Below are 60,948 nucleotides of genomic sequence, written 5' to 3'. Positions count from 1 at the left end.
GCCAAGGAGCTGCCGCTCTCAGGTGCGGGACCTCTGAGGTTTGCATCGGCACCGGTTGGATGGCAAATGCCATCCTGGGGACGAAGGCCTTCTGCCAACATGGGGTTCTGGCGGGTCTCCAGGGCAGGAGTTAGAGAAGGAGTTAGAGACCTGCTCCTTCCCGCAGGAGAAACAAGGCGGGGCAGCGTAGGAGCCTCCTTACGTCCAGTGACTCTGCTTGGGAGAGCCAGGCTGGAGGGGGACACGAGGGCAGTGAGCCACCCTGCCCCCTCCCCTCCCACCAGGTTTGTTCTCGCCCAACATGGAACCACGGCCGGCTCTCTGCATGTGGCAGCAGCGCGTCATCCTTCCTAGGCCCACCTCATCCATCTACCAGTCCCCTTCCCGTTTTTTTTCTTTTTTTTAAGATGTTATTTATTCTTTTTTAAAACTATTTATGATTATATATATATATATATATATATATATATATATATATAGAGAGAGAGAGAGAGAGAGAGAGAGAGAGAGCCGGGGGTGTGCAGAGACAGAGGCAGGCTCCATGCAAGGAGCCCGACGTGGGACTCGATCCCGGGTCTCCAGGATCACACCCTGGGCTGAAGGCGGCGCTAAACCCCTGAGCCACCAGGGCTGCCCTTATTTATTTATTCATGAGAGACACAGAGAGAGGCAGAGACACAGGCAGAGGGAGAAGAGGCTCCCCGCGGGCCACCATGCGGGACTCAATCCCGGGAATCCAGGATCCCGCCCTGAGCCCCCCAGGCGTCCCCTTGGCTGGTCTTTTATAGAGAACCTGACTGGGGAGTTGATGGCCTTGAGATTTCTTGTGCCATCTTGAGTGAATGACGTAGGGCTTTTTGGGTCTGGTGAGTCTCTGATTACTTGGGAGCCGTCAGAGGAAGACACTCCCTAACACTTGGGGCCAGGAGGCCCGATCTACTTCCTTCTCTCTGGTTTTGTTGCATCTGGGTGTCCCTGGGATTTCCGGGAGCCCGGCTCTGGGGCCTTCCCCTTATCTTTCCCCGCCTAGCCCTGTCCCTTACCCAAGGACACAGGGAGCTACAGCTTAGATTTGGGAGCACAGGAGCCTAATCATAACCTTCATTCTTCTCTGGTGGGACTTGCGTATTAAATAAACCAAACGTCTACCCTGCCACGTTTCTAGTTTTCAAAAGGTCAAAGACTGCTACGTGCCTTGTTCCTTGATCTTAAATAATAGGAGCCTGCTGCGAGCAAGCACACCAGTAACTGCTAATCCTTCTATGAACCCCAATCAGGAGGGGCCCCTGCTGTGCCCCCAGGGGGCAGGTTCTCCTTGGGAGAGGTGGACGGAGGGCAGCCCGCGTGTAGTATGTCTTAGGGCTTCTTTTATGCCCAGCCTCCCCCCTGAACCATCCTTTCCTTGTTGATGATGAGGAGCTGATGGCTGACACTCGTGGAGCAACCCCCCACCCCAGGGCTGTTTTAAGTGCTTTCAGGTGTCATCTTGCACGGCTGCACAACTCTCACAGGTGGGCGCTACCGTGACTGTGTGCCCCCCTATCCCTAGGATGGTGGCATGAGGAGGTGGGGCCTGTGGGAGGTGCTTAGGTCATGAGGGTGGAGCCTCGTGATGAGAGGGGTCTGTGTGAAGGAGGCTCCAGCATGCTCTCTGGCCCCTTCCTGTGAGGCGCCCAGAAGCCGGGCCTCCGCACCGGGCACTGAGCTGCGGCGCCTGGACCTCGGACCTCGTACGTTGTGTTGTTCGTAAGTCGCCGGTCCGCGGCATCCTGCGATAGCAGCCTGAGCAGACTGAAGCAGTTAATTCTTTGTGCGGCTGAGAGCTGAGACCTAGAGATACCAGGACCACACGGCGTGTGACTGCCCGAGCTGCGACTCTAAGCCAGCTGTCTGCTTCCACGACTCGCGTGTTTTTAAATTGAGGTATAACCGACCAATGGCATTAGTTTCCGGTGTATAATGTAATAATTTGAAATTTGTATGTTTGGGGAAATGATCGCCACGGTAAGTCTAGTTAACATCCATCACCACACAGTCATAGAATTTTTCTTTTTGTAATTTTTAAGATCCACTCTCTTAGCAACTTCTAAATGTGCAATGTAGAATTGCATAAGACTTACATTCTTGTGGTATTTTATAAAATTTGCACCTCTTGATCCCCCTTCACAAATTTCACCAACACCACCCACGCCCCTGTGATGTTTGGCAACCACTAATCTATTCTTTGTACCTATGAGCTCAGGGTTGTTTTTTTTTTTTTCATCATTTTTTTAGATTCTACATGTGAGATCATCTGCTGTTTGTCATCTTTCTTCTTATTTCAACCATGTTGTCACAAATGGCAGGATATCCTTCGTTTTTATGGGTGATAGTCCATTGTATATCTACACCATATTTTCTTCATTCATTCATTCATTCATTCATTCATTGGTGGACACTTCGGTTGTTTCCATGTCTTGGCTATTATAAATAACACTTCAGGGAACATGGGGGCGTCTGTCTTTTGGAGGACATGCATTTTTTGTCACCACACATGGCCTTAAGCCTGTGAAGACACAAATGGTCCACAGTACAAGTGCCACAGTCACTGTAGAGGGGGGCATGAAGTGTGCACCTCTTCACTGTAGCTAGGAAGGTATAACTCTGGTAGAGGATGAACTGCTTTGGTGACTCAGTAAAGAAATCAGTAACTGTATATTCAAAAATACGTAAGTGAAGTTGCACCCCCTAGATTACCACAGGCCGTCCTTAAATTGGGATTCTAGAACTTACCACCATTTCAATTATAGACTGTCCCTCGAAAGACTGAGTACCTTGCTGCTCAGGGCTGCCCCTTTTGCTACTGTCTTTTCCAGGGGTGGTTGGAGGGCTACTGATCTTGTCCTCAGTTTTGCTCAACAGTTTCCTGCAGAGGTGCTTTTTCTCAAGAACTAACATAGCTCTTTAGAAGGGGGGAATCCCTGCCTAGGGCTCCGTTTTCAGTTTCCAGTTACAACACTTTGTTTCCCATAGCGATGCCTTATCCTACACTTATTCAAGTAACACTGAGGACCAAAAAAATGCCAAGTGATTATTTTTCTCAGTAGTTTAAAATGGGATTCACAGTGAAAATGGCTGCTAGCAGGGAGACGGGAGCATCACTTCTGTCAAGATCCTCTCTGTCCAAAGAAACAATTGCAACATGTGAAGTTACTCTTAAAATCCAAACCTGTTAACTATCAGCTTTATTTTATTTTAAAATATACAAATATTTTGACATGTAGAAGAGTTTCAAGTTGTTGGATTTCAAAAACACCACAGAAAACTGACACAACAAAGAAATCAATATCAAATGAATCACTCCCGCCTGCCAGTTCCTTCTCCTAACTTAAGGATAGACTCCAGGGAAATCAACAGAATTCATGGGATCAACACTTAAGAAAAAAAAGCCAACACTCATTTGTAACATGCTGCTCTAAGCAGAACCAATTTATGGATCGCTGGTAGGGAGAGTTTCAACGGCAAACTTAGAGCTCCCTTAAAAACAAGTCTGCACAGAGACTGAGTTGATGCAAACTCTGCATCTGGGAAAAAATACTCTTCTTGTGAATTCTAACACTCGACAAAATAGAATCGTATTTTGGAGAGGGACCATCCTGGTGCCGGGACTTGCGCCAAACCTTCAAGGTTCTGGCTACGCTGACTGGAGGAGCGCTTCAGGCAGGAGAAGCAGGACTCAGAGCTGGGATAAACTGGCCAATGCCACAGGCTAGAAGACGTGCTTACTGGGAGCAGAGTTCTATATCGGGACAGTCGGAATTAAAGCGAAAATCTGTAAGAAGTGAAAACCTCTATTCCAGTGCACGTGCGTCCTCAAACTACGGGGCAGGTGAAACTGTCCTGTAACAAGGTCCAGCCTAAAAAATTCTCACAATTGAGAATCCGGAGCCAAGATGCCTTAGTTTTGCCGAGTACATTTCCAGCATCTTCCTCTGCATTCTTTTAAGGGAGTACTGTCCCTGTGGGGTCAATGAAAATGCTGGTGTAACTTTTTCAAAAGCAGAACTACATCTCTATGATGAATAGCACTAGTTCAAATATTTGGCCAGATAAAAACTCCTCAGCATAACACGGGCTTTCAGGCCTATATCTCAAGTATTCCTGAGAAAGAGTAAAGAAAAAAGCAGCTCTCTTCACATTATAAGGAAAAAATTTTTTCACACCTTTACTTTTCTAGATTAGATACACTGGCAATATTGCAGCTAAAAGAAAAACCAAGGGACTGTTTCCCACTTAAGCCAAGTTGGAAGGAAACCTCCAACGATCTGCTAAAAACTGTGCAAGGTAAAAACAAATGAACACGGTGTAGGGCACCCTCCCTACGTGAAGCGTACGGTGTCAGTACCCACTTGACATTCCCATTACACCAGGAGAGCAATTCAGTTTGGGGAAAATAGTTTAATGTATTGCTCAGAAAAAAAAATAGTTTCTATTTTCCCATGTCTAACAAAGCAATGGTTAGGAAGTCCAGCGCCACCACGCAACCTTCATTCTGTCCCACACGGCCGAAAAGGAATCCAGGGCGGGCCGGACGTCCAGGATGGTGAACTGGTAGTCCTGGTTGACTTCGCCACCGTCATAGTAGTCGATGACGTACCTGACTTCAGTCCCGCAACGATTGATGATCCAATCGTGCCTGTCGAAAGGCAGCTCATACCTGCAATGAAAACGTGTTCGTGAGCATGAAAACGCTCACTCTCGGGGCTGAACTTCTAACCAGGAAGCAAGGCTCGGAGGATCAGTCTAGTGTGTTGAAGGGAGCCGGTGCCAAAGAACCGTGATGAGCCCGGGTCACACGACAGCTCGTCTGCCTGCAAGGCAATATGGTCAACAGAAAAGAGACGCAGGCCAGGGAGGTCAGCTGAGAGGCTGGACGGACCCAAGTGTGAGCTAAGGACGTGTCTACACTGGAAGAGAGGACAGGGATGCTCAGATGCCGAAAGATCATGGGAGGAGTAAGAGAACAGACCTGAGAAAACAGAAGACAACTCAACTTGGGCTATGATAATCAGACTGGGAGCAACACACGAAACCCTGATCCATCTGCCCCCTAAGCGGTGAACCTGAAGAAGAGGAGGAAATCTACAGCTGAATACTGATCACGCTGTGGAAGATGGCACTGCAGTCCTCAGACTGTCTGGTTTGGGGGCCAACAGAAAGCAGACCCTGACCTGAGGAAGGTAAAATAACATTTCTGTACCACCACTCACCCCATCCAGGAACGAATTCTTGCCCTCGGCGAGTACTCTTTTGCTTTACCTCCGAACCGGATCAATGATGGACCACAGGGACACTCCCTAGAAATTCGCAAACAAGAAAAGCCTATTCAAATATTTTTCCCTCTGTTAAGAAATGTGATGTTGCAGTTTGTCATGCATTTTTCAGTATGCATTTTACATAATTTCACATTTACAGAGTGAAAGAACTTTCAAAACAATTCAAAGAAATATCCCTGTTGGTTCAAGATACTGCTCTTTATTTCTGCATCAAGTATGTTCTGATTATCTATGCTGTACTTTGCAGGAGTTAGGGAGTGGACTTTCCATTTGGGGGGGGGGGATATAGGTATTCTCAGGGAAAAAAGTGTTAAGTACTGGGCATTATACTTGACTTTCACATACTGCAGCTGGGTTATTTTTTAGATGAATAAAAGAAAATCCTCTAGTCTTCATTTGAAACCAATGAACAAGCCATTACGAAGAAAAACGCTGGACGAATCCCTGAGAACAAATGAAATTAGTGCTGGACCAGCTGTTTAAGTAAGTGAATCCGAGATGCCCCTATCTTGTCAGGTGCTGTCACTGTAAGGAGAGACTTTACCCTGGCGGGGCTGAAGGACGTGGGCGGGAGAAAACATGGCCCAGGGTAACTGAACCCTACGTGAGGCCCATCGGAGTCCCCTCACTTGTTGCTTTATCAACTACTCACTAGCCTCTCTTCTCAAGAGGGTCCCCCCCGAGGAGTCCACTCAACCCAGGCACGCGATCTCCTGGGGGCTGTAGCAGGGGTCTTTGAGGGACCCTGGGAAATGACCAGAAGGGGGGCTGAAGCGACAAGGTGCAACCTCCTGTTTGCCTTCTCTGTGCTCCGAAGTCACGCCACAAGTAGTTAGCTGGTGGCTTTCACTACACACTTGCAGACGCTTGTGGGTCACTTTGTTAGTGAGCTGGGAGAGGACAGATCTGCGTCCTGCTGGCCTTGGGTTACTGAGAAGGGAATCCTGGTTGCTGGGCCCTTCCCTCCTCACACGTACCCCCTCCCAGGTGTGGTGGCCAGCCAGTGACACCCAGGGAGTGCCACTAACGAACCTCAGAGTCCAAATATTAAAAAAAAGAACACCTTAACAAAGTCACTCAGTGGATTTTAGCCAAGAAGTTAATCACATTTTATCAAGAAATTAAAATGTAATCCACCAGTGGCAATAGTCTGGCTTTTTGTGCTACCATTCCCGACGCCTCCCCTTCTCAAAGCAGACTCCTCAAAACCAGCAGCATTTGTGTTCCGGAAATGCCACCTCTGGGCCTGACTCCAGATCTCCAGAATCAGAAACACCGGGGCTGGGGGCCTAGCACTCAGTGAACCCTTGGGCCATGCGACGCTGCTCAGGGGTGAGGACCACCGCTCAAGCAGACTGGCGGTCCATGACTGCCAACACACTCGGCTGCATTTACCTATTGTCTCTGAGAAAAAGACCAACGTGCTAAGACATGTCTTGATGTTTAGCCCTAACAGGGAGGAATTCAATGCTGCTAAGGGAACAGAAATGCTTTTTGCATCAGCCTCGGGACAGAGAGCAGTGTTATCTCCCATCCCAAGTGCTGTGTCTTGAATGGACCAGGGCATTCCTTCCGTTGAGAGGTGGGGCCCACGGCCCCTCCCTTGGAACCTGGGCAGGCTTGTGGGACTGCTAAGGCCAGGTCAACGAGGGAGATGCAGATTCCCTGGAGCTTTCTGGAATTCTAGCTCTGGAAACCCAGCCACCATGACGTGAGGAAGCTGAAGCAGCCACACTGAGAGGCTGTGGGTTAAGTGTTCTAGCTGACAGCCAGCATCAAGGAAATGGTCCAGCCACCCGAGGATTTCAGCCCATGGCTGTCAAGCCATCCCTAATCAGAACCTGGCTGAGGCCCTAGACGTTGAGAGCAGAGATGAGCCATTCCTGCTGTCCTTTCTGCACTTGGGACCCACCGAATCCACAAGCGTAATAAAATGGTCGCTGTTTCACACAGTTGCGTGGGAGTGCTCTATCATACAATAGTCCCTGAAACAGACCTGCCACCTACAATGTATTAGAATAACACATTGTTTGAATAAAAACTTACAACTCTAGAAAGCAGAGAGAAAATACGAAAGATGCTGGAAGGGCGGTTTTTTAAGATCTCAAATATACTTACGCAGCATGAAGGGCTTCCCACTTCAAAATCTCCTTCCAGGCTTGTTCGTTATTCTGATTGTGAATTCTGATGATGTTATACATATCTTTCTGACTAATATCGTCATCCTTCCACTTCCACCTAGGAAAGAACATTTGGTAAAACTCAATAAACCTTACTGATAATGCTATAAAATCAATCCACATACTCATTTCACCGGGTCACCAAAAACTACACACATATCAAGGGACCATAAAGTGACACTTTTTCAGTCAGTACCACTGATTGATGATTCTGCAACCTTTTTTGTGTATTTGACATAATAGGTGTTTTTTAAAAAACTTCTACTGGCTATGGTAGGTTAACCTTATGTGTCAACTTGACTAGACCATGGGGGCCCATATATTTGTCAAACATTTTTCTGGGTGTGTCTGTGAGGGTGTTTTGGATGAGAATAATATTTAAACATAGTGATCTCCCTAACATGGGTGGGCCGTATCTGATCAGTTGAAGACGGAAATAAAACAAGAATGAGCCTCCTGCAAATAAGAGGGAACTCTTCCTGCCTGGTTGCCTTCAAAGTGGGACACTGTTTTTTTTTTTTTCCTGCCTTTGGACTGGAATGAAAACATCAGTTCTTTCTGGGTCTTGAGCCTGCCAGCTTTTGGATATGAAGTACACGTGAGCTCTTTTGTGTCTCCAGCCTGCTGACTGCGGATCATGGGACTTCTCAGCCTCCTCCATAACCACGTGAGCCAATTCCTCATAGTAAATCTCTATGCATAAATATACACACATCCTATTAGTTCTGCTTCTCTGGAGAATCCCAACTAGTACACTAGCCTTGCACTTAAATTCTTTTAAGTCTGAAAAATCAGTTGAATATTCTATACTGACTAGCTTATAAAATCTTACTGTACGTTTTTGGGATGAAAACTTCTTTCACATTTAGTTCTTAGATGCATTGAATGAGCAAAGTTATACTCTCAGTAACATGCTCACTCACCCTTTCCGTAACATCGCATTCCAGAACATCTGTTCGGAAGGATAGACCCACTTTTTCTCTGAATCTGCTCTCGGAATGGATGATTCCTCTCTCACAGTAGATAGCGCAAATGGCTGGTCAGGGGCCGGCATCTGATTTGGTGGTGGCATCTAAATAAAGCAGATTTTTAAAAAATGTTGGAAATACGATATAAAGTAGAAGCAAACCATATAATTAATGACTTTCTGGAAAGTAATGCATCACACACTAGGTACAGGTTCCCTATTAAGCCAGTGACATCAAAATTTCAGACCTCCCAGATAATTTGGCTGTTTTGAAGAGTCAGAGTTCTGCAATTTTGTTTAAGTTCTCACAAATGGTAAATACACATTGTAGTTACATTTTCTCTTTTTCTCCTCAAGGATTAAGAAGTATAAACTAACACCACGACTACAGACGTTTCTAAAAACCTTTTTATGAGGTTTTCAAAAATGACTGTTCACTCTTCTGAGGAAGTCTCATAAACTATATGTACACACCACTTTCTTTTTAAATACTTTTAGGCTCTTGCTGATGCTTTGTCTTTAGGCTGAATACATCAGAGAGGAGTAGCGGCACCATCACACTGCCGGATTGGAACGAGGGCAAACAAGAATCCTTCCTCCCACACGTAAGGGGCGGCAACACTGTTTTGCACTTTCCCTGGACCAGGGTTCTCACCCCAGGCACCACTGCCATTTGAAGTAGACAACTTTTGGTTATGGGGGTCTGTTATGAGCACTGTAAGGATATTTAGCAACTTTGCTGGTCTCTACCCATTAGTACTCCTCCTCCCAAGTTGCAACAAACAGTGTCCTTCCAGGGGAAAAGTCATGCCTGATTGAGAACCCCTGGCCTAGAGGTTCTTTTGTGTTCAAAGTATGAAGGATTCTCTAGAAGATACACATTTATAAAATCTCAACACAGTCCCGGGTGAGAATGATGGCAGTGGGAGAACCAGGTATGCTAGGTACCACACTGAGCATTTTACCTGCATTATCACCACAGGTTTAAGGACACATGCCAGAGGCGCTTAGGATTCACTTTGGGACCTGCCACTTCCTAGCTGAGTGATGTGGGGCAAACTGAGTCCTTGCTCCTTCTTGGTAGCTTCAACTCTGAAAACAGGGACACTAACACTCCTGGCTGTGGAGTGGTGATGAGGATTACTGGAGCATGTGTACATTGCTTAGCACAAGGGCTATAGATACAACCAAAAGAAATGTTGGCCGTTATGAATATTCTTGCGAGATAACAATCCTGGGGTAAGAGTCTAGGTCTCTGGGATTCCAAAAGGCCCATGTTCTGACCCACTTAGGCTATTAGAGATTATCTAGAACAGTAGTCTTACAGGGGGCACTTTTAGGAATGTCTGGAGACATATCAGGTTGTTGTGATAGAAAATAGGGTGCTCCCGGCATCTGGTGGGTGAACAGCAGGGATGCTGTTAAATATCCGATAGAGCACAGGACAGCATCCTACTGCATGGAACCGACCAGCCTCAAATGTCAATAGTGCTAAGGGGGAGAAACCCTAATCCTGGCCACCTTCCTCAACACAGAAGCTTCCTTATAGCTTGGCTGGGTCATTACTGAGTGTTGAGGCTGAATGTTTGTGTCCCTCCCAATTTACTGAATCTGCCAGCACCTTCTAATAGGACTTGTCAGCCTCTGGAAGCCTGAGGAAGAGCTGTCTGTTGTAATACAAACCACCCAATTGATGGTACTGTTATATATGTTATAATACACACATATCCCATACCGTTTCTCTTCCAGACTAAATATTTCTAGTTCCTTCAAATGTTAGCCAAGATTTCTAAATACTTTTGATAACCCTGGCCTTCTAAAAAAACCCTGTTCTGGCCTCCTAGAGTACAGATCTGAGTCTGTCTCTCCACCAAAAAATGTGATTTCAAACAGGAAACCTCCATTCTCTACACTGTCTGTGTAGAATGTGGTGAGGCACTGCTTGTCTTGTGCTTACTTTCTCCATGGCATTCCACTGGTGGCTGCCACATGACGCTGTACCACATCAGTGACTCTCACATAGGCTGGCACCTGGCTGTGTCGGAAGCAGAGCCCTAATCAGGCATCATGCCTATGAGGTTTCCCAAAACCAGAAATACCTTTACCAATTCTAGCTGCACTCTTAGTGGGATCTCCTGCCTTCCACTTATCCCCAAAGGAAATATTCCTTTGGCCTGGCTTCTTTCCAGTCAACCTACTCTAGCACTTCGTGATCACTGCTGTCTTTAACAGGCACTCTCAAAACTACAGTTAGTGATGCTTTCTGGATTTTCAGTGTGGATGGAAAATGAGACTTCTTTATTTTAAAAGGAAAGGAGAATTAATCCTAGCAGTCAGCAGTCTGTCTTAGGAGTCCATAAAAGCATCTCTCCATGAAAAAGTTCCAGGAAGAGGGGCAGAGTGAGAATTACCAGATTAGAAGGATCTAGGTTCTCCTTATTCTCAGCCATAGCTCCCGTAACAGGACATTCCACGTACTCATATGCACGATCTTGGTGGGCAGGCACAGAGTTCATTTTGTTCTCACAAGTTGGGTCAGATGGCTCTGCACTCACTGGACAGCCTGAAATAAATCAAGCATAAAAACAGTATCACCACAAAGGCAGGAGATCTGGCTCTCTCGATCTGGGCTCTAAAAAGCTGGATTTCTGACCAGTGATCACCATCAAAGGCATAGTCAGGTTTCTACTATTCCAAGCTGCCAAGAGCTAAGCTAGCTAACATTCTAATATCCTAAAGGCCAGGAAAAGGTTTTATAAATTTACTTCCTCTTGAAAGAGAAATAGGTACCCATTCCCGTATTGTGTCACACCCCCAGCAAAAATAAACCAAAAAAACTCCTCAACATTTCCAAGAGAATGTATTTTTCACTCCATGGTTTCAGCCAGTGGGCTTGAAGGTACCTGCTTGGGTTCCCAGCAGTGAACTGCTGCAAAGTAACCCAAGCAGAGACTCAGCCATGTTTTACCAGGTCTCCCTGACTTTCAATTTGCGAATTCCAGACAAGGTCCAGGCCTGATCAGGACACAGGAGGCCAGGCTTACTGATGTCTTCTCTCAGGTACTAGAGACAGGAGATGAAAATGAGCAGAGGAACCTTCAAAAAGACTCCTGGAAAGAAGTCTGAATGCCACTCTGCTTGTGCTTTGCTCCAGCACAGAAACAAGGCACAGAAAACTACCCCTTGGCTGAGGTTCTATTCCCCATCAGTTGATAGCAAGCATTTAGCAAGAATAGGCACACGTTAAAGCAAATGCTCCACAATCCACGTAGGATCCAAGTGACACTTAAGAAGGGAGGTCTGAACCTAAGGAGCAGCAGCAGGAAGGGCAGATGATATCCAAGAATCCAGGGTGCAAATGGAAGCAAGTGTGAGACTGAGAAGCTTGTTTTAGACTGAGGAGAGGGGGCAGGCACCAAGAGAGCCATGGTCCAGGAAGACAGCTGCCCAAGTAGGGATTCTTGTGTCAGGCAGCAGCAGTGACGCCAAGAATGTGCTGGATGCCTTACACACCAAAGACAAATTTCCTTTCCCTTCCTTGCCTCTGTTTCTCCTCGCAGACCCTCATTCCCTACGACCCTGTATAGCTTTCCACTTGAGGGGTGAAGGGAGACTTGCTATACCACCTTTCCTCTCCACCATTCAAAGTGCCAATCTCTTCTGGGTCACTGCCCCCAGCTGGGTGTTAGAAAATACTGTTACTTTTCTCATATAACAATGAGCCTCTTTAGTCGCCTACAAATACCCACATTCTTTACTAATGGAAACCAATCTGATTGACAGCTCTTCTGGACACACAGTAAATGAAATTAAACCTTATCTACCCGGGGACACTCAGGGCAGGAACACAACAGCTTTGTCCAAGCTTTGTCTGTTTTAATTCTTCCTGTACAGAGAAACCCTGGAAGAACACTGAGTCTGTCCTTGTGCAAGGTCAGAGAGTTTTTGCTGGCTTTGCCACTTATTAGCTGTGTGGCTTTTAAGTTTGTAGAATATAAAATAGGGGGAAAAAACCTACCATACAGGATTATGAGAATGTAAACTCCATCAGGCAAAGGTTTTTAGTGTTCTATACATTGCTATTCTCTCAGTGCAAAAACAAAACCCACCAGTGCTTGGCACAGAGAGGGTAAGTGAGAAAATTCTTGCTGAATGACCAAGGGAATGAAAGACGACAACGCAAGGAAGTGTTTTTCAGGCCATAGTTTTGTATAAACGATCTAAAGCAAATGTGGACCAGTGAGGAATAAGAGCTTTTCCATTCTCACCTCTGCACCTAAGGAAAGAATGGCAAGACCATAAGTGATGACTTACTTTCACAAGGATGGATAACCAAATGGATGTAAAGTTGCCTTGACAAATACAGACAGATCTAGACCTAGGTTTCTCAACCTTAGCACTCTTGACATTTGGGGCCAGGTGATTCTTTGTTGCAGAAAGGTACACTGCACACTGGAGGATATTTACCAGAACTCTTGGCTTCTACTCACTGGATGCACCACCTCCTCTCAGTTTTGACCAACAAAAATGTTTCCAGACATTGCCAGATGTTCCCTGGGGAATGGGGGTTGCCAGTAGGTTGAGAACTGCGGATGGCAAACTTTAGGGGGTAAGGGCTAACGTATGGAGCAATCGCTGCACTCTCATTCATTATCTTAATTAACCATCACAATAACCCTGTGAAATATTATTATATCCTCATCTTCTAGATGACTGGTTGTGACTTAGAAAAGTAACTTGTCTACAGTCATATACCTTGTAAATAGCACCAGAAGAACAGAACTCCCTGCCTCACTAGCATGTTATGCTACCTCTTCCTTAAAATGCTTTTGAGAAATGTCTTTTGTTTTTATTTTCTCGATAAAGGGTTGATTACCTTTCACTTTCCCTTCATGCATGGGACATCCTGAAGGCGGGGATGCTGTCTGACGATTTGAAGCATTTGAGGTCTGAACTGCAACAGCAGGGGTAGATGCAGACAAACCCATGGCTGGAAGCGGTGCTGAATCCAAGCAATTCTAAATTCAAAGGTGCCAAAGCAAAGAGAGAGATTAATGCTGATGTCTGGGCTCCCACCACTCCCTTGGTGTTCTCAATCTGCCTAACTCTTGTTCTTCCTCCTTGTCATTCCGATGTAAATCTACAGGGCAGGGTATCCACTTTGAGGGATAGCTTTAATGTATTAACCCGTTTGGGAAACACTAGTGTGAAAACTACACCACATCACTCTTTAGGGGCACATTCCTACGATGTGCGGACTTCGGGGAGGGTGAGGTGAAGGGGGTCCCTGAGAGACTACGTCACCGAGGAGTGTAGGTCCGTGGGGAACAGGGGGCCCTAATTGTGGTGATCCCGATGGGAGAGGGGAATCCAGACTGAACCCCACACCCGGGCTTAGAGAAGGTCTGGGAATCAGGGAAGGGTACAGCGCAGAAAAGAGACTCGAGGAAGGAAGGAAGGAATGAAAGGACCTCCGAGGGGTAACGGGGACAAAGTCATCTTCACACGGTCCCTCCGCGTCCCACCTGTTCCAGTCCGTGACCCCAAAGCCCACCGGCCTCAGCCCGCCGGCCCCTCCGCACCTGACTCTCGTCCCCAGCCGCTCCGAGGAGGCGGCCCCGCCTCTAACCGCCAACCCGCTGCCGCCTTCTCCTCGCTCGGTCACCGCTGTCGTCGCGGTCACCGCTGGCGCTCCAGCGCACCGCTACTTCCTTTTCCGAAGGCGGGACTTCCGGGCGCGCGGGAGGCGGAGCGCGGGCTGAAAATGTCGGCTTCCGTGGAGCGGGGCGAAACGGGCCCGCCCCCTCCCGTCTCGACCTATCAGCGCGAGGGCCGCCGCCTGGCCCCGCCCCTCCGGGCCAGCGTGGGCGGGGAGACCTTCGGCTGGGGCGGAGACGTCCCTAGAGTGGGGCTCTGCGCTAAGCCGCGGATTGCCCTGGACGTGTTAGTTTTAAAGTCTCTTTTAAATTGTATCGCATCAGTGTGAGTTCTAGTAATGACTCAAGTAGGTGTCCAGAACCGTGGCCGACTCTGGAGATCCCAAAATGAACCAATCAAGGTTCCGGCTCCCAAGGCTTTCTTACCTGGGTGTGTGGACTTGAAGGTCTGTATTTCCACTTCCCTCTAACAGAAATTTAGAATTTTTTCCATCAGGAATGCAGACAACAAATCCTAGTAGTGCTAGGTATATGTGGCGCTGATAGAAACCAGGGGAAATTATGTCACAAACGATGGTTGTTACTGTCTTGAAATACCATTCATCAGTACTTCGGAATTAAGATAATTTTATCTTGTGACTTAACTTAAAAGTGTTACTAAGAAGCATACGCCTTTCTATATCACCGTGATGGAACTGGGAAGCATGCCCAGGGCCCGGGGAGCCATCTCCAAGGGCCTGGGGACTGGTAGCAGCTGACCCCTCTGGTCTGAGTCTCTCTCCAGGAATCACTCTCTGCCAAAGAGAACTGCCTCAGGCAAAAATCACCTCCCGTCCCTGGGAACCGGCTGCTGCCGCCTTGGTGGCCTCTGCAAGGGTCCATAAGCCCAAGGCCCTCTCTGCAGGGAGGTCACCTCAGGGCCATCCTAGCATCAGTGGCTGAGACTTCCATTATGACTGCCTCACAGTTCCACGTCTTCCTTTGCCCAGACCTACCGTCACTCTCTCATGGCTGTTCACTCCGATGCACAATTCTTGGAGTCTCAGCCGTTTTAACAAGGCTGATTATTATTTAGATTTGGTGAGGTCGACAGATCAGGAAACAACTGCCATAGAATAAACAGTTAATTATACTCACAGATCTCAAGAGAGGGGACCTACCTCACATGGTAGGGTGCTACATGCAGAAGCACTGGAGTCCTTCACTAGCAAGAGGGAGAGGGGGAAGAGACCCGGGAGGGGTGAGGTGGGCTCTGCAGCAGCCGCACAGTGTATAGCGGCTCAGAGTATGAGACCCTAGCAAGGGAGGTGGTGGGCGAGTGCGGACCTGGCTGCTCAAGAAAGGGAACTGGCCAGCCACTGGCCGCGGCCTCAACACTGGATCAAGACAGCATTTTATTTTTATTTTTTTAAGACAGCATTTTAAAACCTATATTATATCAGTGCATATTTCCTGAGGAACCTGACCTTTAATGATCAAAATGTGTTTTTCTAAAATATGTTGATAACTGTATTTCAATATAATTGATTTCCTTAGTGACTTCTTGTATTTTGTTTAATGCATGTAAAAATATTATTCTGAGAAGTAATCCAAAGGGGCATATGGCACTGAAAGACCAAAAATACCTGGTAATGGGAGAGACAGTCATGCAAACAAATAACCATATTTATATCTCAGTGTACGTATGTGCAGGCTATTGGAGGCAAGGGGAAGAAGTCACTGTTCGGAGGGTCATGTGCCGAAAGCGGATGGGAAGGAAAGAAGTAACAAGGATGCTTTATAAAAAAGGAGGTACCAGGGCACCTGGGTGGCTCAGTGGTTGAGAGTCTGCCTTCGGCTCAGGTCCCGGGGTCCTGGGATCGAGTCCCACATCGGGCTTCCTGCAGGGAGCCTGCTTCTCCCTCTGCTTGTGTCTCTGCCTCTCTGTGTGTGTCTCTCATGAATAAATAAATAAAATCTTAAACAAAAAGAAGGAGGTACCAAACAGAGCCTTAAAGTAGAGCTCTCAGTGGGTAGGGAGATGGCGGCAGGGGGATGCTTTGAACCCCAATTCCCGCTCTCCCCAAAGACTTACTACTCTTTAACTGTTTCTTCTACTTTTCCTTCCACGTTCCAAACAACGTGCTGACACAAACACACGTGTCCCTCTCCTGTGCCAATAGTTAGAGGCTTGGGACACGTCACAGTTTAGTATTTACAGTATTGTGGCTATGAAAATATTTGTTATGACCAAAGACGATTTTTTTTTCTTATGCAACTTCTTCACTAGAATTTTATACTTGCCTCTCCCCCTTTGTCTGTCTAGATTTTTAGGTTTTCCCTAAGCTTCCTGTCCCCATGGTAAATTTCCTCTCAATGCATTTAAATATATCAATTATTGTTTATGTCTCTCTTTTCCCCTTGAGGCCCCACTCACAGATAAGCACCTCACCTCTGCCAAGGCCCAATTCTCAGCTGCTCTCTAAGGACTTCCTTTCAATCTTCTATCCTGTGTTGGATCTCTGGTTCTTGGATACCATGTATTCTTCTTCACATTGTTTTGGGAGCACATCAGCTTTTGAGGTCTTGAAAATCAGAAACTGTCCGTAGTTTACCTTCCCATGTGATTGATTGGTAGTTTGCATGTGTAATTCTAGGTTTAAAAACTTTTCTCTCAGAATTGTCAAGTCTAGCACTACTATACTATATACCTAGCACTACTAGGATTTGTTGTCAGAATTGTCTCTCAGAATTGCAATTTTCCATTGTCTTCATTGTCTTTTTTTTTTGCTTCATTGTCTTAATTTCCATTGCTGATATTGAAAAGTTGAGTGCCATTTCTTTTTTTAAGATTTTATTTATTTATTCGTGAGAGACACAGAGAGAGGCAGAGACACAGGCACAAGGAGAAGCAGGCTCTCTGCAGGAAACCCGATGCAAGACTCGATCCCGGGAATCCAGGATCATACCGCTGAGCCATCCAGGTGCCCCCTTTCTTTTTTTCCCCTCAACAATATTTTTAACTTCTCTTTTCTTCTAGTAGCCTGAAAAGATGTACCTCTTTGCTTTCATTGGCTTAGCACCTGAGGGGACCATTCATTCTGGAACCCATGACCTTCACATTGGAGATATTTTCTTATATTATTAATTTTCTTGATAACTTGCTCCACTCCTTCTTTCTTCATTTTCTCTTTTAAGGAAACTCTATTCCTCATATGTTGTATTCCTCGAGTGACACTCTAATTTTCTTATGCTATTCTATCACTTTTCATCTTGTTTTATCTTACAAGATCTTAAAAATTTTCCAGCCATTTTATGTTTATTTCTCTTATCATGTTTGAAATTTCCAAGACATGTGTGCATATATATTTGTATGTATGTGTGTTTGTATGTGTACATGCATGTCTACATGTGTGTATGAGTATGTGTGTGTGTGTCTGCCTGTACAAGGCAGTGCCCGTGAGTTTGCCAATCCATGGTAATGTGGTATGAACTCCCGCTGTCAGACCCAAGGGTTTAGCATAGAGGAAAAATTGAAGCTCTTTTGTAATTACAAACTGAATTTATGACTGGTTCTTGTAAAATAAGTCTCCTCTCCAAACCTACAGTTGGCTTATGTTTACAAAGTGTTGCTTTTCTACTTCTTCGAGCTCCCACAATTCCATGTCTTATGAATGATTCTCCTTTTTCCCCATCATTCCCTGTATCTTTGATAATTTCCCACCTCTCTCCAATTCTTCACTCTTTCACGATTCTCTGCTCCCTCATTATATTCCTCCCTTTACAGTTCCTCAGTTTGTCCCACAATTCCCTTTCTAACAATTCTGTCCTTTTCCAGAATTCCCCATGTCTCCCACAGTTTTTTATGATCTCTCACAATTCCCTATCTCACACAGTTCTCTGTTATTTCCCATGATTGTTTCTTCCTTAACTCCCTGTCTTTCCCACAATTTTTCTGGCAGGATTTTAAAAATATCTTTTAAATTGAGATATGATTGAAATATAATTTTATATTAGTTTTAGGTGTACAGCATAATGATTGGGTATATGTACATATTGTGAAATGATCACCATAATAAGTCTAGGTAACATCCGTCACCACACAGTTATAAAATTTATTTCTTCTGATGAGAATTTTTAAGATATGTTGTCTTAGCAACTTCAAATGTATAAGACAGTATTGTTAACAGTTGTTACCATGCAGTACTTTATACCCCCAGGACTTAATTTATTTTACAACGAGAAGTTTGTACCTTTTGACCACTTCCATCCACTTCACCTTGTCCCCACCCCCAGCCTCTGGCAACTACCAGTCTGTTCTATCTGTGAGTTTGTTGTTTTGTTGTTTTGGTTTGGTTTGGTTTGGTTTTTAGATTCCACATATAAGTGAGATCATATACTGTTTGTCTTTCTTTGTCTGACTTATTTCACTTAGCCAAATATCCTCAAGGTCAATCCATGTCACCAATGACAGGATTGCCTTCTTTTATATGGCTGAATAATATTACATTGTGTGTGTATCACATTTTTTTATCCATTTGTCCATTGATGGACACTTACTTAGTTTGCTTTCATGTTTTGGCTATTGTAAATAATGCTGTAGTGGACAGAGGGGGTACATGTATCTTTTTGAGTCAGTCATTTCCTTTGGATAAATACCTAGTGGAATTGCTGGATCATTGGGAAGTTCTATTTTTAATTTTTCCAGTCACCTCCATAATGTTTTCACAGTGGCTACATCAATTTACATTGTGAACAACAGTTCACAAGTGTTCCCTTTCCCCCATATCCAACTTGTTATTTCTTGTCTTTCTGGGAGTAATCATTCTAACGGATGTGAAGTAAGGTCTCAGTTGGGTTGATTTGCATCTCCCTGATGAGTAGTGATGTTCAGCACCTTTTTAAAAAACATTTATTTGAGAGAGACAGAGAGAGAACACATGCGTGCACATGAGAGGGGGAAGAGATAGAGGGAGAGGGAAAGCATCCTCAAATAGACTTCTTGCTGAGTGCAGAGCCCGACACGGCACTTGATCCCTGAACCCTGAGATCATGACCTGAGCTGAAACCACGAGTCAGACTTTCAACCGACTGAGCCACCCAGACACCCCTGTTTAGCACCTTTTAGTGTACCTGTTGTCCATCTGTGTGTCTTCTTTGGGAAAACGCCCAGTTTTCCCAAAGAAAAGAAAAACTGGTTCCTCTGCCCAGTTTTTCATTGGAATTTTTTTTCTATTGACTCATATGAGCTCTTTATATATTTTGGCTGTTAACACCTTATGAGATATGTAATTTGCAAATATTTTCATCCATTTGGTAGGTTGCCTTTGTTTATGGCTTCCTTTGCTGTGCAGAAGCTATTTAGGTTGATGTTCATTTTTACTCATTTATTCGTTTATTTTTGCGTTTGTTGTCTTGTTTATGCTGTCAAATCCAAAAACGTATCTCCAAGACTGATGTCAAGGAGCTTATTGCCTGTGTTTTCTCCTAGGACTTTATGGTTTCAGGTCTTATGTTCAAGTTTTTAATCCATTTTGAGTTATATTTTTGTGCATGATGTAAGATAGTGGTCCAGGTTTATTCTTTTGCATATGGCTGTCCAGTTTTCCCAACATTTATTCAAGAGACTATCTTTTCCCCATTGTATAGTCTTAGCTCTTTTGTTGTAAGTCAACTGAGCATATATGTATGAGTTTATTTCTGGGTTCTGGGTTCTCGATTCTCTTCCATTTTTCTCTATGTCTGTGTTTATGCCAATACCATACTGTTTTGATTATTATAGCTTTGTAACATAGTTTGAAATCAGACAATGAAATGCTTCCAGCTTTATCCTTTCTCAAGATTGCTTTGGCTATTCAAGGCCTTTTCTGGATCTATACAAATTTTAGGATTGTTCTATTTCTGTGAAAAATTCCATTAGAATTTTGGTAGGGATTGCATTGAGTCTAGAATGCTTTGGATAGTATGGACCTTTCAACAATATGGATTCTTCCAATCCATGAGTATGGAGTATCTTTCCATTTATTTGTGTCCTCTTCTGACTTTTATTAATATCTTATAGTTTTCAACATACAGATCTTTCACCTTTTTGATTGAATATATTCTTAGGTATTTTTTTTTCTTTTTGATGCAGTTATAAGTGGGATTATTTTCTTACTTTCTCTTACTGATATTTCATTATTAGGGTATGGAAATGCAACTGATTTCCCACAATTTCCTGTCTCAAGGGGGTCTGGGTGGCTCAGCCAGTTGAATGTCTGCCTTTGGCTCAGGTCATGATCCTGGGGTCCTGAGATCGAGTCCCACCTAAGGCTACCTGCTCTGAGGGGAGCCTGCCTTTTCTTCTGCCTCTGCCTTTCTCTGTCTCTCATGAATAAATAAAATCTTTTAAAAATTTTCGTGTCTCAAGCCCAATTCTCTATTCTTTCCCACAATTTTCAGCTCTCTCCCACAATTCCACATCACTCCAACAATTCTGTTATTTCCCCAAATTCCCCTTGTTTTTCACATTTCTGTTTTTTCCACAGTGAGATTCTCTCCCACAATTCTCTTCTCCCTCTCATAATTCCATGTGTCTCCCAAAATTTTCTATCACACCCACAATTTTGTTGTTTTCCAGAATTCCTCATTCTTTCCCCGAATCCCTCTTATCTCCTATAATTCCCTATTTTCAACAATTGTCTTTGTTCCTCAGAATTAATTTTTTCTCCCACAATTGTTTTCCCCACAATTCTCTACTCACTCTCACAATTCTCCCTTCCCTCTCTCACTTCCCTGTGACTCCCACAATTCCCTGTCACTCCAACAACTCCCTTTTGCCCCACATTCCCTGTTTTTTCCCACAATTCCCTCTCTCAAGTGCAATTCTTTGTTCTCTCCAACAACTTTTTATTCTCTCCCACCATTTTCTGTTTTCATCCATAGTTCCTCACCTCCCACAATTTCCTCTCAAGCACAATTCTCCATTCACTCCCACCATTCTGTTCTTTCCCGCAGTTCCCTTTATGTCCCACAATTACATTCTCTCACAGCTCTGTTTATTTCCAACAATTCTTTATTCTCTTATCCAGTACACCATTATCTGACACAATTCTTTCTTCTCCCATGATATTCTTTTCTCCCACAATTCTTGTTCCATCTTACAATTGTTTTTTTTTCTTCTTACAATTTTCTTTTCTCTCCCACAATTCCTTTTTTCCACAATTTCCTAGTCTCTCCCACAATTCTGTTCCTTCCCACAATTTGTTGTTTCCCATGATTCCCTGTTCTCTCCAACAATTTCCCTTGTTTCCCACCATTCTCTATTCTCACCCACAATGCCTATGGTCCCCCAAATTCTGTTCTCTCCCACAATTCCTCTGCTCCCCACACTGCTCTATTTTCTCCCATAACTCCCCTTGTTTCTCACCATTCTCTATTCTCCCCCTTCCAAATTCCTCTGGTCCCCACAATTCCCTGTTCTTTCCCACAGTTCACCCTTATTTTTCACCATCCCCTATTTCTCCCTAAATCCCTCTGTTCCCCACAATTCTGTTTTCTTTCACAATTCCCCTTATTTCCCACAATTGTCTGTTCTTTCCCACATTCTGTTTTCTCCCATAATTCTCTTTGTCTCCCACAATTCTCCAGGCTTTCTCACAATTCCTGTTGTTTCACACAATTCCTTGGTCTCTCCCACAATTCCTGAGGTCCCCCAGAGTTCTCTGTTCTTTCCCACAATCCTTGAGGTCTCCCACAACTCCCTGTTTTCCCCACAATTTTCTGTTCTTTCCCACAACTCTCTTCTCTCCCACAATTCCCTCCTTATACCCATAGTTCCCTGTTCTCTCCCACAATTCCCTTGTTTCCCAACATTCTCTGCTCTTCCACTATTCCTCTGGTCCCCCACAATTCTCTGTTCTCTCCTATAAGCCCTCTAGTCCCTCACAATTCCCTGGTCTCCCACAATCCCTCTGGTCCCCCCCCAACTCCCTGGTCTCTCCCACAATTCCTCAGGTCCCTCACAGTTTCCTGTTCTCTCCGACAATTCCCCTTGTAGCCCACCATTTTCTAGTCCCTCCCAAGGAAATCCAAGAAGCAGCTCAGAAAACAGACCTGAAACTCAGGAAAGTGAGAGCCGGTTGCAAATAAACTAACATAAATCACTAGGTATAATTGGGTATTGAAGCCACAAGTATGAATGATTACATCCTTCAAGGCTTTTGTTTTTTTCTCTATCATTCTATATTTACCAAAGAACCTTCTGGTTTTAGTTGGATTTTCCTACTAGGAAGTGAATGCTTGACTAGCCAACCTACATATATTCATGCTTCTTTGGCAGTTTTATTTCTTGTTGTAATCATTGTGAATTAATAAATTAGAGAGAAGTAAATAATGTGAGAAAAATCAGGAAGGTGAGGTATGAGTGACTGTGGAGGAAGGATGAGAAGGCTCTCTTGAGTGGTTTGGACTCATTCCAACAGTGGGATTGAAGAATTAAAGCCACAAAAGCCAAGGTGACAAACGGTTCTCTACCACCACCACCATCACCACATCAGATGCAGTTTTTCCAGAAATATGCTTTGGGAGATATCAAAATTCACATTTTAACTCTTGAATCCTAGTAGGTACAGATGTTTGTGATATCATTTTATTTCATGGTCTCCTTATGCAATGAAAACCAAAGATATACAGGCTCTAAATGCAGAGTTATTGGTACAAATATTTGAAAGATATAATCAGAATGTAACAAAGGTTTGAATTTTTCTTCTCTCTCTGTCTTTGTCTCTGTCTCTCCCTCTCCCTCTTCAGCAATGACACTATAAGGCTTTATATCTAGAGAAATGCATTGCGAATTATAAAACATGAACTACATCATTAACATAAATGCTAAAATATGTTACACTTGCTCCTCTGCTCTGGGGTTTTCTACCAATTTTCTCATGGTTTGTCATCAGTTGCATCTCCCTTAATATTGTATCAGAAGCAGAGGCAGCTGCAGTAGAAAGCCTAATGCATGAGGTTATCTGAGGAGTGTTCTTTTGTCCCCAGCTCTCTATCTTACTTGCCATATCAGTTAGGGTTCTTCTCCAAGGAAACAGAACAAATAAGAGATTGATCTATCCATCCATCCATCTCTAGACAAATTAATTTTAAGGGATTGGTTTACCCAGTAGTGAGAGTTGCCAAGTCTGAAATGTGCAGGGCTGGCTAGCAGGCTGCAAACTCAGCAGAAGTTGACATTGCAGTCCTGAGTCTGAAGTCTGTAGGACAGGCTGTCGGGGAAATATTTCCTCAGTGCCTGCTGTGTGCTGGGTATGGAGCCAGTCTCAGAGTCCACGGTATGGGTGGGGCATGGTCCCCACCAATAGCCTCACCAACACCCTAGAGAGCAAGATAAAACATACCTTCAGCCAATTTCATTTATGGTAGTTAGTTTATAAAGTTGCTGTGGGAATATAAGGAAAATGTATTTAGCCATGGCCTTTACTCTGGAGGAGATGACCTCTGAGTTGACTTTTTTTTTTTACTACTTTATTTTTAAATATACAATTCAGTGGCACTAAGCACATTTACAGTGTTGGGCAGCCATCACCCTGAATCAACTTTTAAAGGCTAGGTGGGGTTCTTCCAGTGTAGCAGACACTGTCATGTGCAATAGAAGAGCTCTTCTCTCCCCACTTCCATTGTTTTTTTTTTATTTTTTCTTTTTTTTTTAAGTTTTTTTTTAAATTTTTATTTATTTATGATAGTCACACAGAGAGAGAGAGAGAGAGAGAGAGAGAGAGAGAGAGGCAGAGACATAGGCAGAGGGAGAAGCAGACTCCATGCACGGGGAGCCCGACGTGGGATTCGATCCCGGGTCTCCGGGATCGCGCCCTGGGCCAAAGGCAGGCACTAAACCTCTGCGCCACCCAGGGATCCCCATTGTTTTTTTTCTTACACAAGTGGTATCATACTTCACAGAGTTGTTTGTTGTTGTTGTTTTTTTTTTTTAAGAAACTGTTAATTTTCTGTCAATCTGTCCTTTTTGCTTGCCTTTGTGGAAGAGCGGCATGGGACCACCAGTGGTTATTCCTACCCACTCAGTGGCCGGAGCAGTGGGAGCCACAGACCAGTCTTCGGTGGCCAGCTGGGGGCTCCAGGCCCCAGGAGGGGATGCTGACTAGGCACAGAGCATACCTGCCCACCTTCAGACCAGTCTGCCGCTTCAGGTTGAGCACCAGTGAACTCAGGAGCTGGAGCAGTGCACTCCCCCTGGAATTCCTCCTTGGCCACAGCCTTTTCAGCGGCAGCCTGCTCTTCCTTTCCAATCTCAGCAGGATCTCTGAAGAGGTAGGACTCATGTGCGACCTTCCATGGGTGTTCATGGGAAGTGGTGCCACGCATGCACAGAACCTCCAGGGCCAGGATCCACCACACCAGACCCACTGAGTGAGGCCCCCCCCCCATTGTTGCAAGGGATGGTGGTGTCCCCATAGCACAGAGGCAGCCTTTCTGGGAGCTGAGACTGCTGGTGGTTACTGATCTCAGAAAGGCTGGACTTGGTTAGTGAAGGTTCCAGGAGTGAAGCAGCCAGCAGATAGGACTGGTTCAGTAGCAGCAGGAAACTTCAGCCCAGCTCACTGGCCAGGATTCCTGGATGATGTGACACTGACCTCAGCCAGGTTTTCAATGGCAGCAGTGGCATGAGCTGCCAGCAGAAGCTTCTCCCAGGTTCTCTTCAGATTTATGATATAGATACCATCACTTCTGTGGACGTCCTGTTCCATTTGGAAGTCAAGGTTGGTGCCATCTAAGTGGATTGCTGCTGTTAGGAATTCAAGGACATCCTCGTCCTTCATTTGCAGGACATCAGGGTTCTCCAGACATTGTGAAGGCTTCCCTTTAAGTTACAATGGGAACACAGAGCAACGCTGCACAGACCTGTCACTGGGTACCATGGAAAAGCCTTCACCGAATGTTTTCACCCTTGTTTTTCTTTACCTAAAATATCTCGGAGGTTTTCCATATAGTTATATAAAACTATCCTTTTCCTTTTTATTTAACAGTTGTATACTGTTCCATTCTCTGGATTAATATAATTTATGTAATTGGTGGGATTGTTTCTAATACTTTCCTTTTACAAGCAATATTATGATGAGTAATACTGTAGTTACATCATTTCTCATATCTTTGAGCATATCTGTGGAATAAACACCTGCAGTTAAAATGCTGGGTTGTGAGTAATTTGCTTTTATCTTTGATAGACATGTCCAAATTACCCTCAATGGGTGGTTGTACCAATTGGTACTTCCCTCTAGGAATGTATGAGAGTGCCTCTTTCCCCACACCTTCATCAACACTGGTATATTGCTCTGTTTGTTACTGATTTTGTAGGAATTACTTACATGGTAAAGAAATTAATTCTTTTTCTACAATATGAGTGTATTAGTCTGTTTGGGCTGCCATATAACAGAATAACATAGATTGGGTGGCTTAAACAACAGAAACTTATTTTCTCACAGCTCCAGAGGCTAGAGGTCAGGTTGAATATTAAGATGCCATCAGGGGGGATCCCTGGGTGGCGCAGCGGTTTGGCGCCTGCCTTTGGCCCAGGGCGCGATCCTGGAGACCCGGGATCAAATCCCACGTCGGGCTCCCGGTGCATGGAGCCTGCTTCTCCTCCCTCTGCCTGTGTCTCTGCCCCTCTCTCTCTCTCTCTCTCTCTCTCTCTCTGTGACTATCATAAATAAATAAAAATTAAAAAAAAAAAAAGATGCCATCAGGGCTGGTTTCTGGTGAGGGCTGTCTTCCTGGGCTTACAGACAGCCACTTTCTCGCTGTGTCCTCACTTGGCCTCTTCTCTGTCCACGTGGATAAAGGGAGCTCTCTGGTATCTCTTCCTATAAGGATGCCAGTCCTATCAGAGTAGGATCTTACCCTTATGACTTTGTTTAACTTACTTTCTTTTTTTTCATTAAAATTGGTATATAGTATTAGTTTCGGGTGTACAATACACCACTTCGATATTTGCATACATTACAAAGCAATCATCCCAAGACGTCCATTACCATACATCATCATACAGTTGACTTCCTTCACCCTTTTTGCCTACCCCCCAACCCACTTTCCCCGATAACCACCAATCTGTTCTCTGTATCTATGATTTTTGTTTTTCAGATTTCACATGTAAATGAAATCGTACGGTATTTGTCTAATTCCATATGATTTCTTTAAACTCTAATTACCTCTCTAAAGATTACTATCCTGAGGGGCACCTGAGTGGCTCAGTGGTTGAGCATCTGCCTTCGGCTCAGGTCATGATTCCAGGGTCCTGGGATTGATTCCTGCCTCAGGTTCCCCTCAGAAAATCTTCTTCTCCCTCTGCCTATGTCTCTGCCTCTCTCTGTGTCTCTCATGAATAAATAAATAAAATATTAAAAAAAAGATTACTATCCTTAAGGTGATATTTGGGGTTAGGGTTTCAAAATGTGAATTTCGAGTGGGACACAGTTTAATCCATAACAATGAGTTAGGCATATTTTCTGTTTGTCATTTTTCTCGTGTTTTGGCTTGTGCACCTTAATTTGCAGTCTTTTCTTTCATGGTTTCTGGGTATTATAGTATATTCAGAAGTACTTTCTTTTAAGTTCTAAATAAATTCTTTCATATTTTTTTCAAGTTTTAAAAAGTTTTCTATTTTTATTTTAAAACATTACTGTAGGGCAGCCCGGGTGGCTCAGCGGTTTAGCGCCGCCTTCAGCCCAGGGTGTGATCCTGGAGACCGGGGATGAGTCCCACATCGGGCTCCCTGCATGGAGCCTGCTTCTCCCTCTGTCTGTGTCTCTGCCTCTCTCTCTCTCTCCCTCTCTCCCTCTCTCTCTCTCTCTGTGTCTCTCATGAATAAATAAAATCTTAAAAAAATCAAACATTAATATATTTGAAATTTATCCTGGTGTAAGGAATAAGTTACAGCTCTAATCCCCCAGTATTTTTCAGTCACTCAATTGTCCCAGGATGATTTATCCAATAAACTATCTCTCTAGACACCCCTCACACATACTTAGATTTGAGATGTGTCCTTGTTATTAAGACATTAAATGTCCATGTATTCTTGAACATATTTTTGAATTTTTTTACTCTGAGCCATTGTCCTATCCATGAACACACTAATACCATGTTCATTGAAGTATTGCTACCATCTGGCAAATCACTAGCCTCTCATTATACTTCTTTTTCAGAATTTTTCTTGATACTTTTGCTTATTTACATTTCTGAATGAAATTTGTAGTTGGCTGGTCAAGTTTTTTTTTTAAATCTGGATGGTAATTTCATCAGGATTATGTTGAATTTATATATTAATTTAAGAAGACTAGAACTCTTGAAAAATGAGTCATCCTATACATGAATATGCAGGATGCTCCCAAATGTTCAGTTCTTGTTTCGTGTCCCTCAGTATGATTTTTAAGTGTTTCTTCAAATCTTAAGTATTTTTTGTGAGCTTATTTCTTGGTATTTAAAATTTGTTGTTGCAATGGGAGGGAAATCCTTTCTTTCCTTAGGTCTTCAAACTTGTTGGCATATTTATGAAAGCTATTGGCTACATTCACCTTATGTTCTACAATGTCTAAATTTTCTTATTGTCTTTGCTTTATATTTTTGGTTTATTATATTTGGTTTATATTGGGTTTTCCAGGGATTCTTTCATATCATCGGAACTAACAATAATTTACTTTCTCATTTCGTACTCTAACACCTAGAACTTCGTGGTGCTGCTAATTGCACAGGCTAGGGACTTCGAGCAAAATATTAAATAATAGAAGTGGTGGTGGACATTTCAAAATCTTGTGGGAATGTTCCTAGTGTTAATTATCCATGAAACATTGTGTTAATTTTTGGATTGGCATAGATACAGTTTTCTTAAATCATGTTCACAAAGTCTCCATATGTCTCTGTTCTATTATGAGTCATAACAAAATCACCAAATGCTTTGGTGAATGGATTTTCATAGAAGATGATAAAAGGGGTGGTTTGCTATCTAAGTTAACGTGAACTGAGCCAGCACAGGCAGAAAGAGGAATCCAGAGGCAGAGGTGACCATGGGAACATGAGTCCCTGGGAAGTATCGTATAACTTAGGGAAACTTGATCTTCCGTGGATCTGGAGATTCAAGTGAATCAGATCGTGAGCTCCAGGGGATAGGGAGGCCAGGCCTAGCTGACAATGGCATAAAGTTTGCTTAAGGGTGAATTTATTAAATACGTATTACAAAAAATGGTGAGTTGATAATAAAACATTCTGTGGTCTTAAAGTTATATGTATATGTCTGTGTGCCTGTAGAGTTGCTTTTGATTTTATAGTTTGGACAGATGCTTCTCCTACTTGAAGTGCACACAGATCCATCCAGGATCATGTTAAAATGTAGATTCAGATTCAGTAAGTCTAGGGGAAGGATGAGAGTCTGTGCCCTCACAAGTGCCCAGGGATGCCAGTGCTGCTGGTCCAAGGACCATACTTTGGATGCCAAGGTTTTAGAATACCCTCTGTGTTGTTCATTTAAAAATGTAAAGATCAAGAGAAAGCATTTTGAAACTTTTGTTAGCAGTTTAAAAGAGTGGTTTTGTATCTGGTGAATCTGAACTTTGGCTTGTGTTTTGTATGTTTGCTTTTTATTTCATTAGTATTTTTTTTAAAAAATTTTTGTTAGGGGATCCCTGGGTGGTGCAGCGGTTTAGCGCCTGCCTTTGGCCCAGGGCGCGATCCTGGAGACCCGGGATCGAATCCCATGTCGGGCTCCCAGTGCATGGAGCCTGCTTCTCCCTCTGCCTGTGTCTCTGCCTCTATCTCTGCCTCTCTCTCTGTGTGTGTGTGACTATCATAAATAAAAAAAAATTTTGTTAGTGTTTTACAGAAACAGGTCTTTTATTAGAAATTAAAAAAAAAAAAAACCCCAGTCCTCCACTGCATCTAGTTCAAGAAGCTCTGCGTTAAAGTAACTCATAGTGAGAGAAAATTGCTTCTCTGTCTTCTTTCATGTGGAAGAAAGAGCATTTATCTAAAGTTTTCAGTTACCCTAAACTAATTCAGCTTTATATTTAGCGACTAGAAGAGATGAGTATGACTCTTCCACTATTTACAATAATAATATAATTAGCCCCACCTTAATTTACCTACCAATTTCAATAATAACTTGATTTATTTTTAAAAATTCCTTTATAATTGCTCAAAGTGGCCTCATTCTCTAATTCATTGCTTTTTGTAGTATTGTAGTATTGCCATGCTGAACACTGAGCCACCTGAGGTGAGAAAGAAGTGTGTACACTGATGTGGTTTGAGGACCACCTACAAGAGCTCCCCTGTACAAATACATTTATCCCCAGGTGAGCCTGCTATGGTGTTAGAATTCTGAACACTGAGGGGTGGCTGCTAAAATGGAAATGCACCTGTACTTCTTGTGAACATCATGCAATACATATTTCATTGCATTGGGTGAAATAGAAACAACTGATTGTGTCTTATACTAGTGGTTAAATATTTACAAGAAATTCCATTTCTGGGAACTCCCCTTGACTTTTTTGGTTGTCACCATGTGCGTTCATATGCTTTGTTCTTTGTGAGTACTTGACAACATATGTGAGAATTGTGTGGTAGAAAAAGGGTGAAAATTAAGAACGTTCTATCTGTTCATTTAAAGGTTTCCTGAAAATTAATGTGTGTGTGTCTGTGTGTGGCTGTTATTTTATTGTAACAGTGAACAGCTCAGCCTGGCCCCCGAAGTATCTGAAAACCATCATTTGAAACCATTAACTCCAATAGATTAATTTGTTTCATATATGTCCCTGAAAAGATACCTCAGCAGCATGCTTATGTCATTTGCTAATGAGGACAAGGGAGTATTTCATTGTTGGATGATGTTTATTAGTGGGAACATCAGGTCCTTGTACGATAATTCTTTTTTCTACTTTTCCTTTCTTTCTATGTTATTCTCTCTTTTCCCTCGCTTTCTCCTTTCCTTCTAACTATCCTTCCTTCTATCCTTCTCTTCCCACCATTCCACCTTCCCCTACTTTTAACAAATTATTTAGCACTTACTATGTGCAAGATATGCTAGATGCACACTAAAAGATGTGCTTTGGCACTAATAATGAGGCCCCCAGACCACTGGGATTTAAAAGAGATTTGATGAAGTTTATCCTTCAAAGCAGGGCGGGGGGTGGGGGTGGGGGGTGGGCAGTGGCCAGAGGAAGAGAATTTCTATCCGGAAAGGAAACAAGATCTAAGTAGAGGAAGCTGAAGGACATGTACTTCCACTCAGGATTTAGGAGTGGCAGGAATGCTTGGTGTGTAGGAGGTTAGCACTGGGTTAGTATTATTTACAGGGCTATGAGGCTGGCCTCTAAGCTAAAAAGGGCCTGGGGGAGAGGAATAGCAGGTGGTGAACCAAAAGAATTCACTGTGATCTGAAAACTGTGTTGAAATACAAACTCTATTGTGGGTAGGGAGGCAAGAACCTTCCCTTTTCTGGGCTGATGGTAAGCCTCTTTAGTCTGGACTTGCTTTCCTCAATTCTAGTTCTTCCTTTTCTAGAAAGCCAGGTGAAATAGTTTATACTAGCCATAAAAAGCATTGGCTGTATTTAATGCAAAATTTTGAGCTTACTATGCCATAAAAGTGTTCCTTGGCTGTTTTGTATGTAACATATGTTCTCTCTCTCACAATAGTTTGTATTTTTTTGAATCCCAAAGAGCCCACCTTTTGTTTTTCAGAGAAAAACATTCAATAGCTATAGCTGCATGAGTTCTCATCTCTATGCAACCAAGGCCAGCTAGGTCTCTAGGCCATTTGGATGCCACTCACTGAGAGTCTTTTCTGGATTTAGTAATTTGGTACTGGTTATTTCCACCTTCTCTGAGAATGGAGCCTCAGAGTAGAGACCAGATTGAAAAACCTGAAAACTCTCTTTTGCTTCTGGCACCATGGAAGCAGGTATGCATTTTATCCATCTCTTCTCCTTGGCACTTCACACAGCATTTGGCACATACCTGGTGTATAGATGGATGGATATAGGTAATCAGGAAAGAGAAACAGAGCCCACAGCACACTACCAAGTGACTGCAAGATCATCCCTGCTCTGAAGACCCACTTTTTCTCCTTTGTTTTCCATAGGATACCTTTCTCAACCTGTCTAAGTGGGTAGGTGGGAGGATGGATGAGGGGGTGGAGTGGTAGGTGGGTGAATGGGTGGCTGATGAATTAAATCTCGTACACCAGTCCCTACTGACCATTGAGACTGTTTAATGTCATTAAACTATGTTTGATGACTTAGGGCACTTCTCTCACCCGTTTTTTAGTTTCATCTGGTTGAAGTTTGAAATCACTGAAACTTTTATTCATTTGATTCTGCCATAGTATGTATAATCTGCTGAAAGTCTTGCCAAACTGACAGTGATATTTCTACGTACGTATTTGTGTGGGTTTGATGTTGGCTTTTGCAAAGTTATACATACATGGTTTATAAACCTTCATTTTCATTGGCTTTGAGTGTTTCCTCACCTCCTTGGACAATGTTACAAGACATTTTATGGTAGAAAAGTTTACAAAGGGATAAAACAAGTAAAAAAAATCATAGTTATTAACAGTGGTTTAATTGGACCAGAAAGGGGTGCCTGGGTTGATTAGACGTTTGCCTTAGGCTGGGGTCATGATCTCGGGGTCCTTGGATCAGGCCCCATGTCAGCCTCCCTGCTCTTACAGGAAGTCTGCTTCTCCCCCTCCCTCTCCCCCTCCCTCCCGCTCGGGCTCTCTCTCTTTTTCAAGTTAAAAAAAAATGGACCAGAAAAATGGAAACCCAGGTCTGGATACTCTGAATTAAAAAAAAAACTCAGGCTTATTTGAGAAAATTACTTTCACATTGGACTTTGCAGCTATGATAGGTAGGAATTATTTTCAAGGGGCACCCCCATAGGTGAGATCTGTTCAATTGCATATTTCTTGTCAATTGCATAAATCTATTAGTTTGATGTTACTAACACACCTCCACGCAAACCATAATCTTCAGCGTGAGAATTTAAAAAAAAAATTTTTTTTTTAAACAGCTTCATAGAGAAAAATTCTAAACCTTTTGGAATAAGAAAATCCCTGACCAAAAAAAAATTACCACTGGGGGGCGATGGAGGTTCAGAAACCACCCTGCTATTCCCTGAGGCACCCCAGCACTTTAGCTGGTTTATTTATTCAAAGCTGGAATTTGGACGTGCGAACCACCAAGCTCAGAGAAATTCCTGGATGAGGAACACAGTCCTGGGAAAAACCTACCAAAGATGGAATTAGCACCTTGGCGGACCGCCTTTAACACAAAGAGCTTTCCTTCCTTGTGGGTCTTAAGAATTGACTTCGGTTCCCATCAGTCTGAAACAGAGGAAGCCAAGTTAAACTGCGAAGAACTGAGACAGCAAAGAAGTGTACTTATTTCTCATTACCTGCAGGCACACGTCAGCGCACAGTTCACATGGCGTTAAGGTATCTCCCGGCCACTTGGCTCCAAGTTTTGGCTGGTGTGGACAGGGGGAGGTTGTAGAGTTTATCTCAGGAAACTCTGAGTCATAGCTAACACTTCAGGTGACAGTTGAAGGATCTAGTGGGGCAGAGTTTACACAGGTTCAGAGAAGTATCTGTTGGAAAACAAAGGAGTTGAAAACAATGTGTCTTCACCGAGGGGGTAGTTTTGCAGCCATTTGGTGGTGTGCGTTGGGCCGTATTTCTCCTTCCTGATTACATAGGCCATTCTTGGGCTCACTGGTAGGTTTGGGGTCCGGCCCTGGCACTAGACTATGGCTAGCTCACTCTGTCAGGCATTAGCAGTGCTGTGGGCCTAGTGGCTAATCCTACTTGGGCTGCTGCTTTTCTCCAGATCAACACTTTTTCTTCTACTCCAAGACGGGCCAAAGGACGGGGAGAACTCAGGAAGGTGAGCCCAGAATACACTTTATGCATAACAGAAGGCATACACATATCCAAGAATGATGTTACGTCCCGTGTCCCATAGGCTGCCCATTTCTAACGCCTTCCGAGCAGGCAGAGGGATGGCCTAGGAGTTCTAGGATTGCACCTAGGAGGAGGACTCATATGTCCCAATGCCTAGTGCCCTGTGCCCTCTGGGGGTGGCTGAGGCCTATTTCTGAGGACACTGAGAAAATTTCTGAGTACATTTCTGAGGACACTCAGAAAATCTGGAAATATGTTATATTAGTGAGGACATTCTGTTTTTTTTTTTTTTTTTTTTTTTTTTTTTACATTCTGGGTTTTGAGTGAGAAGTCCAACTTGGATTAAGTAAGCAGAAAAAGGAATTTATTTGGTTCACATGCTTAGGAAGTCCAAGGGTGCATAAGACCGCAAGATCTGGGGGGCTCTGTGTCCTTCCTTCAGCCCAGTCCTTGGTTTGATGGCCTCTCTCTCAACTTCTTTAACATTCTGGGGGAATTCGCTCCTATTGGGTCACACAGTTGCCCTTGGGTCAGCTGCTGTATCTCTGGGTAGAATGGGGCCGTAGGAGCTGCAGGGGCCTGGAATGTTGTGACTGGCAGCCCACATAGGACCAGGTGAAGCGGAATGAAGATGCTCCTCGGAGGAAATGATGCTGGACACATGAAAGCAGCAACACTGCATGCAGATCATTTGTCTGTATGGACATGAAGATCAAGAAGCCAAGTCCTCATAAGAGATCCATTAGCCAATAGTAAAATTAAGCCCAATTGCAATTTTGCTTTCTTAAATTCTACCATAGGCCTAATGAAAAGGCTCTGGATTCACATTTGAGGAATGTCTCCGCTAATTCAAGGAAGATCTAAGAACTGTTTTCTATTGACAAACGCCTCTATAAACAGGAACCCGTGTTGTAATAAATAACGAAAGAACCCTGAGTTCACTATCAGATGCTGAAAAGGGAACATCCTGTCTAATAATGAAAAGGACCAGCAATTGCATTTAGGACTAACAGTCCCGAAATTATCCCTGGAAACCCCTTAAGGTCTACATAATTATTTGCAAGGCTCCCTTAATTCAAGTGATCTGCTTTCTATGTAAATGCTAATCATACAAAACACATGCCCTGGCACAAAACAAACTGAAAGAAAAAATTTCAAGAAACCAAGGACCTAAAATAGCTATAAGCCAAAACTAGAAAGGTGTGAATGGACACAGCGGGACCTTCAGGCCTGAGTGACAAATCTGTGAGGCTGCCAGGGAGGCTGTGGTGCTGACGGGACCATAGGCCTGGCAGCCACATCCACACACGATTCCAAGGTCCAGGAGAAAAGCCTTGGGTCCTGTGGTGGTGGGGCCTGGAAAGGGCAACTTTCCGAATGTTCGAGTTCATGCAGGCTATGAACGTGGCAGCCAGTTCTTAGTCTCCACTGCCTCATCAGGGAAATGGCAAGAATGCAATCAAAGGGGTCATCTTGCATGTCAAACAAGCAATCCTATGCTGGCCTAACCTAAGAGTCAGTGCACTTCCATGTAGGGTCAAAGAGTAAATATTTGGGGCTTTGGGAATCCGACTGGGTGGCAGCTCCTCAACTCTGCCTCCTAGCAGAAGCCTGGGCAATTTGTCCATGCTGGGTGTGGCCCCGCAGCAATAAAAGTTTATTTACAAAATAAAGGTGGCCTTCTGATAAGGCCTGTAGGCCCTAGTTTGCTGACCCCTAGCTCAATCCTGTTAACCCTGTTGCCCCTTGTCAGAGAACATCTTATTAAGGACTCAGTCATGCCCCCCACCAAATTCATGAGCTGAAGTCTTTTTTTTTAAATTTTTATTTATTTATGATAGTCACACAGAGAGAGTGAGAGAGGCAGAGACACAGGCAGAGGGAGAAGCAGGCTCCCTGCAGGGAGCCCGACGTGGGATTCGATCCCGGATCTCCAGGATCGCGCCCTGGGCCAAGGTAGGCGCCAAACCGCTGCGCCACCCAGGGATCCCCATGAGCTGAAGTCTTAACCTGAGATGTGACTGTGTTTGGAGATGAGCCTTTACGGAGGTAACTGAAGTTAAGTGAAGCCCTGAGAGTGAGATGTTATTCTGACACGGCCGGGGTCCTTGTAAGAGAAAGATACACGGCAGCTCCCTCCACCTGATGAGGACACGGCAATGTAGGACCCCCCCCCCCACCACCACCACGGCACCTTGAGCCTAGACTCCCGGCCTGCAGAACTGTCAGAAAACAAATGTCTGTTGCTTAAGCCACCCCGTCTGTGTAGGTTGCTTTATTTTTTATTTTGTATTGGAGTTCGATTGCCAACATATAGCACATCACTCTGTGTGTGTAGGTTGTTAAGGTGGCCCCAGGAGACTAACACCCTGGCCCGTTCCCTAACCGTATGAATGCTGCGCCCATCTTACCGGTCTTTCTTCTCTTTCCCCCTCCTTCCTCCCTTCTTCTTCCTCCTTTTCCTCCCTTCTTCTTCAAAAACGTTTACATCCCTCCAATGGAGCCCAAAACATCTGCCCTGCTCGTCTAACCAAATCTGTGCGAGGCTTAGATGTAATCGAAAACAATACAGGGCAGCAATTACGGAGGCGAAGACGCGCAGGAAAGCGATTCTAGTTCTAGTCCCGAGGGTTTTCCCTCCGTCCTTCGAGGGTCAGCGGCTTCCGGTCCTTCATTCACTAAATACGGAGAGCGGAGAGCGTGTAGCCTGTGTCACGTGCCGCGCGGCGCACAGTGGATACAGAAGTGACGAATCAGAGAAGGCCTCTGCCTTCCAGGATGTTCTAGGGGGCGCGCATGCGCATGCACAGGCCAAAGGAGGGGAGGGGAAGAGGAGGTCGCGGGGGAACAGAGAACAATTGAGTGGAGAAAGTAATTACAGACTGAATAACTGAAGAAAACCAACTGGGTAACGTGTCAGAAGTTACAGGGAAGGTCTGCAGGAGACAAAAACCTACAGTGCCCTTGACCTCTTCATCTCCCCTTTCTTCTCTTCTCTTTCCTCTTCTCTGTCCTCAGCCCCAATCTCCGAGGCTTTCCAGCTTCTCGTTTCTCCCGAAAATGTTGAATCAAGATGACGGTCTTCTTGTTACAGGATGACTTACATGCGCAGGTCACAGTAACAGTAACACCTATCGTTAACGTGTACTTCTGGCCTGGGCACTACTCCGCTAGGCGCTTTTGCTAATAAACTTTAAATTTTAGAATAGTTTATTATATTATTTATTTATTTATATTTTAGAATAGTTCTATATTATCTTTTTGTTTGTTTATTCGTGAGAGAGAGAGGCAGAGACACAAGCAGAGGGAGAAGCAGGCTCCATGCAGGGAGCCCGAGGTGGGACTCAATCCTGGGTCTCCAGGATCATGCTCTGGGCCGAAGGCGGCACTAAACTGCTGAGCCACCCAGGCTGCCCCAGAATACTTTTATCTTTACAGGAAAGTTACAGACACGTGCAGAGTTCCCCTACACTCCACACTTAGTTTGTCCTATTACTAACATTTACCTGAGTATGGTACATTTGTGGCAAGCGATAAACCAATTTTGATACATTGATATTAACTCACACCCATTCTACACTTGAATTTCTTTAGTTTTTACCCTGATGTCCTTTCTCTGTTCCAGGATCTCTTCCAGAATGCCACATTCCACCTGATGGTCATATCTCCTCTTGGCTGTGACCATTACTCAGACTTTCCTTATTTTTGATGACCTTGACAGTTTTGAGGAGGACTGGTCAGGTATGTTGTAGAATGTTCCTCAACTGGGATTTGTCTAATGCCATGCTTTATTTCTCATTCTCGTGGCTAACCTTGGTTGTTAGTATAAATTATTGATTTCATTATTACAGATGGAAACACTGAGGCACAGAGAGGTTAGCAAATGGAAGAAACAATGATTCAAACTCAACACTGACCCAACTTCATGCCACATGCTTATTTGGCCTCCCCAGCCCTTGTCTGCTGAGGTCCTGACAACAGGAGAGTACCTTCAAGGTGGTCAGGGTGATTTCCTTTATAGTTATTCCTCCCAAATGGTTGTAAACAATTTACTAATATGTTTAATTAAATGAGAGCAATTTCCCCAATCAGCTATTTGCTGAACTGATTATTTGATTATTTGTGTAACCTCAGTGGCTACCTTCTCAGGGTAGTTGGTTAATCCAGAAAGAACCTGTGTTTCTGAGAGTGGCTCTCAAACTGTGCTCACCTTGAATTCAATGATAGTCACCTGGACTGCTTGTTAAACATCCAGTTCCTTGGGGGAGGATGACCATCCGTCCCAGTTTGCCCAGAATCAAGCAGTTCCCGGGATATGGGATTTTCTGGCTAAAGCCCAAACCCAGGACAGTACCAGGCAAACCAGTTTTGTTGGTCACCCGACCATAGAGCAACCTGCTTGTAAACAAACTACCCAGGAGATTGTCGTAAACATATACTACCTCAGATATGGGAATGAATTACTGGAACAACTGGTGGCGAGTTGCTGGAGACACTGAGAAAACGCTGAGTTTCATCTGGGTATGTTTGCTTCTACCTGAAGTTGAGGTACAAAACTATCACCCAACGTTCAGCCCAGATGACATCAGTGGGGATGCTTTTTCACTCTTTAGGTAAGAGATGGGCCCAATTTTCCCAACTCCACATTTTTGCTGAGGGATGATGAGAGCGTCCAAAAGATACTAGGTCCTTCTGAGGCCATTATTTATCAGTTGGGATCGATGAATCTGTGTTAACCTGGGGCAGTGGTTCTCCACCTTGGCAGCTCAGTATAATCACCAGGGAGAGTTAAAAAACCCTAAGGCCCAGGCCCACCCCAGCCCAATTTCATCAGAATCTCTGGGATTGTGAGCCAGGCACCAGTAATTTTATAGTTGGGGAGCCATAGATCTGAAGCAGCCCTCTCCAGTAGAAATAATATGGAGCTGTCATTTTCTTGTAGTCACATTTTAAAAAGTAAAAGCAGCCCATGAATTTTAAGACTATATTAAACTTAACGCAGTGTATCTGAAATTTTATCTTTTTAGCCTATAATCATTATGAAAACTATCAATTACACATTTTATATACTTTTTTCATGCTAAGTCTTTGAAATCTGTGTGCATTTTACACTTTATAGTACTTTTCAGTTCAGATACTCAGTTTTTATTGGAAATAGATCTATAGTTAGATTCATATATACCTGAGTTGTTCCAAACATATTTATTTTTTTAAAGATTGTATTTATTTATTCATGAGAGACACAGAGAGAGAGAGGCAGAGACATAGGCAGAGAGAGAAGCAGGCTCCATGCAGGGAGCCCAATATGGGACTCAATCCCAGGACTCCAAGATCACTCACTGGGCTGAAGGCAGGCATCCCATTATTCCAAACAGGTTTAACCTAAAAGTGGTCTAATAACTGAATCAGGTATTATCTTCCAAATTTTAATTTTAATTAAAATGAAAAAATGCAGTTTCCCAGTCTTACTAATCACATTTCAATTACTGAATAGACATGGGTGGCTAATAGCTTTGGAGATGGATATCATGGTTCTAAGGCAGTGCTTCTCAGACTTTAATTTGGGCATACAAATCCCCAGGCAGTCTGGTTAAAAGCTGGGTTCTGATTCAGGAGATCTGGGGTGAAGCCTGAGATGCTGCATTTTGAACAAGCTCCCTGGTGATGCTGATGCTGCTGGTGCAGGGATCACATTTTGAGTAGCAAGGGACTAGAATAATCTTGAATGAGGGCTACCTCAACTTTAATTTCTCTACTCACTCAGTGGTATTCTCTCATTTTAAAGGCTAGCCAATGTGCATGCGATTGTGTGAGTATATATAAAGCACGTGTGTACACACATACACACAAATGTATGTGTATGTAGCTGAATATACTGAACTTGTGTTCATGTTTGAACTTGTGTAGATACCTAAGTAAGCTCTGCAAATATAGTGAACATTTCATTACTACGTGTGTTCTTGGCCTTCTTCACTTGATTTTAAATTCAACTTACTCTTTGGTCATTGGAACTGAACAACAGCTGAATGTTTAACTTTGATTTAAATCCCTATATGTATTTGTTTGCTTTTTTTTTTTTAAGTGAGTACGGTAGGTTCCTGCATTGTATTTCAGTGTTTGAAAAGTATTCAAAAAGTATCTGATGACCCAGAGTCTTTGTGGTTCTGTGTACTGTGAAGAGTACCCCCCAATGCCATCTGGCTCCCTTGTACTTACGTATGGAAATTTTATGCCCCGGTATCTGTGTTTCTTTCTATAGATGCTCTCATTCTTCTTTAGACATCAGTGTGGAAAGGTGGTGAATTACTTCTAGTGTTGTTCCAACATTTATTCATCTATCCAATTTTTACTTGGTTCTTCTGATCCAACTCCTATGCCAGGTTTTAGAAAACAAATACCTGCCCCTCCCCTCAAAAAAAATCCAAACAACAGAAACTCTTTTTCAGGATTCATAATCTGAGAAAGTTATTTGAACATAAATAGCAATCGAAATCAGAGTGAAGCTGGAGAAATTGGTCATACTTCTCCCTTTATTATCCACTAGATTTTTGTAAAAGATTTTATTTATTTGAGAGAGAGAGAGAGCAAACATGGGGGGGCGGAGAGAGAAGCAGGCTCCCTGCTGAGTGAGAAGCCTGATGGGGGGCTTGAACCCAGGACCCTGAGATCATAACCTGAGCCGAAGGCCCATGCTTACTGGCTGAGCCACTCAGCTACTCCTCCTTAGTTTCTTTTAAGGGACGAGTTTTCCATGGGAAAACACCATTATTTTTGGCAGTTATTGAAATCAGACGAAGGAAGATATGAAAGACATAGCTAATAAAGACTTTTGGGAAAAAACAGGGAATAGCCCTTCCTTCCACTAAAATGGAAGGAAATATAATGAGGGATAACAATTGGGTATATCAAAGCAGGATGGAAGGTAAAAATACTATTTTTTACTCCAAACCCAATTTTTTTTTTCCAAACCCAATTTTTTTTTTTCCAAACCCAATTTTAATTTTATTTCCTGTTACTGGCCATGTGTGGTAGAAAAATTATGTATCTTTATGGGACACAATGCATATTCTGTGTACAGTTAAAGAACCCAATAATTATAAGATCTGACATCATCTATGAAAATGGCTACTAATTCAAAAGTTTAGATCATCGGGATGTGATCTGGAGGCTTCAAAAATCTCCAGGGAAATCAAGCTAGAGCTCAGCATGAATACTCTCTTAATTTTATTTCTTTTGATTTGGCTGCATGGGGGTCTCTGGGTGAAGTTCAGATACATTACATTTTTTATTTCCTGTGGATCACACTACATTTAAGAATAACTAATAATAATAGCTAACATTCATTAACTGCTTAATTTATGTCAGGGCCTTATTAATTCCTTTATTTGCTTTATTCTTATTACAAATTTATAACGTAGGTACTGTCAAAAGTATAATTTTTAAAAACCTAAAAACAGAATCTCGTACAAATACAGAATGAATACCTGTCAAGAATTTATTCAACTCATTAATGATGAGAACCATAAGAGGGTTAGGCTGATTCCAAGAGCACTTTGAGGAACTTGGTATTTATAGGCATTTTGAGAAAAAGATGTGTGGGAATAAGATTTCGGGGATAGATTTAAAACTGATTACTATTCTACAGGGCAATAAAACCACAACCTCTGAGGTTATCTTTCCTATTGGTTAGAAGTTTATGAATTAACATGTAACTTCAGAGCATCTAAATCCTCGTCAAGTAAAAAACAGAAAGTCAAACACAAGAGCATTCCCCATGTAATGAAGTAAGTCTTAGGTAGGCAGGTTAGTGCCCCAGTAAGATTTTGAAAGATTGTGCCACAGCCCATTTTGCCTTATTTAAAGTCTGGGGATAGTTTTCTTAATATTATAGTTACCCTCATTTTACCAACGAGGATGCTTAGAGATATTAAATAACATGATAGAGGAATCACAGTAGAGACAGATTGAGATTGAAGCCCATGTCTTTCTGACACTGAAACCTACAACCTTATACTAGTTGAAACCCATTTTGACCCATGTTATAAAATTCTGTGTGTGTGTGTGTCTGTGTCTGTGCACACATACATGTGGAGAGAGGATTTGGAAATTGGCATTCTAACCTGGATATTTTGGGGGCTTTTACTGGCAAAGCTTATTCAGATGATACTAACATTTTGACCATTATTTCCTTTTTTGAAAAAAGAAAAATCTCATCCCTTGCCCAAGAAAACATCTATCATTAAAGAAGAAGTCTAATCTATTGGTTTCTTAGGAATGGGGGGTAGGGCTTGCACTGAACCATCACACATATTATCCTTGCCCTTGACCACCAGCACACATTTGAGAACTAGCTGGGTGGGAGGGTTAGACTTTGAAGTTCAGAAACAGGCTTTCCCCGGTACAAAGCAAAATGTGTTCATGCAGAGTCTAAATCCATGAACCCCAGTCTCTAATCAGCTACCCAGCTTCAATCCAAGAGAGTTAATACATGCCTTTTAGGTATAATTTGAGTGAAGACAGTCTGAAATCTATTGGGTTTCAGAGGGAGGGAGAGAGAGAGAACGAGAGATTACATTAATTGAAGGCAAAGTGAAATTTTGTACCCATTAGGAGGACCAGGGGCCAGATTGAAAGGTTAAAATGTGGGGATGGAAGGTAGGAGGGAGTGTGTGGATATGGGAATTTGGTAGTGTGGGCCAACCCTGCTCCCCTCCTCAGCACTCCCACCTCTAATCTGCCCCCCCCCTTGAACCAGGCAGCTACCAAGAGGAAGGTGACCAGGGTAGGTGAGGCCTTGGGCTCTGCTGGGGTGCTCGGGAGTCAGAGAGATGTGAGCTGGACTACTGCATGGAGGGGGTCACCTAATGATGACCAGAGGTTAGCAGAGGGCAGCAAATCCCAGCTCAGTTTTCAGGATGGATGACAATCCCACCTGAGTGTGCTCGGTGTCCGTGATCCCATGAACAGTAGAAGATGAAAGGCATAAAAACTAACAGTGGTCACATGGCCACGTTGTAGAAATGAGGATGGCAATGGGCATGTTTTCTTCCTCTTGTGATATGGATGTGTCTGTATATATAATTTGTTCTTCTTCTACCTATTATGTCATGTAAAGGAGCGAGTTATACCTATACCTCCATCCTTACGTTGTAAAAGAGTAATGAGCTATTGTGACTAAAGTAGAAGACAACAGCCATCAACCATTTATGCACAAAATAACAAATCGGACTTTGTAGCTCCAGTTTGCGGTGTGGGATGTATGGGAAATAGTTGATTCAAGTAGGACAGGAGCAGTATGTTGTTTACTTATTTGGAAGGTAAAAATGGGTGAAAGGAGAGTGTTGGGACACTGCACTGACAAAGGGGTGGAATGTGCTGGATGATCCATTGTCAAGTAGGCATCAACAGCACCCCTTCTGAGGTGTCTTCTGGATTCCTGAAGAGACGTAGGGTGCTGCCTTTCTGACAGTCCCTGTCCTTGTCCTGTCCCACGTCCAGGTTGCTGGGGTGGTAATGTCGGCTATTTTTCAGTCTAAAGAGAAGTAGAAGCTGGTAGGCTCAGGGGTACTTGCAGCTGGACATTGGACAGGCAGGAGGCTCACAGCGGCTTGCAGGGGGAGATAGAGAACAAATTCCTTGGCTGGTGCAGTCTGAGACAGTCGATGTAATGTTTCCCATTCTCACAAATTGGAGCAGATTTCTGTAGAGCTTTGGATAAGCAGCCACATTTTTATGCCAGGCTGAGATATATTCACTGTCTGCCTCCCTGGCCTTTGCTAGCGACTATCTTGACCCGAGTGTCCCAATGTATTCCAACAATGACATGAGCCCTAATTACTATCTTAAATTCTTTATTCCTGGAATGTTTAGGATGACTTTATTTTCTTGACTGAATCTAAACTTATGCCAATAAGTTTGATAAAATATTTGCATCTCAGTGCATTTAAGGAAAATGCTATTGGCAGGCAAAACCCGTAAGATCCACACAGGAATCAGAGGTCCTGCTAAGTGCATTTTAAAATGTAGAGAATTAAGAAACACTATAATTTTCAATTTGACCTTGAGATCAGCATATTTCCTTATTTTTCAGACTGTTGGAGAGCCATCTACATATTATTTCAGGGGTCAGCAAACTATGGCCTGTGAGTCAAATCCAGCTCGTCACCTTGCTTTCATAAATACAGTTTGATTGAAATACAACTACGCCCATTGGTTTACATACTGCCGATGACCACGTTCACCACAGTGGCAGAGCTGGATTATTGCAAGAGAGACCCTGTGGCCCACAAGGCCAAGAATATTTGCTCTTTAGCTTTTTACAGTAAAACTTTGCTGACCTCTGTATTATCCCCATTCCTACTTCTTTCAAAAAGGAAAGCTTTTTTCTCTGTCATCATCAACTTGGCTCACTCAGTGGGATTAGACTAAAATACTAAGGCTTTGGCAGAGCCAATTTCAGATGCCCGAAAGAGCCTTTTAGCTGTCTGCAAGTACCCACTTACCAACACTTCTAACTTGGCACGGCAACATGTCATTTTTAATTAGGTGAATTCCTTTTTAATCATTTTGGCTACCTTTGCGGTGTTTTGCTCTCTGCATTGCTCAAGGTAGACAAATCTGCTGTTCCCATGGTTGCGCGGTTCCCACGAGCCCAGTCCCCACGTGGACTTCCCTGAGGAACAGCTCTGCTCTCTCATTGGACTTGGGAGTGTTGCAAATGGGGGTGGTGCTCACTTCTGTTACTATCTTTGAATATGGAAAAGAAAAGCTTAGAAATAACAGTGGAGCCTTTTTCATCCTAAATTCAACATTTTGGAATTTGTTGAGCGATTTGATACATTACTAGAAAGGTCGAGGAATCATGATTAAAATGCCTTAGAAGCAAAATTTTCCTCAGTGAGTCTGTTTGATCTATTATTTTTTATCACTTGGGTATGCTAATCTTCTCTCTTCATTAGTAACAAAATGGAGCTTGTCCTCCCCTCTAAACAGTTGGATTCGAAAAGAAGCTCTGCAAAGGTATAGTTTAGGCCATGTAATAGCTGGGTTATGACATTCAGAGAGGATTCTTCAGCTTTTGGTTGATATTGCATCTCCCATAATCCAGTGAGTCTGCAAATGCATAAGATAATGACCCCATTGATAAATATTATCTGTCCATGTGCACATGTCATTCATTAAGGCAGCCCCTGTTGGTTTAATTCATTAAAAAAGTATGTGTGTAGATATGTGTATGTACGTATGTATGTATTTGGATCCTACTGTAGGCTGGTCCCTGCTTTCGTTTTTGGGCATATGAGGACAGGAGATAAATAATGAGAGAAAGGAAAGTTCTGGAAACCTCTCACTCATCTTGTTTTGGAGAAGTAGCTCAGATATACAAACCCTGTATTTGTGGCTATGAAACTGATGGCTCTACTGTGGCTCCAGCAGGCAGCCTCCTCCACACTTATTCCTGGCTTGTGTCCTCTTGCTGTGTTAGCTTTGCTCACAGAGTAACCGAAAAAAAAAAATAGGAGGATCATTTTAAATGGATGTTTTTGTGAAGAGTCAACTATAAAGTTTGTATTGGACCGGAGTTAATACGGAGCAGCAGGAAGCCTCTTGCACTCCCCCTTCCAACTCCATAGTCTGATATTTATTCTTCTTGACAGGAAGATAGACTGCCAACTTTGTTTTTAATTATTTGAATAAAATTACATACATCATTCTCCCTTTTCTTGTGCCTCTCTCTGAAATCCCATCTTCTGTGTAGCTGATGCTGATGAAATTGCCGGTTTTGGCATTAGTGCTTCTGTCAGCCAAGTGAGATGAACTGAGTTAATATCCACACCCTGAAATGAAGCCAGGAACATTTACCCCCGGGTTCTCCCTCTCTCTCCTTGCTCTCTACCTCCCCTCCGCTCTTTACCTGCCACCCTGCAGACATACCGCATGTCTCCACGCATCTACCCTGGCACCTGAATAAACATTTTCAAAACATTTTCTAATTCCCCCTTCCCACATCCTCTTTTCATCCTTTTCTTTTTTTTCTTTTCTTTCCTTTCCCACTCTTTCTTTCTTTCTCAAAATGATTGGGCCCTCCTTTTTTGTATTCTAGTATAAACATGGAACAAATGTGTAGTTCATCGTAATGGACATCTGTTACATGAATAGTGGCGAACTCGTATCTTCCAGATTAATCACTGTTTCTATTCATTTGGAATTAGCAACCTGTGACTTCAAGTGACTCCCTGCTGAAACAGAACACACATTCTTCTCACAGATGTATAGAAGTAGGAATAAATCTGCAATTTGGCAAGTGCTCCAGATGCAGAACACAGTGCATGCTTATAATAAGAAAATATAATAACTGTCTTAGACTCATACATGGTAACTCTGACAAAGAGGAATTTATATAGTCGAAACTTCTTGAAAACAGCCTCACCTGCATAAGTGTTTTCTGAGCTCTGGCCCCAAGGGCCTCGAGTTTCCTGACAAAGTTTTCTCCTGTTATTTGTCCCCCTTGGAGACTAGAAATTCTTCATCACTTAGAAGCAAGATAGAAATTTGGAGGCCATGAAGCATAACGGAATTATCGTCTGTAAGAGCCAGGGTCTTACTGGCTACCCTTCTTTGTCAAGGTATGTTTTCAGAAAGAGTGCATTTCTGTGTGCTAGGACTGTAGATCCAAGACATCTATCATGTACGGACCATTGAGTAGAAGTCCGCAGAAGCTAATGATTCACAGTTGTATCCCACTGTACTTTTACACAGAATATTGCCCTCAAACCCGAATAAGGAGTGTACAGCACAAAGTATTTGTTGAATTCATTTGTGCTATGAACAATGCTAGATTTTACAATGAGGCCATTCTTTCATTTAGCAATTCTTTATTGGTCCTGTCTTATCAGAACCTACTGTTCCAGTCCTGATGCTGTTCTAATTTGGGGTATGAAGACATGAACGTTTTTTCCTTAAAAACAGTTGTCTAAATGAAGGAACTATATGTGTGTACACATGAGGCCAATACTGTGATAAAGCCTTTGATAGGCATCTGCACAGCAGAAGGTCAGTCTCCCTTCAGTGGGCTATAGGCAGCAAGAAGAAATTCAGAAAAGACTAGAGGGAGAAGATGGTATCTTAGCAGAGTCTTGAAAGAGAGTTATTTATCTGGGGCCTTGGGGAGAGTATTGGATGTAGGGTGGGGACAGAGTGGGAATGTTACTGATTGTCTTCCTTAGGTTGCATCCTGTTTCTATTCTGCTTCCAGAAACAAACTTAAAGTGTAAGAGATGTTAGTAGAAAAATTATACAGTAGGGTTAGGGTTTGAGAGGAAGAGTTAAGGGACAGTTTGGGCCACTAATAGTTCTTATAATCTGATGGTGAGAGAACATCAAGTAGTCCACCTCTGGTTTCCTATAATTGACTATGCTGAGGGTAGACAAGATAATAAGAAAATCATAGATCCAAAATGGTCAAATACTGGGGTACCTGACTGGCTCAGTTGGCAGATCATGCAACTCTTGATCTTGAGGGTTCTAAGTTTGAGCCCTACGTTGGGTATAAAGATTACTTCAAAGTAAAACCTTGAAAAAACATTTTTTAAATGGTAAAATATTGGTAATTCCATAAGGTGCAGTCTGATAGGTATAAAATGCATGTACATGGTACAAAAATGCCAAAGCACAAAGGACAGGGAAAAGTATGTCTCAGTCCTTTCCTCCTCCCCTGCTTATCCATTTCTCTCTTCAGAGAAGACCACTGCTAGAGTTCTTCCAAGATATATTCTTTTCATGTTCAAGCATTCCCATAATGTAACATGTTGTTAAAATGGGGCTCTTCCAGGGCCAGTTTTGGCTGAGGAATGAAGACAGTGGCCACTGTATTCCAGGATACCACCAGGACAGTAATTCTCCATTGACCGTGGAAAACCTGAAGAGAGGAGTCACTGACATGGTAGGTAAGAGTTAAGAGGAGTTGGTGTGTGAGAGAGGAGGGCTTCTTGGAGGAAGTGACACTGAGAGTCCCACCACTCCTTACCCTCCAGAACGAGGGCAGGGAGACTCCTATCCCTAATGCCTGGCCTACTGAGGGGAGCATCTGTGGAACCAAGCTGAGACATGTGAGGTCTGTTCCTTGCATCTGAGGAGCCAAGAGGGCTGGTGCCTGACTCATCTGATGAAGCCCAAGTGGCCTATGATCAGAGGGAGGGGGCTCTATTTGGAAGGGCTCCCTCCAGAGCTGCATGGGTTCAGAGACCATATGTGGGGTTTGTGATAGGAATATTGGCCCACAGTTGTTCTAACAGGGATCTTGTAGCAGGGTATTGCAAGTTGGTTTCTCCTTGAAGCATAGCACGAGGAGTCTAATGTGCACATGTCTAAAAGAGGTCAGTGCCTGGGGAGGGGAAAAGAAGGAAAGAGGATTGGGTAGAGGGAGAAGTTGGGCCCCAGCGTGGGCCAGATCAGCCTTGGCCATCCCCATGGACATCTCTGGCATAAAATGGCCCATCATAATGGTCCCACTGGGGGGTCCAAATAGCATGGATTTTATACCTTTACTTTGACCAGCCCTCACTGGGTGTAGGCCACCCTGGGAAGGATGTGACCTTGACTTTGGTGGCTCTCTGCTACTAAGCTGCAGCCAGCCAAAGGCTCTCTACCTGCAGCACTCCCCTTAGCTGGGGCAACAAGCCCTTCCTGGAAGGGGGACCTGGATAATACATGTCAATGCCCATCACACAGGGCCAGGGTACCTCAGCATTAGCTCCAGCTGGTGGCAGGAGCTAAGAGGGGACTGGGATCAGTGAGTCAGCAGATAGGCCTTGGATATTTAAGCCTTGGGAGAAAAAGACCCTGGTGTCAAAGTTTCTGTGGTTCATTTTGTTGCTTAGAGATGGATGCTTGACTCCCCTTTGAGGATGATTGCTCTTTAGTTCTGGGGAAGAAAAATGACCAAAGCAGACCTTTTGGTTTTGCCAAAGAGAAACCATAACTCTAAGCCATCTGCATAATTCTTCATTGTTGGCCAGAGTCATACCCTCACAGGAGGGGGGGCCTGGGGCTGGTGATGAAGGATGAACTGATGTTTCCTCTCTCTGTGTCCCAGGAGAGCTTGGGGGTGGGGGAGACAATGATCAAAAACCCTCCCAGGGTGAGTGGATAGTGGGAGGTGGGCTCTACTCTGCAACATGGTGGGTGCCGGGAACAACCCTGTTTGGTCTTTGACATTTGCTTTTCTGCATTACGGTCCTCTCTTTTAGCCTTGTGTGGTCAGTAAAATTCCATCAAATTATATAATAACTTATATATTCATTAAGCTATATGTATGTTATTAACTTACACAGTTTCGGTAGTGCTCTGTGAAACTAAAGTGTTGGGGGCTGGGGCCCACATCCCTGCTGGGGGCAGGGCTCTGGGAAGAGTTCCTGGGGCCTACTGGGGAAGTCTGGGAGACAGTAAGCACCAAGGGTCCATAGCCACAGGGCACTTGGGTGAACTGAAGGAATAGTCTAGTCTAGTCCCATTAGGAATCTCCATATCAGACATACCTGGGTTGGAGAAAATACCATGGCACCAGCTGGGGGATTCACCACTATTACAAGGACGTAAAAGGGAAGTACCACCAGGAAGGAGGAGCACTTGGCACATCTGAACATTAGTGCTGGGGGGGACTCTAGTGGTTTCTCTCTCCACCATCTTACCCAGCCACTGCTTGGGTATCTGCAGTCATGCTCTTGTACTGTTGGATGGGGCCACGTACTTGAAAATGAAGAACTTAAATTAACTCAAATTCAGATTCCCTTATCTGCCTCTTCCTAGCTGTCTGTTTATTCTCCTCCCTTCTGTACTTTTCAGTTAAGCATTGCTTTGATCAAGAAGCATGGTGTACAGTAGTAGAAGTGTTGCCCTGGAGTCATGAAAACTCCTATTCAACATTGACTACTTCTTATGGCCACAGGCGCTGGCACAAATCATTTCACTTCCCCCAGACCGAGTTTCTATAGTTATTACTTGTCAACTTGGCTGTAACTCTGTTTGCTGCTCAGATTGTCATAGATTTGACTGGTAGGGGCCTCTTTATACTGCTTCCAGTGTCCTTTTAAAATGGCTTTATCTCTGAGATCTTCTTTGATTTCTGACTACTACATGTCTCAGGCTCATCTTGTATCTTCTCTGCTGTAGAACCAAATCTAGAATTGGCTGTTTTCCCAGGAAACTCTGATACCCTTCGGTGGGGATTCATATTGGAGGCCAAAGTCTAGGGGCTTGGTCATCTATCTCTACTGGTCATTTTAGTTAGCATTATGCAACTATGAAAATAGAATGAGTGTTTTTGTGTATCAATCAGAAGACTATTGATGATTTATTGGTAAATGAGAAAAGCAAATTGTATAGTAATAAAATACTATTTTGAAAAAAAAGTTGAAAGGAAATAGGCACATAGTACAATGAGCCTAAGAAAGATGTAGAAAGATATGTAGAAACTGCTAACAAAACTGTGGGATTTGGGAAGAGTTAGAATGTTATTTTTGTTTGTATAGCTTGGTATGATATGATTTCCTACAAAGATCATGTATTATTTTATATTCTGAGATCTGTTGATATAATTTAAATCACACACACAAATAATGGGGGGATGCATTCAGACCTACAAAAAAAAACTTTATTCCATTTTATTTTGTCCACCGTAAGCTTTATGCGTTGCTACAAATAATCTCTGGGGCTCTCTCACAGGGAAACATTCCTGATGGAACCTGTAACAGAGCTGCATTCTTAGATTTATGTAAATCACAATAGCATTGGAGAGCCTTGTTGCAAATATATGTGACTATCTGGTTAAAAGACACCACATTGTAGTCCAATGACAATTACTGTTTCAGTCACATAAGAAAATGTTATTTATACATATTTTCATATCTCCTCATTCAAGTAAAAATTGATCATTGTCAGATTCTTAAGTGAGTGTACAGGTCCTCTCTTTTTCTCTCATGTCTGGTCTAAGGACATCTCAGTTTTACTTTTGACCTCTGTGAAATGCCAGAAGGAGGGGTCAGTAACGAATTCAGCATCTATGAGTTGGTGATCCAATGTAGCCACACTCGGTAACTCAACTAAAATGTTCCCTGCCACTCCCCCTGGATCTCATTCAGGCTGCTGGACAACGGTGGCAGGAGTGTGATTTATTCTCAGCTTAAAGGTTACTCCTCCCTTTCCTCTTTCTTTTTCGTCCTGTGATAGATTGCCAAGGCTTCTCAGCAGTACAGAGGAAAACAGGCACACCATGATGAGGAGAATGTGGCCAATTTCTTATAGAAAATAGGCTTTAAACCCAGTATAAGTATTTTATTGAGAAATTAAAGTTTGTAGATGCTTTGAATTTTTATTAACAAGTTTTAAATGCTGTATTTATGAAGACGCTAACAAGCACTTAATTAGGATCTAAAACAATAAACATTAAATCTCCAACAATTTAAATGTAAATAATTGAGTAATAGTAATGATATAGGATTAAAGGGATATAGTTCTAGAACATTTTTTCAACGCTCTTGTAGTTAGTATTTTAGAAAAGGTATTTTGAAAAAAAAAAAAAAGAAAAGGTATTTTGTCTGATATAGTTCTATGTTCTGTGTATCCTCAGTGAACATTTAGTTGGTGTGTTAATACAGTTCCCTTAGTGATGATTTTGCCAGCTTCTTTTGGTCAGAGGTAGCATAGCATAGTGAAAACTGCACAGGCTGTGGTGTTAGGTCTGGGTTTGAATACAGCTTTGGTTAAATTAGCCAACACTTCAGGGACTTGGCTTTCTCAGCTCTGAAATGCAGATGAAAACATGGTCTCAAGGGTTAAATTACATTACGTATAGAGGAACTAAAATGCCTGTTTAATCAATGATAGCTATTAATATATTTAAGTAAACATTTTATAGCTCTGTATTTCTAAAGAGTGAGCTGGTGAATGGATGCGATGAACACCTGCTTAAATGAGGAGGAGATAGGAAACTGTACAAAGAAAGTAAAGATGTGGGTTAGAGGGTATTATGCTAGTGAAAGAAGTCAGTTAGAGAGAGACAAATACCATAGGATTTTATTCATATATGGAGTTTAAGAAAGAAAACAAGCAAAGGAAGAGAGAGAGAGAGAGAACAAATCAAACAACAGACTCTGAACTACAGAGAACAACACACTGATGGTCACCAGTGGCCCCACTAGGTGATGGGGAAGAAGGAGGGCACTTGTCATGATGAGCACAGGGTGACAAATGAAGTGCTGAATCGCTATGTTTTATACCTGAAACTAATACAACGCTGTATGTTTACTAACTGAAATTAAAATAAAAACTCAGAAAAAGAATACTCCCTGTAATACGCTGAATTATTATAGCCTAACATTACAGAGAAAATGTCAGTATTTAAGTGAGCCCTCAAATTTATCATAGAACTGCATTGTATAATGAATCACTTATAACTATGGTTCATACTTTTACCAAAACAGAATAGATTTTCCTCGAGAAGATTCAGAGCAAACATATCCTTCTCAGAATTAATCATATTTCCTTCAGTCCAATTAAACTAATTGTTGCCAATTCACAGGAAATTTGGTTTGAAGAAAACGTTTATAATTTTGGGATATCATTCATTGGAACGCCACAAAAGTAGAACACAGATTAATAGAGAAACAGTTTCCAAACCAATGTCTGGGATTTTGTTTGGAATTATCCTCAAAACCCCAATTCTGGAGCTTAACTGGTAATATCAAATGACTTTCCATGTCAATTATTCCGCGTATCCCCTCCTCGTCCCTCCTTCTTGCTAAATAATCTTTCCTTCTAACTATGGTATTATTCATTCAACTGAACTCCCATGACTATGAAGCCAACTAAAACCCTCACATGGTGTCAGAGGTGGAAATATCAGCTCACATTTTTTATTGTGTTATAACGAGATATAGACTACACACTGTAGTCCATTCGTGTTGCGTCGTTTTGGAAGGTCTTCTACACCACTGACACAGGCAGCCAATTGTGCCTTCCTGGAGTTGGAAATGTTACATATTTCAAGAAGCAGCTCTTTGTGCTAGTCTTTGAAATGCAAGCTCCTTTGTGTGCTGTTCTATCCCACCCCATTACTGGTATGAAGCTATATATTTCAAAAATGTCTTGCTTATGAATACCAGGCTGAGAAAGCACCCACGTAAGCATTTAGAAAGGAAAGAAGCAGACTAAACTGGATGAAGAGAAGCATAAATGAATTTTGGAAACCCTGTTTGTTTTTCCAAAGGCGATTCCCTGGTTCCTTTGCCACTCCCCTCCTCCCAATCCTTATGGAGCCATTTTTGAGCCAAAAAAGGGGTGGGGGGAAGAAGCATAGGAGAAAAATGATGTTTCATTTCAACTTTCATAATGTAGTATTCCTTTCCTATCTTTCTGTGTTTCTTTTCATGTTGAACAAATAGTTTGCTTCTCTTGTATTTTGCCTGATTTCTTTATGAGTTTGCATTTTTAGCATTTTGCCACTGTGGAAACATTTATAAAACAATTTAACCTATTACTGATGTTCAGATTTTGCCTGTCGCTACCACCGGTGTCTGCCAGTTTCCTGTTGGACATGCCTTCCCTTCTACTCCACACAAGCAAATCCCTTCCCTTTTCTTGTCTGGCCTGAAGACTATTGCACTTCTAGGATTTTTATCACTCTTATTACTGATTTGGGGACCTTTCACAATTTTGTTGCCCACCACTCTTATTTCAGTACTTAAGGAAATTCTACAATAAGTAACACCTTTAATCTTATAGACTATCTCTCTGCAAATGGATTCATTTCATTATATTATTTATTAATTGTTAATATTTTATTTTTAAAATATTTATTTCTTATACAATATTATTTATTTACTTTTAATTTTATTTAAATTAAATTTGCCAACATATAGTATAACACCCAGTGCTTCTCAGTGCTCATCACCCAGTTACCCTATCCCCCCCCCCACCTCCCTTTCTGCAACCTGTTGTTTCCCAGAGTTAGGAGTCTCACATGGTTTGTCCTCCTCTCTAATTTTTTGCCACTCAGTTTCCCCCCTTCCCTTATGGTCCCTTTCACTATTTCTTATATTCCACATATGAGTGAAACCATATGGTAACTGTCTTTCTCCAATTGACTTATTTCACTCAGCATAATACCCTCCAGTTCATCCACATCGATGTAAATGGTAGGTATTCATCCTTTTTGATGGCTAAATAATATTCCTGTGTGTGTGTGTGTGTGTGTGTGTGTGTGTATACACCACATTTTATTTATCCATTTATCTTTTGAAGGACAATTGTGGCTCCTTCCACAGTTTGGCTATTGTGGACATTGCTGCTACAAACATTGGGGTACAGGTGTCCCAGCGTTTCACTACATCTGTATCTTTGGAGTAAATGCCCAGTAGTGCAGTTGCTGGATTGTAGGGTAGCTCTATTTTTAACTTCTTGAGGAACCTCCATGCTGTTTTCCAGAGTGGCTACACCAGCTTGCATTCCCACCAACAGTGTAAGAGGGTTCCCCTTTCTCCACATCCTCTCCAACATTTGTTGTTTTCTGTCTTGTTAATTTTATCCATTCTCACCGATGTAAAGTAGTATCTCATTGTGGTTTTGAATTGTATTCCCTGATGGCAAGTGGTGTGGACCGTTTTTTCATGTGCTTGTTGGCCATGTGTAGGTCTTCTTTGGAGAAATGTCTGTTCATGTCTTCTGCCCATTTCTTGACTGGATTGTTTGCTTTTTGGGTGTTAAGTTTGATAAGTTCTTTATAGAACTTGGATACTAGCCCTTTATCTGATATGTCATTTGCAAATATCTTCTCCCATTCTGTAGGTTGCCTTTTAGTTTTGTTGACTGTTTCCTTTGCTTTGCAGAAGCTTTTTATCTTGATAAAATAGTTTTATCAAGTTTATCAACTATTGGTTCATTATTGCTTTTGTTTCCCTTGTCTTTATAGATGTGTCTTGCAAGAAATTGCCATGGCCAAGTTCAAAAGTTTGTTGCCTGTGTTCTCTAGGATTTTGATGGATTCTTGTCTTGAATTTTGATCTTTCAGCCATTTTGAGTTTATCTTTGTGTATGGTGTAAGAGAATTGTCCAGTTTCATTTTTTTGCATGTGGCTGTCCAATTTTCCCAACACCATTTATTGCAGAGACTTTTTTACACTGGATATTCTTTCCTGCTTTATTGAAGATTAGTTGCCCATAGAGTTGAAGGTCCATTGCTGGGCTCTCTATTCTGCTCCATTGATATGTGTGTCTGTTTTTGTGCCAGTACCATACTGCCTTGATGATTACAGCTTTGTAATATAGCTTGAAGTCTGGCATTGTGATGCCACCAGCTTTAGTTTTCTCTTTCAACATTCCTCTGGGTATTCAGGGTCTTCTCTGGTTTCATTCAAATTTTAGGATTATTTGTTCCAGCTTGGGGGGAATGCAAGCTGGTATAGCCACTCTGGAAAAGAGTATGATGGTTTCTCAAGAAGTTACAAATAGAGCTACCCTATGACCCAGCAATTGCACTACTAGGTATTTATCCCAAAGACACAAATGTAGTGATCTGAAGGAGCACCTGCACCCCAGTGTTCATAGCAGCAATGTCCACAATAGCCAAATTATGGAAAGAGCCAAGATATCTATCAATAGATGAATGGGTAAGGAAGATGTGGTATACACACAATGGAATATGACTCAGCAATCAAAAGGAAAAATACTTACCATTTACATCGACGTGGATGGAACTGTAATAAGTCAATCAGAGAATGACAGTTACCATATGGTTTCATTCATATGTGTAACATAAGAAACAGCGCAGAGGATCATAGGGGAAGGAAGGAAAACTAAATGGGAAGTCATCAGAGAGGGAAAAGAACCATGAGAGACTCTTAACTCTAAGAAGCAAACTGAGGGTTGCTAGAGGGGAGATAGATGGGGGGATGGGATCACTGGGTGATGGGCATTAAGGAGGGTGTGATGTGATGTGATGAGCACTGGGAGTTATACACAACTGATAAGTTATTGAACCGTACATCTGAAACAATAAGTATGTTAGATAATTGAATTTAAGTAAAAAATAAAATAAACTTATGCAAAGATCAAAACATCTAATGAAACGAAGAGAAACATCAAAGAAAAGAAGTTCTCTTTCTCTCCCAGCCTTCTCTTTTGTCATGTAGCCTTTGCCAGTTCTATTACTAAAGGGCAGGGAAAATCAAGGCAGAAATCATTAGGTGTCCTTATAGAAAAGGAAGGGACTCCTAGTTCCTCTAAGGAGGGAGGGTGACTCTCTGAAAGGGAGCACCTGCTCTCCAGATCAGTATAAATGCTTAAAATGTGAGAATTATTTTGGCCTTAGGATTTCGGATCATTTCTTTTTCTGTTTGGTAGTAGAATAAAAGAATTACTTTTGATATCCATCTTCTCATTGTGGACTCTTTTTTTTCTGTCCTCTTCAGCATGTTCCTCAATTCTCTTTAGCACATTAACCAGAGGAGAAATGTATCTGGAAAAAATTTAGTTGGAATAGACCTTGTATCAAGCAGTGAAATGAAATTAGGGGATTATGATTATTATGTTTATTCAAGCTATTACCAGCTCCTAATAACACACACATACTCAACTCGAGTAAGATTTGACTGACTGCCCACAAACAGCAGAGGTTTGAATAAAATGTTTAGAACCTAAGTGGATGTTAAGATCACATTGTTTTCCTTCCTGATTATATGCTGTTATGCCTGATTTAGGATTATTTCAGTTCCTGGCGATAGAAAGGCAATTCAAACCAGATAGAGAAAAAACGGAATATATTGATTTCTGTAACTAAGAGAGAAAATAATTAGTCCTGACTTCACGCATGATAGGATCCAGGGACTCATATGGTGTCATTAAGAGATATATACGTACATGTCTTTCTTTTTGTCTATCTAATCTTTTTTGTTTTTAATGGTCTTGGGGTTTATAATATTTTTTATTGTGATAAAATATATGTAACATAAAATATGCCATTTTAACCATTTAATTCAATGGCATTCACTATATTAACATAAGTGTTGTACAGCCATCACCATTTTTTGTTTTGAAATCTCCATCATTCTAAACAGGATCTCTGTAACCAATCATTAAGCAGTAACTCCCCATTCCCCTCTCCTCCCAGCCCCTGAAACCTCTAATCTATGTCCTGTCTTCATCAACCTCTCTATTCTAGGTATTTCATGTAAGTGGAGTCATACAATACTTGTCCTTTGGTTTCTGGCTTATTCAAATTAGCATAAGGTTTATCCACGTCATAGCACATATCTGTATTTTATTTCTATTTATGGCTAAACAATATTTCATCAAAGGAATAGACCACATTTGTTTAGGCATTCATCTGTTGGTGGACATTTGGATTGTTACCATCTTTTGGCTGTTGTGAATATTGCTGTGACAAACATTGATGTACAAATATCTGTCCGGGTACTTATTTTCAGTTCTTCTGGAATATACCTCAGAGTGGAATTTCTGTCTAATCTTGATTCCTCCTACCTCTCTGTGGCTTCACCCTCAGGTAGACAAAGGCAGTTTGTTACTTACTCCTCAAGTTCCCGAAAGATGGGAGAGATTTTCACTCCCATTGCCTATATTAACCCCTGAAGAGAAATTCATTTTTTAAGGTTTATTTATTTTAAAGAGAAAGAGAGCATGTGTGCATGAGTTGGGAGGAGGGGCAGAGGGAGAGACTTGTTAAGCAGACTCCCTGCTGAGCAGGGAGCCCAATGTGGGGCTCAATCCTATGATATCATGACCGGAGCCAAAACCAAGAGTCAGAAGCTTAACTGACTAAGTCACCCAGGTGCTCCAACCCCTGAAGAGAAATTCTGATCATCCATATTGTTTTTTTAATATTTTATTTATTTATTCATGAGAGAGAAAGAGAGAGGCAGAGACACCGGCAGAGGGAGAAGCAGGCTCCATGCAGGGAGCCCGACGTGGCACTCGATCCTGGATCTCTAGGATCACACCCTGGGCTGAAGGCGGCACTAAACCTCTGAGCCACCCGGCTGCCCTGATCATCCATATTCTGAACTCAACCTTTGGATGGGTCACTATACCAGGAAGAAGCTCCTTCATGACTGTGTGACTAACAACCCACTGGGTTGGAGGGCAGTTCTCTATAGAAAAGGGATGCTCAGTGTCTAAAAATTTCTCGGTGCCAGTGGGCAGAGGTAAGGGATGTCCACTGCAATCTCATTCCTGGTATGGGCAGAAAACTCATCTTTGCTATTTATCAGTGACCCTTGGATGAGAGAAATAATTTAAGGATGACACAGTTGGAGTTTTGACAAGAATGAGGGAAAACCAACTGTCAGTGTTACTGATTGGGATACCAGTGCTATTGCCTCTTAGGAGAACATTTCGATGATATCTAGCATGGCTGAAAATGTGCAGACATTATGACCCAGCCCCTCGGCCTCTATTTGATTCCAGGAAAACTTCTTCCACTATAGCCTCTGGAAATGGGGGCAAGACTTTTCTTTGTGGCATTGTTTGTAATTGTGAAAGATGAAAAACCCCTGAAGGTTTCATCAGCTGGCTAAAAGATAAATTGTTCTGTGTTTATAGAATGGAATGTGATGCCACATTAAAAATGATATAGGTCTGTATGTATCAGAGTAGATAGGCTCAAAAGTATAACACTGGATGAAATCAAGTTGTGGCATCATAAGTGCTGAATTGATGGCATTTGTTTACATATCAGAAAACATACAACACTGTGTTCAGCATTTTTGAATACACATTTGGGATATATGTGTATAAAATAAAAGTATAAAACCGCATACTGGACAATTAAATAGTTACAGGCAAATGGAACAAGGGAAAAAATCAAAGAGAATTCAGTGTTGTCTATACTGCTCCTTCTTTCATTAAAAAAAGATTTATGTATGTATGTATGTATTCTCTATGCCCAATGTGAGGCTCAAACCTGTGACCCCAAAATCAAGAGTTACATGTTCCGCTGACTGAGCCAGCCAGGTGCCCCCCCACCTTTTTTTTATTTTAAAATCAGTTCAGTTAAAATGACTCAATGTGAACAGTTGTTAATTTAGGCTGGTTGGTACTATATTGTTTTTTCTTCACTGTTCTATATTTTTTCAAACTTTTCACAATTAAAAAAGCACAGTGTTGGAGTTCAAATGGAAATCAGTTTTTTTCCTTTAATCTTCAAATTTAGGGGTATGTATGCAGATAGATGAAAAAGATAGATAGATAGCATATTGTAATTTTTTTACTTGGTGTTTTTTCCAAGTAATCATAAGAAGAGGCCCTTGCCAAAGTCTCCCTGCTGTGCTATACTGCTTCACGCCATTTTATGTCATTTCTGTGTTAGAGTACATTTTGTCCTTAATCTTCCCTGTGCCCCAGTATTCCCCTAACTAGCAAAATGCCCAGTGTGTTTCCCATTAGCCTCAAAATTCCTACCAGGATTTAGTCTTAGAGCCCTGAAGTGCCTCCTATCATTTTAGCAAACAATCAGACTGCTCCCCAAACGTTAAAAGCTGGCAAAAATAAACTGCCCAAATCACTATTCCTAAGAGAAGAAAGTCCGGGAGGTGAAGATAGATTTCAGAAACCCTATTCATACCATGAGGGAAAAGTCATTAAATAATTGTGCTTGAGGCAGTTGGTGACAGCCGTGTCTCTTTAACTTTTGCAGAAATGCTAACAGAAAGATTTGCAACATCTTGCTCGATTCTGAAGTGGTTAAAATTTTATAATAGGAACTTTAATGACAAGAAAAAGAGTCGCAGAAAGAGCATTGCTCACTGAGCACTTGACATCACTGCGCGGGAATGAGGATTGTCTTACACAATGGAATGCGCTCTATCCCTCCTCCGAGAGGGAATTTGGCTTGGTATGCAAATTAAAATATTGTTTTGAAAAATCTGTTGCATCAAATGACAGAAACATTTTTTTTCTAATCCGGCTCTTCGGCGCATTGTTGGCAGAACAGTTGACAGCAGGCTCATGGAGCCGGTTCGTCTGGGCCATGCTCTTGGACTTTGTAATGGAGCCCAATCAAGCAGAATTGTCCTTTGGCAAAGATGCAAAAGAGCCCTAAATTCTTGAGGTCTCTGTTTAAATAGTTTTATTGGGCATAAAAGAAAGGAAGGATGATTTACTTGAGATGCTTGCAAACCCCTAAAAGCATTTAGAATTTGAGTGTTATTTTGCTCCCCCTTTGTTGGGAAGTTGGCAGGTGAGATAGGGGGAAGCTGGCTCGTTTTGGTAGGTGGCCTTCCTCTTCTCCTTTCAAGTTTACTCAAAGGGGTCTTTCCCCAAATGAAGTCTTCCAGTCTCAAGTTCTGCAACCTGGAAATAATTTGAAGCTATTCAGAAATGTTATACGTTTCACAGTTCTGCTCTGCAATGTCATCTGACTGGGGTTGAGCCTGAGTTCACAGGTGGGGATGCGGGGAGCGAACTCAATGCTCACAGCTCCTGCATCACGCTGGAGCAGTGCTGCCCCAACAGGGGTCCTGACCAGTACCATCGGCGTCACCTGGGAGCTTCTTAGAACTGGCGATTTGTAGAGGCCACCCTAGACCTACTGGGGAAGGACCCAGGAGCCTGTGATTTAGCTAACTGTCCAGGTGATTTGGGTGCGCACACAAACTTGAGAACCACCGCTCCAGGGAAATCTGTCCATCTGGGTGTGCAGAGGCCCAACTCTGAGCCATCCTTACTCTTCCTCCCCCTGCTGTGGCTGAAATCCATAACCAAATCCGTCATCAACTAGTCTGTGGTGGAATCATTTTAAATTGATTGCCATCATATGCAGGGGACTTTGGCATTATTTGGAATTTGCGGGGACAGGGTTTTCCACCAGAAGGTAAATGCAGTCATCCTGAGCTGTACTGGGGGGAATGTCAGTCTGGGATTTGTCCCCTTGTGAGGGAGACCCCAGAGAGTGTCCTCTGCTCTTCTGCCATGCTAGGTTATAGTGTCCAACTAGTACCTGTTTGTTGCCCTTTTTCCTTCAAGAGATAAACTTGAAATTAATATTGACAAAGTCTTCTCCTAAGATTGTCTCCTCTCATGGCTTCTGTCCCGTAGTTGCATTGCTTGGTACAGGGCTCTTTCCAGAAACAAATGTTGCCTCTTAGGTAACAGTCCTCAGACAGCAACACCTCTGGTTGCTGAACATAAATGTATGACACGTATCGGAATACCTACATGCAAGGAACAGAAAACTGTATCCAGATGCATCGACTTCTTTTTTAAAAAATCTTGTGGAAATAATGTTCTGATTATTGATTGAAGACAGGAAAAAACTGACATTTATTGAACAGCTATAATAGGCCAAGTGTGCTTGCCACATGCTATCTCATCTGGTGTTTTGAACAATTATGAGAATAAGTCATTTTGCCCAATTTATAGAGAAACAAAATAAATCTTTAGTTATTGTAGCAGTTCATTGGCTGTTCAGTGGTGATTTCTTTTTCAAGTTTTGTTAAGAGGGGAACTCAGAGTTACTGTGGGTGTCAGGTAAGGTTATGTGCTCAGGGAAGGAGGGCTCAGTCTCAGGATATGAAATATGATTGGGCTTAAGCGGAAAGTGACTGTTATCCTACCTTTCCAGTGATTGATTTGAGGGTGGTCATGTGACCTGGTTCTGACCAATTAAATGGAAGGTATCCTCCTTGATAAAGTAGAGACCTGGACAAATAAAAGACCTCATTCCTTCGAACACTGGACTGCTATCTTGTAAGGATATAGTGCTTTGTTGGAGCTGCAACAGCCATCTTGCAACTATGAGGAAAAAGTGGAGGGATGGTGTAGGGGTTGTCCTGCCTGGCACTCTTCTGCTTCTGGATTTCGGGTTGCGTGAGTTAACAAATCTGTCGCGTAAGCCACTTTTT

The 60,948-nt window shown here is 42.6% G+C and overlaps 1 protein-coding gene and 1 pseudogene across 1 annotated transcript; both read right to left on the bottom strand.

Annotated features, from left to right (window-relative positions):
• Positions 1-4,422: 4,422 nt before the first annotated feature.
• On the bottom strand, positions 4,423-14,181 carry LOC121483608 (holocytochrome c-type synthase). The gene is made up of 7 exons (XM_041742299.1): positions 14,045-14,181; positions 13,339-13,480; positions 10,874-11,025; positions 8,419-8,567; positions 7,434-7,553; positions 5,250-5,336; positions 4,423-4,696 (listed from the first exon to the last, which is right to left on the bottom strand). Exons 2-7 carry the CDS (start codon positions 13,448-13,450, stop codon positions 4,498-4,500), a joined length of 819 nt encoding a protein of 272 aa, XP_041598233.1. The 5' UTR covers positions 13,451-13,480; positions 14,045-14,181; the 3' UTR covers positions 4,423-4,497.
• Positions 14,182-24,071: 9,890 nt separating this feature from the next.
• Positions 24,072-36,728, bottom strand: LOC121482425 (annotated as a pseudogene).
• Positions 36,729-60,948: the final 24,220 nt, after the last annotated feature.

This window comes from Vulpes lagopus, chromosome X, assembly GCF_018345385.1.
Source record: "Vulpes lagopus strain Blue_001 chromosome X, ASM1834538v1, whole genome shotgun sequence".
NCBI lineage: Eukaryota > Metazoa > Chordata > Mammalia > Carnivora > Canidae > Vulpes > Vulpes lagopus.
Note: the sequence above shows the minus strand (reverse complement) of the source record. Positions and strands in the feature narration are given on the sequence as shown.

Bases quoted from the DNA above. Each gene is read 5' to 3' on its own strand.
- LOC121483608 (XM_041742299.1), bottom strand. From the start codon at position 13,450: ATGGGTTTGTCTGCATCTACCCCTGCTGTTGCAGTTCAGACCTCAAAT. The intron at 11,026-13,338 runs GTAATCAACCCT...GATTTATTTCAG, and splicing joins GCATGAAGGGAAAGTGAAAG to GCTGTCCAGTGAGTGCAGAG. The intron at 5,337-7,433 runs GTAAGTATATTT...GCGAATTTCTAG, and splicing joins TGGGAAGCCCTTCATGCTGC to GGAGTGTCCCTGTGGTCCAT.